This window comes from Garra rufa, chromosome 23 (assembly GCF_049309525.1).
Source record: "Garra rufa chromosome 23, GarRuf1.0, whole genome shotgun sequence".
NCBI classification, from domain to species: Eukaryota; Metazoa; Chordata; class Actinopteri; order Cypriniformes; family Cyprinidae; genus Garra; species Garra rufa.
Genome location: NC_133383.1, coordinates 14,255,881 through 14,327,969, shown reverse-complemented (window position 1 = coordinate 14,327,969; position 72,089 = coordinate 14,255,881). Strand labels below are relative to the sequence as shown.

Genomic DNA, 72,089 nt, shown 5'->3' with positions numbered 1-72,089 from the left:
AAATCTCCAATGCATTATACAGTTAAATACTGTTACTAGGCTGGACTCCATTGCATTAATTGCATTATTAGCAACTTCACACGTACCCAGCATCCCCCAGGTCACATTCTCAGGCTAATACTTTACTGTTTGCCCTTTCTGTTAGTACAGTACAGCACATATGTGTACGTGTCTGCATATATGGAGCTTGAAAGTGACAGTGCATGCATAGCTGTTGGGCCTGCTTAGGTCGGGTCAGTAGTGTGTGTGTGCGTGTGTCAGCAGCACACAGAGGGTACAGTAGAATTGAATCTGCGAAATGCAAACCCAGCACATGAGAAGCCCTGTTTTCACAGCATGTGATACTCAGCAGAGACCCAACATGAACCTGTGACCTTGCACAAAGCCTTTCTCTCTATTTAATCAGAAGTATATTGAAACTCTGTGGCCATGACTATGTTTGTTTATGTTTTGCAATTTTTAGATACTGTATGTTCTAGTTTTACTAGAACCATTTTGCTTCCCTAAAGAACTTTTCAGTGAACAGTTCTTAAAAGAACCCTTTTTTTCATAGTGTAGTGAGTGTTTTTTTAATCTAAATATTTTTGTTAATCTTTTGTTTAATGGAAAGGCACTTTGGAGAACCAGCATTTGTAAAAGTGTACAGATTTAGATCAACATGAGGGTGATTTAAATATTTTCAGAATGTTCATATTTCCCTTGTCCCACCTAAGAGATGCAGATCATTTCTGTCCATGAGGAAAATTATGACATGTTTACAATTCAATCAATTCGACAAGAGAAGTGTTTGGCCTTCCTGAGAGGCATAATGGCTACTGTGGGCCACACTTTCATTTTTAAGGTATTACATTCACTAAATTTCTTATCTTGCCTGAAATCTTTCATTAAAAATAAAAGTGCTTGAACAGGTTCTTCACAGTGACGTCATAGAAGAACCATTTTTGGTTCCACAAAGAACCATTCAGTCAAAGGTTCTTTAAAGAACTATCTCTTTTTTACCTTTTTTAATCTGATGAACCTCCTTTTGCCACAAAGAACCTTTTGTGGAACGTGATGTTAAAGGTTCTTTATGGAACCATTTAGACAAAAAAGGTTCTTCTATGGCATCATGAAGCACTTTTATTTTTAAGAGTGTACTAGGTTCAAACATAGAACATAGCTGCATTTCGACACAGATTTCACATTCACATGGATTCCCTCAAATAATCCACAGTCATGAATACCAGAGAAATTAATGCTCTTAGGATTTTTCCAATAAATGTCACTGTCCCCAGAGGGAAATCTCTGTGTCTTTGTAGTAAATTCAGATTATACACAGGCCCATGTAGAGAGTGCAGCAGATGTCTGTAAAATTGGAACATCTGTCATTCACATCCATCATTCTTTGTGTGTGCATTTATTAAATATTTGAGCTTTGATCATTTAGCTGTGGGTTTAGTATTTGTAAAAGCATTTGTATATGGGTTTAGTATTATTTTATTCTGTTCTCTGAGGTCTAATTACAATGTTATCAAGATTTATACATCAAAAAAACATCATAATTTAGAAATAATAAGCTATTTTCTGTCCTGTTTTGACTCCCGCAGCAGAAGGCTCTGTTTGAATAGGTGTGGCAGATTGTAGACTTGGAAGTAAATGCCCACTGCTATGATTGGCTAACAGTTGTGTATGTTTAGGCCCAATCCCAATTCTATTTTCTACCCCTCCGCCTACCCCTCGCCCCTTCCCCTTGTCCCTTGAAACAAAGTGTAAAGGGGAAGGGCTAAAATATTTCCCCTAAGAAATGGGACACCGCTACAACACTGTTATACGTCATCATACGTTGTAGCTAGTTCCTAATGTTACGTCAGAGGACATGCGCAGATGTTTATCACTCATTCCAAGATGTCAAAATGTTGTCATGTTGCAAAAAATACAAATGTACGGACCGGTACGCACCGTTCATTCACATGTGGCCGTAAGCAAAACAAACAACGCATTATCACATGCGCGGCAAATTGCTAATCAGTGTAGTGGTGCCTGGAGAAGTATAGATGCTTCATTTGTGAATTTCGTTTTGAACTTTCTATTTGAACGCATTCGTTTTCTGGATCCTTGGACTAAATGTTTACAGGGGTTCACTGGTTTAAGAAATTTCTGATCGTAAAAATCAGCTTCTTTTTATTTGTAAGGTATAGTTTTTATTATTATGTACTGATTTAAATTACTGGTGCGGTGAGCGGGCGCATTAGGCGCAATCATTAAATGCATTTCAAAGCAAGCCGGCTCCACGGTCCTGACTGCATCATCACTGTCTTTATTGGGTGTTTTGAGCAAATATTTACATTTATTCACATGACTGGATGTGGTGGACTGCCATGATTTTTGCGAATGCAGGACACTACTGAATAATGCGCATCAGAGGGGATTTAAAAAGTGGAAATTGCCGTGCCACTGGTCTTTCATGTTTCTAACATGCAGTCAAGTGTATATGACATAAAAATATATTTTGTAATATCGTGCAATCAGTGCTATCTGCTAGCAAACTTTAGCGATTTTTTTGCAAACGTTTATTTACAAAACAACACCATAAACACAAGATTGAAGGTAATATAAATATATTGAAACATTGTCATGAAAATCCTTATTAAAGGCAAAAATTACTTATATTTACGAGTCTGCTTGCTCGAGTGAGCAGCCATGTTGGAAATTTCTCTTAGCCCTTCGTTTGAAGTGAGGTCCTGAAAAATCTTCGTTTGGAGGGCTATCTGGCCCTTCCCCTTACCCCTACCCCTCCAACCAAAAGAGAAATGAGACACCCCTACCCCTTCACGTGAACGCGCCAAACGGAGGGGTAGGGCTAAGTGTAGGGCTAAGGGGTAGAATTGGGATTGAGCCTTAACAGCCTACATCCTTCATAAATGGATGCTGCTGTGATTTAGATTAAAAATGCATAAATACTCAGTACATATTAAATGATCTGTAATAACAGACAAAGCAATGGTGTCGGATCCATTATAGTCAACACAGCATTGTCTTTTAGTTTTAGTCTTTCTGAAAATCCTGTGTCGAATTGAGCCTTGTTTGTAAACGAATCCGGGGTAAAATTAAGTGAACAAAGGACCAAGTTCTTGCTGACGTGGTCTTGGGTTCAGATGGAAGGCAATACAAACAGTTTTTAAACAACTTGGCACTATACAGCATCTCGTTGTCTTCGGAGCGATCTTTGTCGCTTGGTTTCTGCGTAGACCTGCGTTTCCCTGTCTTGTTATTTACACTATATATGCAAATTGGTGGGCAGGGCTAAACAGGCAGTGATGTAGAAGCAGGCGTTGATCATCTTCTGTGTAGGTGGTGTTTAGACACTATATTGGCTTATATTGGCTTCAATATAAGCTGTTTTTAGACTAATGAAAAAGTTTTGAGTTCTAAAACTTACAGGATGTTTTATAGTACAATGACCTTTTAAATGTCAAAAGATCAAGGGGATTTTGATTTCTTTGTTCGTGACGCCTTTAATTTTGTTTGTGTGCAGTTTAATGTAAAAGCTTATTTGTAGAGCATGTGTGAGCTTTTAAAACAGAAATCTGTGTAAACATCAATGCGTGAGATTATTGTTTAGGAGGAATACACACACTCACATAGAAAAAGACACACATTGACTACTTTTAGGAATTACGTGTATCGTACGTGAGGACATGTGTCTGTTTTCTGATTAGCCACTGCCTGTCAGTATAGGACCTGATAGAGCACAGAGTGACATTTTCAATCCCTCTGGCACTTCAGGCATGTGTTCTCCCTGGAAAACTCACGGAGGCTAATCTGAAGACAGACAGGGGACATACAAGCATATGCATGATTTAGCATTTTAACATGTATGAATATTAATGAAGAAAAGTGCCAGTGTGTATGTTGCTGTATATGTGTCGTAATGCTTGCGCAAGTCCAATTAGACTCATCTTGTGTGGTATTTAGATCTGATTAAAAAAATAACGCTCAATAAAAAGAGTTTGCAGGCAGTAAAAAAGAAAGCTCTTGGCTCAGCACTTAACAGCGCATCGCATTTAAAACCACACGGTGCTGTTACAGTAAGACGCTATAAGAGAATCTCCAGCGTAAAACTGTTGGATGTTTGTAATAACTGGAGAGAGTTTTGAGAGTCTCAGAGATTCCACTCCAGTAGGATGTCAATTTAGTTTGTTTCTAAACGAAGGTCGCTTAATTAGCCTGCTGTGCAAGTGTTGAGCGCATTTAATTGGACTGCCAATTCAGCACTCTGAGCTTTGGCAGACAGCCTACTCTGTTCCTACAACAAACCGCACACACAACCCTCAACCCTCCCATGGAATTGTTGGCATCAGGGTGTGTTTTCCAGTCGACTGTGGCACTCGCTCTTGCCCACTTGGGTGGCACTAAGATTCCCGGCCCCCCATTCCTAGATGGTAATTTGAGGGGGTTTCAAACTCCTTAGAATACTTCAGTAAACAGATCAGGCAGCATTTGTTTTGGATGTTTAATGTGTTATTGTGTTTTCTTGGTTAAATAAACATTACTTAGACTGAAAAAGATTTTTTTTACATTAACAGTGTAATCAGTATTCTATTTATGAAAGCCAAGTATGAATCTCATCAAGTTAGTGTTTAAGCATTTTACATTTATTCCAAAATAATAACTTGAAGCAGTTAACAATTTAAACAATATTTTTTTTGTGAACTTATGTTCACCTGTTCTTTTTAATGGTTAACTTTGAACTATTGTTTAATTTTTCAGCTGATTACTCACTAAAAATTGCCGTTTTAAGTCTTATTTTGACATAACAAAGTGGTTATGTTTAAAAAAAAAGGAGTGAGAGCTATCTAATTTTAAGAATACAGTTTTCTATAAAAATACTTGATGGTATGTTCAATAAATGATTTTGTTATTTTGCTCTTTAGGTTAATGAAGTGGCTATTGTAATAATAATATTGTAAGATGTCTGTGATGATTTATTCATTCTGTTTTGTGCAAAGGCACCAAGTTTTTGTCTTGCCAGACATTTACAAGAGTTTACACTTACCGAACACACACACACTCTGTATTCTATCTGCCTTTGGCCCCTTGCTGAGTGTTTTGTAGTTGATGCTGTGTTTGTGGTTGTGGTCTGTACTAGACTGTCTGTCTATTTATAGTTCAGACATCAGTAAACCCTCAGAAATGCAGCCCTAGCTTAAACCTCCTCTTTACCTCATAGTGTAGTAAATGCTTAAATGGGCCCTCTGTAATATTCTCTAATGGATTGTGTGTACATTGTGTGTATGTGTATGTGTATGTGTATGTGTATGTGTATGTGTATGTGTATGTGTGTGTGTGTGTGTGTGTGTGTGTGTGTGTGTGTGTGTGTGTACGTGTGTGTGTGTACGTGTGTGTGTGCATTTCGGACATAAATGAGCTCTTTGTAATGCACTCTACTGGGCTACATTTATCTTCATTTGTGTAAGAGGATGCTGTGGGATGACCTGATCATGGAATAGCACGGCCGGAGAAAGAAAATGTCTAAATACCCATACATTACTAAAATGAGATAAATTTACTATATATATATATATATATATATATATATATATATAGTTGAGGTCAAAAGTTTACATACACCTGAATCTGAATCTTAAGCAATGCAAAATCTAGAAGAAATGTTATTTTACCAACATGAGAAGGATCAAACAAAATGCATATTATTTTTATTTAGCACTGACCTGAATAAAATATTTCACATATAGTCCACAAGAGAAAATAATAGTTGAATGACCCTGCTCAAAAGTTTACATACCCTTGATTCTTAATACCTCACTTCTTTCTGGGACTTTTCCAAACTCCCTGAAAACTGCAGCTGTTAGGCCCCTTCTGAAAAAGAAAAATCTTGATAACACCATACTGAGCAACTATAGACCAATATCAAATCTTCCTTTCATAGGCAAGATTATTGAAAAGATTGTTTTAAATCAGCTGAATCACTACATAAACTCAAATGGATACCTGGACCATTTCCAATCTGGTTTCAGACCACATCATAGCACAGAGACAGCGCTCATAAAGATAATAAATGATATTCGCCTAAATTCAGACTCTGGCAAAATATCAGTGCTGGTATTACTAGATCTCAGTGCTGCTTTTGACACTGTCGATCATAACATTCTTTTAGAAAAACTGGGTCGGGCTTTCTGGGATGGTTCTCAAATGGTTCAGGTCATACTTAGAAGGGAGAGGCTATTACGTAAGTATAGGAGAGTATAAGTCTAAGTGGACGTCCATGACATGCGGAGTCCCACAAGGCTCAATTCTAGCCCCGCTGCTGTTCAGCCTGTATATGCTCCCACTAAGTCAAATAATGAGAAAGAACCAAATTGCATATCACAGCTATGCAGATGATACCCAGATTTACCTAGCCTTATCGCCAAATGACTACAGCCCCATTGATTCCCTCTGCCAATGCATTGATGAAATTAACAGTTGGATGTGCCAAAACTTTTTACAGTTAATCAAGGAGAAAACAGAAGTCATTGCATTTGGAAACAAAGATGAAGTTCATGAGGACAATGAGTACGTTGACACTAGGGGTCAAAAAACAAAAAATCAAGTCAAGAATCTGGGTGTGATTCTGGAGTCAGACCTCAGTTTCAGTAGCCATGTCAAAGCAGTAACTAAATCAGCATACTATCATCTCAAAAACATTGCAAGAATTAGATGTTTTGTTTCCCGTCAAGACTTGGAGAAACTTGTTCATGCCTTTATCAGCAGCAGGGTGGACTATTGTAATGGTCTCCTCACCGGCCTTCCCAAGAAGACCATTAGACAGCTGCAGCTCATACAGAACGCTGCTGCCAGGATTCTGACTAGAACCAAAAAATCAGAGCATATTACACCAGTCCTCAGGTCCTTACACTGGCTTCCAGTTATGTTTAGGATAGATTTTAAAGTACTTTTACTTGTTTATAAAGCACTCAATGGCCTAGGACCTACATACATTGCAGATATACTCACTGAATATAAACCTAACAGACAACTCAGATCACTAGGATCGAGTCAGTTAGTAATATCAAGGGTTCACACAAAACAAGGGGAATCCGCTTTTAGCTATTATGCCGTCCGCAGTTGGAATCAGCTTCCAGAAAAGATCAGATGTGCTAATACATTAGCCACATTTAAATGCAGACTCAAAACTCATCTGTTCAGTTGTGCATTTATTGAATGAGCACTGTGCTACGTCCGAACAGATTGCATTATTTTATGTATAATCATTCTACTGTATTAATTAAATTTAAATATATATTTTTTAATCATCTTAAATGTTCTTAAATTTTGTTTTTATTGTTGTGATTATTATAATTTTTTTATGATTTTTATGCTATTATGATTTTAATTCCTTTTATGTACAGCACTTTGAATTACCATTGTGTATGAAATGTGCTATAAATAAACTTGCCTTGCCTTGCCTTGCCTTAATACTGTGTTGTTACTTAAATTATCCAAAGCTGTGTTTTATTGTTTAGTGATAGTTGTTCATGAGTCCCAGTCCCTTGTTTGTTCTGAACAGTTAAACTGCCTGCTGTTCTTCAGAAAAATCCTTCAGGTCCCACAAAATTCTTTTTTTTTTTTTTTTTTAGCATTTCTGTGTATTTGAACCCTTTCCAACAATGACTGTATGATTTTGACATCCATCTTTTAACACTGAGAACAACTGAGGGACTCATATGCAACTATTACAGAAGGTTCAAATGCTCACTGATGCTCCAGAAGGAAAAACTATGCAATAAAGGGTGTACATTTAGAATGAAGATGTCTACATTTTTCTTATTTTGCCTAAATATCTTTTTTTTATTTAGTACTGCTCTTTATAAGCTACAGAAGATACTAACATGTTTCTCAGAAGACAAAATAAGTTACATTTACTCTGATCTTCAAATATAAAAAGTTTAAATGCTTTGTGTTTCCTTCTGAAGCATCAGTGAGTGTTTAAACCTTCTGTAATAGTTGCAGATGCTGTAATAACAGCAATAAGTTGCAGTCTCTCAGTTGTCCTCAGTGTGAAAAGATGGAGCACAAAAATGCTGAAAAATCAAAGAATTTGTGGGAGCTTATTGTGGGAATATTTTAATAATGATTATTAATATCGATATAGAAAACAATATAAAACATTTTTGTTTTGTGTCTGCGTTTTGGGCGCGTCACATTATGGCTTCACAGACAAAAGTCGCTTCATAATGTAAGTCTAGTCTAGCCAAGTTATGTCCTGTTATAATTACTAAAGCTACCAACTGAATCTTTTATTTACATATATTTTATCTGCACTTTTTTTATGAAGAGGGAATTCGCAAGCGTGCGCACTTCGTGCTCTAGCATTTGTAGCACTAAAGCTACCAAACGAATCTTTTATTTACATTTATTTTTCTGAAGAACAGCAGGCAGTTTAATTCTTATGAAGAGGGAATTCGCAAGCGTGCACACTTCGTGCTCTAGCGTTTGTAGCACTGACTAATTAAAGCTTCTCTGATTGGCGCGTTTTCAGAGCTGACTAATCTAAGGGCCTATGATTGGCCAATGTTTCCTAAGTTCATCAAAAATGCATTTGATTGGTTATAAGGCTCAACTCTGCACAAAACAGCGTGTCATGACCAGGGAATTCCGCAAACTGACACATTTCATTTTAATCGCGACAGCCGCAATACATAGTTTAATTGTGCAGGGGCATTTTTTGTCTTTTTATCTTGAATTTATGGGGCATTTGTGTTAATTTTGGTGGCATTTTTACCACAAGCCTTCATTAATTTTGGACCCTTATATATAGCTCATTCTGGATCTGTGAGATCCACCAATGAGAGTTTTCAGCGAGCCCAAGGGGCCTGATTTAAAGTAGGAGGGGGGTCGTGATCCAGCAGGATATTTTCTCCCACTCAGCCTCAGGGGAAAACAGTTGCTCTGGGTGGCCAACACAAACACTGGGTTCTGCTGGATAGTAGAAACTCTTACATACACATAAACACACTTCCTCTGCGTCCATTAGCCATTGTTTGGCCCCAGCCCATCCCCTCAGCCTCAGTAATCCTCACCTCTATGATAATAATCTCGCGCCATTATTAAGTACTTTAGGAACTAATTAAAACAACTCCAGGGATGGAAAAAATTTATTGGTATGTTTATGTTGTGGAAGAAAGATCCGAAGATGGGACGCTCTGGGCAGGGCAGGACTCGACGAGGCTCCAGACAGCCTCTGACCCATTTTACAGGCTTTGACTTTCTTTAAAATGGTAACCAATGCTGAAATGCTGCTGATGGGACTGATGCAATTAGACTCGTTGCTAATGTGCCTCTTTATAAAAGAAGCTGATCTTTCCTTTTCGAGGTTTCTAGGGTTTAGCATAACAAAATTGTTAATATTGGTTCAACATTTTGTTTGCAGTACAAAAGTGTCATTATAAATACAATATCCCTTGTTTACTTTGTTTTTTATTAGAAATACAATTAAAACTGTATTAGAGTTGATAGGAAATCAGTGCTTTCTCTTATTTCACATGCAAGAGGGTGTTTACATAGGCACAGCACCAAAAAAATGGCTTGTTCAGTCAATATTTTTATTTTGGCAGATTCTTTTTTTTTTTTTTTTTTACAAACATTAGAAGATTAGATTCATGGAAAAAAACTAAATTTCAAACTTGTTAAACCATCAGAATATCATGTCATTTATTTTACTTTTGAATTTACATCCTCAAACAGATATGTGGTCTTCTTTTAACAAAACAGGCCAAGTTTTCATGATTTTCATCACCTCTCAGAAACTCAGATGAATCAGGTCCCAGATTAAAACACTCCCCACAGGAAAAGCAGCCACAAACCCACAAATAAGGTCAATGAAAACAGCACCATCTGGCAGACAGCTTCTTCCTAATCTTGATGTCCCTCATTTTTGAAACTGTGGTGAGGGAAATGATTCCAGAGCAACAGGGCAGGGGGTCTATAGAAGTTTGGAAACAGCAGGGGAAAAGTCAGTTGTAGGATATAAGGCATGTTTGGGATTAGGGGAAAGTCTGAGAATGACTTTTTGAGCTTGTTTGTTCGAGAGACAGACGTCTAAAAGATGTGATGCGCAGTTGCATAAGACAAGAGAGGAAGGAAACAGTGTTGTATTTACTGGAAACCTGAAGGGGATTTCCTTGTAGATCAGTGTGTTGACAGGGATGAGCCTTGATGTGCAGAGAAGCCCCTATATACTGCAAGTTAGATCAGTGACTATGTCCATCTGACCTTGCGGCCTTGCATTCCTCTGTCGTCACTGAACGACTACAACTCTGTAATTATTTACCCAAATTGAAATCCACACACACACATGCACAACTTTTTCCCCAGCACTGTCAAAAGATAAACGTTAGTGTGCAAAATAAAGTCATTTCGATAGGGAATTCACACAATGGTGGGCAAAAGATTAGGTCATGCAGATTTCATAACAGGTTTAAAGGGATGGTTCACCCAAAAATGAAAATTCTGTCATTAATTACTTACCCTCACTCACCCTGTATCATCTTCAGAACACAAGCTAAGATATTTTATATTCCGAGAGCTTTCTGACCCTGCATAAATAGCAATGCAACAGACGTTCAAAGACCAGAAAGGTAGTAAGGACATTGTTAAAATATTCCATGTGACATCAGTGGTTCAACCATAATTTTACGAAGCTACAAGAGCGCTTTTTGTGTGCTACTCTTCTGTGTCAGCCTTCAATGCACTTTTACGAGAGTACCACAACACATGCTAAAAACTTGACTTGATCGCATGAATGCATGTCTAATGGTGTGTTCACACCAAAACGCGAAGCGAATATGTGCATCGGGTCACTTACTCTAGATTACTCGTGGGATGTTTTTTGCGTGAATAACAACAACGCACAATCAACCATGGTGGAGATAACTACGCTCCTTTGTACCTGTTATGGAAGTCCCAAATACACCGGAAAGCCAAACAGTCTGGGTTTACTGCACCATCCAGAGATGAATGAGTATTAATTTTGTAATTGATAGCAACATCTCTGTGGCCATTCTAATAAACTACTGCAACTGATTTGAATTGTTTTCTATGCTCCAGATGATTGGCTGATTGGCGTCATGCGAATTTTCCCGCTCTGAAGACATGATTGAGGCGAATATTGCACATTTTGTGTCACTTGCGTTGCCCAGTGCAAATTCACCTCTATTTGCGTATTTGCATTGACTTTATGTAATGGTGTGTTTATGTTTGGTGTGAACACACTATAGGACTGACACAGAAGAGAAGAATTTTTTTTTCTTTGCGCACAAAAAGTACTCTTATATCATCAGAAAATTATGGTTGAACCACGGATGTCACATGGACTATTTTAATGATGTTCTTACTACCTTTCTGGGCCTTGAACGTGTCAGTTGAATTGTTGTCTATGGAGGGTAAGAAATCTCTTGAGTTTCAGAAGAAGGTCTTACAGGTTTGGAACGGCATGAGGGTGAGTAATTAATGACTGTTTTTTTTTTTTTTTTTGGGGGGGGGGGGGGGGGTGAACTATCCCTTTAGGTTGGTCACATTGTCACGGTCTGGCTCCGCAGAACACTAGAAAAAGACCCAAATGCAGAATGAGCGGAAATTGAACATTTATTGAGTGAACGGGAGTGCAAACAGGGAGGTGATGATCGTGGAAGTTCTTGACTGTGAGGCAGGACAGACGACAGGAGACAGCAGAGATGGACCCAGGCAAGGCAGGGCAGCAGGGTCAGGGAGATGGAGCATTAACGATAGGGCCTGGTCCAGAGCTACAACCACCAGTCCAGTAAGCCAGGTCCAGAGAGCAGCCGCCAGGGGGGACAGACAAGACACTGAACAGGACAAACACAAAGATACAGAACAAGACAACAAGAACACACAGGGAAAAAAAAAAAAACACAATAAAAAACTAAAACTGTAATAACAGGGGAAAAGAAAAGAAACAAAGAAAATAAAATCAAAAAGCTAGAAACAAAACCCAAAAAAACTAGACTGGAAAAAGTCAAAAACAAAAAAACAAAGTACTAAACTAAAAGCTAGAATAAGCTAGAACAAAATAAAGGCGGTCACAAGACAGGGTCAAAAAAAATAAACAAAAGAAAAATCCAAAATGCTACAAAAGAACTAAATGAGAAACTAGACTGACGAGGAGTAAAGAGATGATACTATTAATACAACTAGGTGAAGACTTATAAAGATGCTAGAACACGGAAAGCAAACGCAACGAACCAGCAGTGAGAACAGAGAAGACAGCACAATATAAAGGAACAGGACACATGAGGATCAGGTGCAGACAATCAAGACTAATGAGGACCAGACAAGAAAAACAGGTGAAGATACTCAGGTAATGAGGGCTAAACAAGGGGGCGTGGTGACAGAAAACGAGGAGGCAGGACAAGGGGAGCACATGGCCAACATAAACAAAGACACAGCCATGTGCTCAGGCACAAGACAAACATAGAGACATTAAACAATGACAACACAGACAGGGCTGTCAGGGCAGAACCCTGACAGTACCCTCCCCCGAACGGACGCCTCCAGGCGTCCAGGAAGGGCAAGTGCCAAGGGGGTACCAACAGGGAGGGTGGGTGGGGTGCTAGGTTGGGGAACCCAAGGTAGCCAGGGAATACTGAGGGAGGGAAAGGGGTGGGAAGGAAAAGTCCAGGGAAGTGGCTTTGGACCGAGCAAGGGGGAGGCCACTTTGGAGGCCCACCAGGCTTGGGCGGCACTGGGGGAGGGATGGTGGGCCCAGGAACCCCACCAGAAGCCCCTCTTGGTCCATGGGGGCATCTAGTTTGGGGAAACTTAGGACTGGGCTTGAGGTCTTGGGCTACCTTGGGCATGCCCATCAGGGCAACAGGATCAGGTCTGAAGGCTGCATCAGGGACGCCCTCCTGGGCTACGGGAATTGGCTTGAGGGCTGACTCCGGGAACTCCTGCTTGACGGCCATCCTGGCCGGGGACTCGGGATCGGCGGCCTCCTGGGCCGGGGACTCGGGATCGGCGGCCTCCTGGGCCGGGGACTCGGGATCGGCGGCCTCCTGGGCCGGGGACTCGGGATCGGCGGCCTCCTGGGCCGGGGACTCGGGATCGGCGGCCTCCTGGGCCGGGGACTCGGGATCGGCGGCCTCCTGGGCCGGGGACTCGGGATCGGCGGCCTCCTGGGCCGGGGACTCGGGATCGGCGGCCTCCTGGGCCGGGGACTCGGGATCGGCGGCCTCCTGGGCCGGGGACTCGGGATCGGCGGCCTCCTGGGCCGGGGACTCGGGATCGGCGGCCTCCTGGGCCGGGGACTCGGGATCGGCGGCCTCCTGGGCCGGGGACTCGGGATCGGCGGCCTCCTGGGCCGGGGACTCGGGATCGGCGGCCTCCTGGGCCGGGGACTCGGGATCGGCGGCCTCCTGGGCCGGGGACTCGGGATCGGCGGCCTCCTGGGCCGGGGACTCGGGATCGGCGGCCTCCTGGGCCGGGGACTCGGGATCGGCGGCCTCCTGGGCCGGGGACTCGGGATCGGCGGCCTCCTGGGCCGGGGACTCGGGATCGGCGGCCTCCTGGGCCGGGGACTCGGGATCGGCGGCCTCCTTGGCCGGAGAGTCGGGGTCGGCGGCCTCCTTGGCCGGGGACTCGGGGTCGGCGGCCTCCTTGGCCGGGGATCTTGACTTGGTGGCCTCCCTGGCCGGGAACACAGGAATGGCGGCCTTCATGGCCGGGGACTCAGAGTTGGCAGCCATCTTGTCCAGGGATTCAGGATAGACGGCCTCCTTGGCCGGAAACTCAGGAATAGCGGCCATCTTGGCCGGGGCGTCAGAGTTGGCGGCCATCTTGGCCGGGGATTCGGGGTCAACGGCCATCTTGGCCGGAAACTCAGGAAGCTCGGGCGAGACGTGACTTGACTCGGGCGAGACAGCTGTGACTTGACTTGAATTCAAGGGATCAGCTGTAACCTGGCTGGACATTGAAAAAACAGCTGTGACAGGACTAGAGCTTACTAGAACCTCTGCAACTTGACTGGACTCAGGAGGTGCAGCGGTGTCTTGGCCAGACTTAGAACGAGAAATAATGTCTTGGTTTGACTCAGGATGTGAAGTCGAGTCCCGACTTGACGCAGAATGCGGGGCCGTGTGATGACCTGCCTCAGGAAGCGAGACAGTGTCCTGACAGGGCTCAGGAAGAGAAGCTGTGTCAAGACTTGGCTTAGGAAGTGAGCCTGTTTCTGGACTGGGCTTAGGGAGAGAGGTTGTGTCTTGACTTGGCTTAGGTAGTGAAGCTGGGTCTTGACTTGGCTTATGAAGTGAGGCGGTGTCTTGACTTGGCTCAAGAATGACCGCAGACGACTTGACCGGCCCTTGGATGTCTGGAGTGGATTTAGGTGGATCAGGATTAATTACAATGGGCTCGGCGGGCTCCAGTGTGATTTGAGCGGGTTCGGAGGATTCTGAGGGTAGGACAAAGTTCTGGATTGCTCTCTTCCTCTTGGGTTTGCACTTCTTCTTAGGGGTCGACACTGGACTGGAGCAGACACTGGGGCGGACTCAGGGGCTGGAGCAGACACTGGAGCGGACTCAGGGGCTGGAGCAGACACTGGAGCGGACTCAGGGGCTGGAGCAGACACTGGAGCGGACTCAGGGGCTGGAGCAGGGACTGGCACCCTGGCAGACGCAGCAGCTCGAGCCGCCCTCTTCCTACGATCCCTCCGTATTCTTGTGGGAGTCAGAAGATGATGGTGGACTTGACTTGGAGGGGAAAGAAGGGTAGGCTGGTCACTGCCGACATCCTCCGGGGGGTTCAGGATTTGCCAGTCCTTGCGATGGTGCAAATAATTAGAGAAGCCCCAAAAGTCCAGAATACGTAGTTGCTCCATCTCCCATCGTGGCAAGGGGTCATCCAAGGTGAGGTTGAAAGCCTCTTTAAGGGCCGTGTCGTCATAATCCAGACCCCTTGCCATGGTCCAGAAGAACTGGGAATAGGACCGAGGTTCTCTGCCCTGCTGGCGAAGGGACGCCACTGCCTGCTGGAGCGCCAGATACTCCTCGATGGTAGCGGGTGGAACAAACTTGATGCTCATTCTGCTGGGTCCTCGGTTGGCTGGTTCGTTCTGTCACGGTCTGGCTCCGCAGAACACTAGAAAAAGACCCAAATGCAGAATGAGCGGAAATTGAACATTTATTGAGTGAACGGGAGTGCAAACAGGGAGGTGATGATCGTGGAAGTTCTTGACTGTGAGGCAGGACAGACGACAGGAGACAGCAGAGATGGACCCAGGCAAGGCAGGGCAGCAGGGTCAGGGAGATGGAGCATTAACGATAGGGCCTGGTCCAGAGCTACAACCACCAGTCCAGTAAGCCAGGTCCAGAGAGCAGCCGCCAGGGGGGACAGACAAGACACTGAACAGGACAAACACAAAGATACAGAACAAGACAACAAGAACACACAGGGAAAAAAAAAAAACAATAAAAAACTAAAACTGTAATAACAGGGGAAAAGAAAAGAAACAAAGAAAATAAAATCAAAAAGCTAGAAACAAAACCCAAAAAAACTAGACTGGAAAAAGTCAAAAACAAAAAAACAAAGTACTAAACTAAAAGCTAGAATAAGCTAGAACAAAATAAAGGCGGTCACAAGACAGGGTCAAAAAAATAAACAAAAGAAAAATCCAAAATGCTACAAAAGAACTAAATGAGAAACTAGACTGACGAGGAGTAAAGAGATGATACTATTAATACAACTAGGTGAAGACTTATAAAGATGCTAGAACACGGAAAGCAAACGCAACGAACCAGCAGTGAGAACAGAGAAGACAGCACAATATAAAGGAACAGGACACATGAGGATCAGGTGCAGACAATCAAGACTAATGAGGACCAGACAAGAAAAACAGGTGAAGATACTCAGGTAATGAGGGCTAAACAAGGGGGCGTGGTGACAGAAAACGAGGAGGCAGGACAAGGGGAGCACATGGCCAACATAAACAAAGACACAGCCATGTGCTCAGGCACAAGACAAACATAGAGACATTAAACAATGACAACACAGACAGGGCTGTCAGGGCAGAACCCTGACACACATGGATTCCAACAGAAAGGATGACCAACAGAAAGATACTTGGCTTTAAAGTGACCTCTGTGTGAATTGGGCTTTATACATCACTACACTATTGACAATGAAACTTTGACCTTTTTGCCCCCTGAAATTTGTGACCCTTATAAAGGGCTGAATTTATTTATTTTCTTTTATTTTTAATTCAAGAGTTTCAAGTGTGATTTGCTGTTGTTAATCTTTGAAACAAATTGGCTTCAATTTATATAGTTATGTAATTCAAAAGTTCAAATGTGTGAAGCATGAGTATTTTAAAAGAAAAAAGGAGGGAAAAGCTAGAAACTGAGAATTGTGTCGTTCTTAAGTCCCCATTTCCCATTGATTCTGGGAACGTCTGTCTGTCCTAATTCTATCCCATTACACGCTGCGCTCAATGGCATGTTTGCTGACAAAAACAGGTCTGCTGTTGTGATTGGCTGCTCTCCGTAAGGCATTTGGGGCTTGATTTGTCCTGATTTTTGTGGGACAAATGAAGGACATATTTCTAGAGCATACGTTCTTGCAATCGGGATGATTTTAAGAAAGTAGTACAAGATGCCAAAGGCCAGAGACCTCCTCTGACGCCCACTGCTCTCTGATATGAATATTCATTAGGGTCTCCTGAGGGGCCCCGGTGACTCAATATGAATTCACTCTTTCACACAGATGAGCAGTTAGCTGTGTGATAACCACGCTAACATGGAGTGACGTTTGGGGCCACGCACAGGTTACACATTCATACAAATTTCCTCTTGAATTTCTGTACTTTCAACATTTGACAACATTTCAACAGCTCAACATTTTGCTATAAATTGTGACATTGTTGCTCTGTTTTTGATTAACACAGGCTTTTATTAATTTTCTTCATGACCCTGTCCTTCTAAAGTGCATTAAACATAAATCACCTCACTAGGATGTATATAGAAATGTTAACAGTTCTTGAAGCACGGGATCTCAGTGGCGCTGAGACCCTTTCAGCGCCAGACTGGCTCCAGCACCACTGTTTACCGGGTAGAGTTACTCCAGCGTTTTATTTTGAGGTTTGAGTTGCGGTAACAATCTTTTCCTCTCAGTTTGTGTGTTGAGGAGGGTCAGGCTCTGTTACAGTGCCATATCCGGTTTAACTGCGACCCACCTAGGATGGAAGTGTGGATCGGGCTGACTGCTTTAACCCTGTGTTCATGGCTTTCCCTTTCTCTCCACACCTCACGCCAGTCATGTCACCACTGTAACCTACTGACATAAATCTCCAATGCAAAACTTCCCTCTGAAACACCCCCCTCTGAGAGGGAGCTGAGCCTGTGTAATGCCTGACACCCACAGACACTGGAATGTGTGTGTGTGTGTGTGTGTGTGTGTGTGTGTGTAAAGGAGAAAATGTATGTGTATGTGAATGTTAAAGAAAGACAGGACTCATGAAGTACATGTACTTCAGGTGTTACTGGATAGTTGACATAAGTGTGTATGTGTAAGTATTAACCTCCAGTGTGACATGCTGTAGTTAAAAAATATTATATAAAATAATATTTTCACAGCCTTAAACCGTAAACATTACACTTCTGCAAGTAACTTTTTTCACGTTAATTGAGAGAAATACAGTACACTACCAGTCAAAAGTTTTTGAACAGTAAGATTTTAAATGTTTTTAAAGAAGTCTCTTCTGCTCACCAAGCCTGCATTTATTTGACCCAAAGCACAGCAAAAACAGTAACATTTTGAAATATTTTTACTATTTAAAATAACTGTTTTCTATTTGAATATATTTTAAAATGTAATTTATTTCTTGTGATCTCAAAGCTGAATTTTTAGCATCATTACTCCAAGCTTTTGAATGGTATAGTGTATAATGTTACAAATATTAATTAAAAAAAATTCTTGAACAGCAAATCTGCGTATCAGAATGGTTTCTGAAGGATCATGTGCCTGAAGTAAGGTTGCTGAAATTTAGCTTTGATCACAGGAATAAATATAATTTTAAATACATTCATTTAAATAGTAAAAATATTTTAAAAATGTTACTATTAAGAGATTTTAAAAAAACGTTAAAAATCATACTGTTCAAAAACTTTTGACTGGTAGTGTACACTATACCATGCAAAGGTTTGTGGACAGTAAGATTTTTATTTATTTATTTTTTTCATTAAATTGATCAAAACTGGCATTTTGGTGACAAATAAATGCTGTTCTTTTGACTTTTCTGTTCGTCAATAAAATCCAAGAAAAAAAATGTGTCACAGTTTTCACAAAAATTTTAAGCAGCACAACTCTTTTAACATTGATTATAATAAGACAAGTTCCTTGAGCACCAAAACAGCATAATAAAATGATTTCTGAAGGATCATGTGACACTGAAAATTCAGCTTTCTAATCATAGGAATTAATTTTAATTAAAAATATATTAAAATAATAACATATTAATACTGTTCTTTTGATTAAATAAATACAGCCTTTGTGGTCATAACAGTTCTTTTAAAAACATTACAGACCCTAAACTTTTAAACAGTGATGTATTTGTATTTGATCAAATTCATTTTTCACACATTTTTTTTTTTAATAAATGTTAGGTCATGGCAAGTTGTCACTGTCACTTGTTTCAACTGTTATTAATGTATACAATTTATAATTGTGTAAAAATAAATAATTTTTAACAATTAACTCATTTTTCTTGATCAAAAAACTATAATAGGCTATTTATTGGCAATGTTTCCACTGTGATAACATACCCCAAAAATACCCCTAAATGGTAAACGTGTAAAACAAATGGTTCCCTGGTTATTAATAATTGAAATGTTCAGTTTTATCGTTCTTTCTTTCTTGTTGCCAAGTTATATGCTTTTGTTGTTTTATTTTTTTTTACTTATTGAAAAACTAAGGTAGAAATTGACTAGTCCCAAGCTTCCCTATTATCTATAAATATAATGCAAATGTTATTTTTCTTCCTAATTTCACGAAAGATCCCAATGTCAATATATTCTCTACATCTTGCTTGTGTGTGAGAGAAAGAGAGAGAGAGAGAGAGAGAGAGAGAGAGAGAGAGAGAGAGAGGGAGAGAGAGAGAGAGAGAGAGAGAGAGAGGGTACCGTGCGCCTCTGCATTGCATTAGTGCTGGAAAGTTCACCCAGCTGTTCTCGCTGTCATGTTGCGCTGATTAGAGGCGCGGGAAACCCTCAGAGAGCATGAAACCCATCCGAGTGGATCCTGCGTCCGATTCAGTCTCGTGTCGGAGCGAAATATAAACAGGCTTCGCTGTTCTCTTGCTGCAAGGTGACGCAGCGCCGCGTATCAGGTGGAGTGACGACAACTGCGGCACCAGAGCGAGTCCGACCGACCCAGACGCGCGAGTGAGCCAGCGGCGGATAACGGATAACCGTCCCCTCAGAGGACACCCGGGCGCGGTGCTGATATGTGTCACCGTTCACGATGACAACGAGGCGAAAGTCCAGCAAACTGCAGCTTCGGCGGTCAATCAGCGAGCAGCTGCGCGACTCCACGTCGAAAGCCTGGGATTTACTATGGAGAAACATAAGGGATAAGCGGCTGGCAGGTCAGTGGCAGGACACGAATTAGCTAACTTTGATAAATAAACAACAATGCATCATGTATTTCTATGATATACATACTGCCATACGGGCCTGGGGAAGGTCAAGGTTTTTTTTAGGTCATGGTCATTTTGTGTCCGTATGACTGAGATGGGTTTTAATAAGCTTGCATGTGATGAATGCTTGCGCTGTCTATAAATAATTAAAATCAACATTGACATTGCGCTCCAGCGGTCTGTTGTGCCCGTGAAGCCGCAGTTTGCTGTAATGTCATTAGCTGATGTCTGCTGCCTCTCAACTCGATTAAATGGGCTGCATTCCTGCACAAAAACTAATCAGGACACTCCATCCATGTCACGTTTTTCACTTATTTTAAATATTCTTAACACTGCCAAAAGTGTTGTGGCGTATTATGTTTTTTTCAGTGTATTTCAGGACTGAAATACACTTAGTGCTGAAATACACTGCTTAGTAGCAATACAGTATAGTTTCATACGTGCTCAGAAACTCGTTTTTGAGCACATATGAAACTATACTGTATTGCTACTGTAAACAAACATGTTAAAATTTATGAGAACTATATTATAGTGCTAATATATTCAACTATACTATTAAATTACGTTAGAATGAGAACAAACAAACATTTAAGGTCCTCAAATACACTGAAAAAACATAATACGCCACAACATACCACTTTTAACTAGACTACGGTAAGTGACAGGAGTCACTCATTCATGTCATTCACAATCCAACAATCACATCTTTCACAAATCATTTGCTTTTAACCTTTTAAAATCGCAAAGAGTTAAACTCTCTAAACATCTTCATCCTTGGGACGTTTAAAACTTGGATTTCTTCTTCAGTGTGGAACAAAGCTGCTCTTTTTAATACAATAAAACAGCATGATCACTGGATGTCAATTCAGCTTTTTTCTGAAATATTTTGCTATGTTTTCAGCATTTTAACCTTTGATCCCCATCACCATAAACAAATAGATATTACATTAACTGTTTAACTTGTGTTAACTGTGTTAAAAATCTCAGGTAAAAAGAACTACTTTAAAGATTGAAATTTCCTACATTATATAGATAAATAACTGGTGTAAAACAAGTTTTACACCAGTTATTTATCTATATAATGTAGGAAATTTCAATCTTTACACACCAGCTATTTATCTATATAATGTAGGAAATTTCAATCTTTACACACCAGTTATTTATCTATATAATGTAGGAAATTTCAATCTTTAAAGTAGTTCTTTTTACCTGAGATTTTTTACACATAAAGTTAAACTGTTAAGAGTATGTAATATCGATTTGTTCATGGTGATGGGGACAAATGGTTAAAACGCAGAAAATATAGCAAAATATTTCAGAAAAAAGCTGAATAATAACTGAACATGACTACCAGCGATCATGTTGTTTTATTATATTAAAAAGAGCAGCTTTGTTCCACATAAACATCCCGAGGATGAAGTTGTTTGGATAGTTTAACTCTGCTATTTTAAAAGGTTAAAAGCAAATGATTTGTGAAAGATGTGATTGTTGTGAATGACATGAATGAGTGATTTCTGTCACTTACAGTAGTCGTGCAGCATTTAATACTCTCAGAAAAGCTGTCACTGGGGCGGTTTCTGTTCAAAAGGTACATGTTTGTACCTAAAGGGTCCATTTTAATACCTTAAAGGTATATATAAGCACTTAAAGTGTACATACTAGTGTACCTTTTAAAAAAGGAACCGCCCCAGTGACAGTTTTTGTACCTTTATTTCTGAGAGGGCAGGTACTTTTTTTTTGGAACTTGCATTTAAAATCCAGTTGGTTCAAAAGTTTGAGGGGGCATGTGAATAGTAAATTATAATATTTTAGTGACCTATATTGAGCTTGAAAATCTTTCTTGGGATGTCTTGGGGAATAATGTAATTCTAGTTAGATTGAGTCCATTATAACATGAATGGCAAGGCTCTGCGGACTTCTTTGTGGATTTAAGTGAGGAAATGACAGGAAAAGTTCATTTAAAAGCAATCTGGACTCACTGAGTGCTGTACAGACACTCCTCTCTCTCCTTCAACCCACTAACCTCATTCTTTTCTTTTTAACCCAAGGATTCATTTCTGCTCCAGCACTCTTACTTTTCATCTTTTGGGTAAACATCACATGTACAGTTGAAGTCAAAAGTTTATGTACACCTTGCAGAATCTGCAAAATGTTAATTATTTGACCAAAATAAGAGGAATCATACAAAATGCATGTTATTTTTTTTATTTAGTACTGACCTAAATAAGATATTTCACATAAAATAAGTTTACATATAGTCTACAAGAGAAAATAATAGTTGAATTTATAAAATTCATGCTTCAGAAGGAAACGCGATGCATTAAGAGCCAGGGGTGTAAACGTTTGAACAGTCCCTCAGTTGTCCTCAGTGTGAAAAGATGGATCTCAAAATCATACAGTCATTGTTGAAAAAGATTCAAATACACAAAAATGCTGAAAAGCCAACAAATTTGTGGGACCCAAAAGGATTTTGCAGATTTTTTTCCTAGCAAAAAACAAACAAACAAACAAACAACAACATAGCTGTGGATCATATTGTAAGATCCCTCTTATTTTGCTGAAATAATTAACATTTGTGACCCTGGACCACAAAACCAGTCTTAAGTCGCTGGGGTATATTTGTAGCAATAGCCAAAAATACATTGCATGGGTCAAAATTATTGATTTTTCTTTTATGCCAAAAATCATTAAGAAATTAAGTAAAGTTCATGTTCCATGAAGATTTTTTGTAAAATTCCTACTGTAAACCTCTCAAAATGTAATTTTTGATTTGTAATATGCATTGGTAAGAACCTAATTTGGACAACTTTAAAGGTGATTTTCTCAGTCTTTTTGATTTTTTTGCATCCTCAGATTTCTGATTTCAAATAGATGTATCTCAGTCAAATATTGTCCTATCCTAACAAACCATACATCAATAGAAAGCTTATTTATTGAGCCTTCATATGATGTATAAATCTCAGTTTTGTCAAATTTAACCTTATGACTGGTTTTGTGGTCCAGGGTCACATTTTGCATATTCTCCAAGGTGTATGTAAACTTTTGACTTCTAATGCATATACATTTTTTGTGGATTTTAGTGGATATTCAATTTGTGGACTCTCGATACTAATAAAACATGTGGGATTACTGTAAGCAGTGTCCCCCCGATTTAGACCACTCACCTCTAGTTGACCCGCGCTGGATTTAGCTCATAAGTGAATGCCCGTAATGACACGGGTTTGTTTTCATGGATCAAGTTCATGTTTAGGTAATTTTGGCACAGCCCTTATGTGGGTGTCTTGGCTGGACCGAATTCTCTAGCGGTTATGCCGCCTGAAGGAAGTCCTCAGCTGAACTGAGTGAATTATGAATGACTTTTTCCGCAACTAATTGCATTACATGGCCACCAGATGGCAGTCATTGTCAGGTTCTCCTCAGCATGCTTCAACAGCATCTTTCCAGGCTTGTCCATGCATGCTTCAAACATTCACAGTGGGAAAACCTACACATTGCTAGCATACAAAAGAAATGTGGCTGGTTTTTTTTCTTTGAATTTTCACTCTTTAGTAGGCCAGGTCTGGAACTGTTGGCTTCTCCAAGCTTCACATGGTGATGTGTGTCTTCTCATTGTGGAGTTCACAAGGTCTTTTCCAAGCCCTCAGCAATTCACAGATGTCGGTCCCACTTTATATTATCCCACTATGTATTTACATTTAAATTAATAATTTGATAAAATGCACTTACTGCCTACATACGTGTTTTTACATTGTTCTTATATTTTTAAAAGTACCTGAAATTACATCTGTAATTAATTTCTGTAGTTACATATATAATTACACTTTAACCCACCCTTAAACCTACCATACCACCAAATCTGTTCCTAACCTTCATCATATCCCACATCAATAGCAGCAGAAGTGTTTTGCAACACAATATGAACACAATAAGTATGTTGTACAAATTTCTTGATGTAAGTAAATAGTAGTTAAGGCCACCTAATATAAAGTGGGACCCAAAGGCCTCTAAAGATGCAATACCACTAATTTTCTTTTCACTCCAATACCAACCATTATCAAGGCCAGGATTGCAGATATTGAGACAGTACTTCAAAACTTTATTATTATTATTTTTTGATTTAGGAGTAATATACATTTAAGATTATATTTGAAAGACACATTTTTGACAGATTTTTGGGATACGCCTAATTATTTTAGCTTAAACTGTAAATAGTCTCTTCTGCTCACTAAGCCTGCATTAATTTAATCCAAAGTACAGCAAAATGTGAAAGTATTTGTACTATTTAAAATAACTATTTAATATTTGAATATATAGTAAAATGTAATTCATTCCTGTGATTTTAAAGCTGAATTTTTTGGCATCATTTCTCCAGTCACATGATCCTTCAGAAATCATTCTGATATTCTTGTTTGCCTCTTAAAAAACATTAATATTAATATGTTGAAAACAGCTGAGTAGATTTTTTTTTCAATGTTTTTTTGTTGAATAAAAGTTCAGAAGAACAGCATTTATCTTAAATAGAATTTTTTTGTAACATTATAAATGTCTTTATAATCCCTTTTGATCGATTTAAAGCATCCCTGCTAAATAAAAGTCATATTTTACTTTTTATTTCAGATAAATGTTGATCTTTGGATCTTTCTATTCATCAAAATATCCTGAAAAAATGTACTTAACTGTTTATTGATACTAATAATAATAATGAAAAAATCTTGAACAGCAAATCAGCATTTTAGAATGATTTCTGAAGGATCATGTGACACTGAAGACTGGAGTAATGCTGAAAATTAAGCTTTGATCACAGAACTATATTACATTATAATATATTTTCAAATAGAAAGCAGTTATTTTAAATAGTAAAAGTATTTCACAATATTACTGGTTTTGCTGCATTTTGGATCAAATAAATGCAAGCTTGGTGAGCAGAAGAGAATTCTTTAAAAAACATAAATCTTACCGTTCAAAAACTTTTTACTGGTAGTGTAATTCAGTCATTCTGATACAACAACAGTGTCCAATTATTATTATTATTTTTATTGATCCTTAACAGTCACCTAAGACCAACCAAATGTGAGCGGCCCTAGTGGCCAAACATCTTGGTGTCTCGACTTAAACCTTACTTTTGAGAGCAGTTATCATGCTTACTACCTAATCTGTCGTTTTATTTCTGTGCATATTATTCTAGACGATTCTGATTTGAAATATTTAGCAGATGTCACTGAGATCTCTGAGGATATTGCTGCTCTTTCTGACAGCTGTAAAATCTCTCTCCTTCCCACTGCAATTCACTTTTTAAGATTTCATTTCTAGCGTATGGTATGCTGTAGGGCTGCACGATACATCGTTTCAGCATCGTCATCGCGATGTACGCATGTGCGATAGTCACATCGCGGCAGTCACGATGCTGGGCAAAATAAAAATACAATTATGTGTGTCTGATTTAAAAAATTACTTTCTATATTTTTAAACTTTCTATTCTCGGATCTATATTTGTCTAATATAAAGTAATTAACTCATATTTAAGGGTTCTTTAAAAACTACAAAGCACACATTGCTTCACCTACTTCACGCATGCAGTCTCTGCGTGCGCACATAGGCTACTCTTTGGTGCGCATGACGAAATGAGCGCGGGACGGGAGAAAAGCGCCGAAATGGAAGATTTGGTCGCAAAAAGAAACGCAACGTCGGTCATATGGAAGTATTCTGGATACAAAAACGATGATGCTGACCAAAAACAGGTGCTTTGTCGGGAGTGCCTGGCAGTTGTTGCCACAACTCGCGGAAACACTACGAATTTGTTTGACCATTTAAAAGTACTGTATGACGAATGCAAAACCAGATCAGATTGCAGTCCAAAGCAAAAAAACTATTTCGGATGCGTTTGCTAGTGTGACGCCTTACGAGAAGGGCTCTAAGCGACAGAAAGATGTCACTGATGCTATTACATTTCACCTTGCGAAAGACATGGTACCAATAAACATGGTCACCAAGCAGAGTTTTACAAACATGATCCGCTCGCTTGACAAGCGTTATGTTATGCCGTCACGCACTTATTTTTCTCAAATTGCCATCCCAGAGCTGTACAACAAATGCAAGGCACAAGTGGAATATTATGCAGCAACAACCGCTTCAATGAGTAAATTAATGCATACAGAAGCACCAAATTGGTGTATTTGAATATTTATATTTACTTTATGCAGCAGTTCTGAGAAAGAAGCCAATTTTTTATAGAGTTGTGGAAAAGTTTAATCTTTGTTTTTGATGAGCAACACTTGTTTTACTTTGGCTAAACAAAGTATGCAAAACTAAAAAAAAAGAATCTTCTGACATTTTTTTTTTTTTTTCAAATTTTGTGACAAAATATATTTACTAATCTGTTTTCAAAAAAGAAGTTGTTGAATAAAATGTTAAATTACTTATTTTGTCACTCATGTTAATTCCTTAATGTGATAATGAAGTGTCCTCTTTTCATTCTCAAAATGAGTTCCCTTTCATCAGGGTAAAAGCAACATTCATTATTAATTTCATAACATATTAGAGCCTTGATTTGCCTGAATTGACAGTGAATAAGGTGAGTCAAACTGTTTATGAAACAACCCAAAATAAGCTTTAAAAAGTATTTTATTTCAGGGTTTTGATTATACTTTTACATTTTTTTATTCTTTGAAAATGTTTACAAAATTTCCCCGATTATTCTTGAAATATTATTTGATTTTTAAGCAGTTCAAAACACCTGATGAACATAAATGAATTTGTACACATCGCAATATATATCGCAGGAAAAAAATATATCGCAATGTGATTTTTTCCCAATATCGTGCAACCCTAGTATGCTGGATGGTGTTCTTCCCCCCAGGGGCATCATTCATTTCTCTTTTTTTTGGCTACATCCACACACACACACACACACACACACACACACACACACACACACACACACACACACACACACACACATACCCAGACTGTACTTGAGAAACACACTCTAAAATCACTCTGAAGCAGGTTTTTGGCTGGCGTTCAGTGCTTTCTAGCCTTCCTACGCTATTGGCTCCTCTCGCGGTCACACGACCATTAAGTGGGTGGTGCAGATGAAAGTGTGCACTCAGATCAGAACTGACTGCATGCCTAGGTGTGTTTGGGTCTGTATATTTGTCAGTGGTTAGTGAGTATATGTATTTCAGTGCATATTCAACTGTATGTGAAGTTTGAAGAAGCGGTTTTGAGTGTCTCTGTACCTATGGACAGTGAAGAGATAGACGCAATGTTGACTGACCTCTTAGATGAGTCCATGGACAGTGAGTGTTTGGGAAGCATGACTCTAGAGACTCAAGATATATACCTCAGACTGGACAGCCACCACAGGCGTTCTGGATTACGCCTGGCCCGTATCATCGCAAGGCAACAGCTGCTCAAGAGGATATCCCAAGGTATGAGACGTGCTTTGGGCAACAGTTTCAGACTATATCAGCATTTTCTCTCTGATGTTTTTCTTAAAATGCAACACTGAGAGCAATAAAATTAGAAGAAGAAAAATATAAAGCCATAGATTGAATTGGTAAATATGGATAAGATCATTTGGATTTGGGATATATGAGTTCATATTGAAATCTGTGACTTTCGCATTAGCAAATCTAAGCTGAGATGTGTGAGCAAAAGTGTCTATTTGTTCTCTGTTTAGTGTCTAGTAAGAAAAAATTAGATATTCAAGTGATTCCATATGACGCTTGTTTTTGAAATGTCAGTGAACTTTATGATACCTTCAAGCCAAACATGATGTAGAGATGTTATTAAGAGTTAAAAATGTAGCTATTTTATTTTTTTGTTCTTGTTTGTGTGAATATGAAGCACTTTGCTCTCAGCTTTGCTTCTGTTTTCAATGATGATACAGGCTACAAGACAAAGTTTGCTTGTGTTTTCTGGATGTAAAGAGTCTTTGTGTTTCTAGCGCTAGAGAACATCCTGTCCAAATCCGAAGTATTATCAACAAATCAACAGCATTATTAATGAATGACCCTTTTATATTTCAAGCGTATGATGGCATAACACATGACAAGTGTATGTCTGTACATGCAGTGCTTGTTTCAAAAGGTTAACACCAGTGTTTTGCGTTCTTGGAGGTCTAGCTAGGTGGTTTGTTTTGGTTTGTCTGCTCATTAAGTACTGTGAAGCATATATAAACGTACAAACGTGATTTGTTAAATATGTTTGTAATAATACTACTGGTGTTTAGCTTTGTTTTGACAGTGAAATGCTTTAGAGGTCAATAGAAATGCGGTGTGTGGCAGCTTTAGTTTGGGTTGGAATCTACTCGCGTACACACTTTCTCTTGCTCACACGGCTGCAGGAATGCTTGGACTGCATGTCGGTTATTCTGTCATTGGGCTCGTGGAGGTCTGGACTGCTGCAGAGCTCTGGTGAAATCTCAGGCTTGTCCAGTCATGACTGTGGCATGTGGATGCATATCATGCTGAAAGATATATTCACCTCCATCTGCGGAGACAAAATCTTTTAAAGCGATTTATATCCCACACTTAATGAGATAGTTTGACCCTTGCTGCACTGAGGCTAATGGGAGTTTGTCATTTCTTTGACAGTTATTTCATTTCTTAAATGGCGAGACCCAAACGTGCAGGAAATTCAGCTTTCAGCTTTAGATTCTCTCTGACTGTGTCTCAAATCTTAACCTAACCTTCTTTTTCCTGACGGCAGACTAAGTGTTAGCAGCTGTACCGTGAGTCGGGTCCAAGAATACCCCATTCCATCAAAAACTGGGCCTGGTGCCTGTCATCTGCAGCACTTTGATAAAGCAGCTCTGCCACTGTGAAAAGGTTTGAGCTAAATGTGGACTGAAGGAAATGCCATAAAAAGATAGAAATATGAGCATCTTAATTTGAGTCCATTTAATTGTGTGTCTTGCACTTTCTTCAGTGGATAATAAATGTTTTGAAGTGGTTTTTGTCAGGAAGAGATCAAAATATTTGCGTTTCTATTTTGATTCACAAGTTCTCTTTGAATCTGATTTACATGCTCTTGATTTGATTCCACTTCGCAAACTCTCTATTTGATTTGATTTCAATTCACATGCTGTCTATTTGATTTGAACCTGAATTGATTCTGTCAATCACTCTTTATTCTTGATTTGATTTAATTTAAATATGGTTCAATAGCTTTTGATTGCGCTTCACAAGCTCTCAATTTGATTTGATTCCACTTTTGGAATCAAACTTTTTGAATGCACATGCTGTCACGTGCTGTCTATTGGATTTGATTTTAGTTCACATGCTGTCTATTTGATTTGAATCTGAATTGATTCTGGTTCTCAATCACTCTTTATTCTTGATTCGATTTAATTTGAATATGATTTACAAGCTTTTGATTTGATCCCACTTCACAAGCTCTCAATTCGATTCCACCTTTCAAACTCTTTTTGATTCAATTCACATACTGTCTATTTGATTTGAATCTGAATTGATTATGGTTCTCAATCCCTCTCTATTCTTATTCACAAGCTCAAAATTTGGTTTGACTCCACTTCACTCTCAATCTCACTCTCAATCTCTATTCTTGATTCAATTGAATTTGAATACGATTCACAAGCTTTTGATTGAATTCCACTTCACAAGCTCTCAATTTGATTTGACTCCACATCACAAGCTGTATATTTGATTTGATTTTAGTTCACATGTTGTCTATTTAATTTGAATCTGAATTAATTCTGTTTTTCAGTCACTCTCTGTTCTTGATTTTGTTTAATTTGAATACAGTTCACAAGCTACTGATTTGATTCTGGTTCTCAATCACTCTCTATTCTTGATTTGATTTCACTTGAATATGATTCACAAGCTTTTGATTTGATTCCACTTCACAAGCTCTCAATTTGATTTGATTCCTCTTCACAAACTCTCTTTTTTATTTGAATTCAATTCACATACTGTCTATTTGATTTGAATCTGAATTGATTATGGTTCTCAATACCTCTCTATTCTTATTCACAAGCTCTCAATTTGATTTGACTCCACTTCACAAGGTCTTTTTGATTTGATTTCAATTCACATGTGTTCTATTTGATATGAATCTGAATTGATTTTAGTTGTCAGTCACTCTCTATTCTTGATTCAATTGAATTTCAATACAATTCACAAGCTTTTGATTTGAATCCGCTTTACAAGCTGTCTATTTGATTTGAATCTGAATTGATTCTGGTTCTCAATCACTCTCTGTTCTTAATCTGATTGAATTTGAAATACAATTCACAAGCTTCTGATTTGATTCCACTTCGCAAGCTATTTGATTTTATTTCAGTTCACATGCTGTCTATTTGATTTCAGTCTGAATTGATTCTGGTTCTTAATCTATCTCTATTCTTGATTCAGTTTAATTTGAATATGATTCACAAGCTTTTGATTTGATTCCCCTTTACAAGCTCTCTATTTGATTTCAGTTTATATGCTGTATTCTACAGAAGAAAATCACACAGGTCTGGAACCACAGTATGAGCAACAACTATGACAGAATTGTCATTTTTCAGTGAATTGTTCATTTAATTTGTGGTTCGCAGCTGTGACAGTTATGTACAAGCCTGCCAAGTGCTTTCATATTATTTTTGTATCGGAAAGAAAAATACTTTTCAACTAAAAGCAGTCCTCTCCCACGTACAGCATACCTTAGAGATTCCTGACTGCACGTAGGTTGTGTCTTTATAAGGAAATCTGCCAAATACATAATGAAGTTCTAGGTCTATTTATTATTGCCCAATACATTTTTGACTCATTTCTTAGACGTAGTGGAAAAAAATGCAAAGATTTTTTAGAATTATATAGATATGGGAAATGGGTCATGATCAGTGCCCTTATCTAACTTTCGTTACTTAGTATGCAGGGTGGATTTCTGGATGCCGAATATGTACGTTTGTCATATCATGAGCTGCTGTGGCATGCGTGTGGTTGCTCAACAGCAGTTGGAGCGCTAGGGTTGGGCTTCAGTGGACCAATGATTCAGTTCACCCAACAGTCATCTCCTGTCCGTACAGCTAAGCATTTATCAAAACAAGGACACACGAAAGGCAGGAACTATCTATGCTATTTTTTGGAATAGCATACAGTGGTCGAGAGGGTGGTAGTTTGAACTAGATTTGAATGGAATTTCCTGAAGGTTTTGCAATAAGTTGCAAGGCAGCATATTGTAGTAAAATGATCCAAAGAAGGAGAAGAATGTCAGAGGAATGGGTTACAAAGAGAATAGACCCAGGCCATTATGACATCATCGCATTGTACAACATCATCACTGGCAAACAGATTTTGAATGCCGAACATTCTATTAATGTAAGTCAAAGGAGATTTTAAAACTTGAATCATACATTTCTTAAAGGGTTAGTTCACCCAAAAATGAAAATTCTGTCATTAATTACTCACCCTCATGTCGTTCCAAACCCATAAGACCTTTGTTCATCTTCAAAGCACAAATTAAGATATTTTAGATTAAATCGGAGAGCTTTCTGACCCTGGATAGACAGCAACGCAACTGACAAGTTTAGGCCCAGAAAGATAGCAAGGACATTGTTAAAATAGTCACAGAAGAGAAGAAATTGTTGAATAAAGTCATTATGTTTGTTTTCTTTGTGCACAAAATACGAAAGTATTCTTGTAGCTCCTTGTCTCTGCAGGCTCAGAAAGCTCTTGGATTTCATCAAAAATATCTTAATTTGTTTTCCAAAAATGAACGAAGGTCTTATAGGTTGGAACGACATGAGGGTGACTTTTAATGACAGAATTTTCATTTTTGAATTATCTATCCTTTTAAAGTATGAATTTTATCATAAATCAAAGTCAGAATGGAAGCTGGTTTGGACTGAGTTTATAGCAGGAAAGTGTATAGAAGATTAAAAGCTGTAAGTGAGGGATTTCAGTGCAGATTTCCATTTATAAGCTCTAGAAAGATGGAAAATTAATTTAGTACTTTTGTAGATTCAGAAAAAAGTAATTGAATTGTGTAAAAAGCATCATGAAGAACCAAGGCATAATCAAACACTATGTTCTGCACTCTTAACAAAAAAATAAATAAAAAAAGCTGTAAAACTTCGTAGCTTATTTATCTCTAAAAGATGCATATTAGTACCTCAAGTGCACATATGTGACCCTGGACCACAAAACCAGTCATAAGGTTAAATTTGACAAAACTGAGATTTATACATCATATGAAAGCTCAATAAATAAGCTTTCTATTGATGTACGGTTTGTTAGGATAGGACAATATTTGGCTGAGATACATCTATTTGAAATCAGAAATCTGAGGATGCAAAAAAATCAAAAAGACTGAGAAAATCACCTTTAAAGTTGTCCAAATTAGGTTCTTAACAATGCATATTACAAATCAAAAATTACATTTTGATATGTTTACAGTAGGAATTTTACAAAAAATCTTCATGGAACATGAACTTTACTTAATTTCTTAATGATTTTTGGCATAAAAGAAAAATCAAAAATTTTGACCCATACTATGTATTTTTGGCTATTGCTACAAATATACCCCAGCGACTTAAGACTGGTTTTGTGGTCCAGGGTCACATATTGGTATCTTAACGCTATATATTGCTTTTAGAAAGGGTGCCACCTAAGTGACCGTTTTGTACCTTTATTACTAAGATTGTGTGCATTATTGTGTGTATCTTAACTAATATGTGCATTTATAGTGTTTGTTTTAATAAGATAGGGTGATACTACGATGTCCAGTTTTGTTCTTGTTTGAGATGGTTTCAGTGGGCTGACACCCTGAAGTTTCTCCCTTGCTCTTGGTTGCCCTCTTCTGCTTAAAAGAGGTACAGTCATACATGTGAATTTCAGAGAATATTGTTTATTATTAGTGGTGTTTATTAAGGCAAATGTAGAACCTAAACTGTTTAAGCTAACACATAAGTATTATAATTTGACACATAATTTTTTCTTACCACTGGTTTAGTAGACACAACTGATACCTGAAATCGTGCAGCTTGTGGAATTGTGTGATTTTTCCCTGGCCAACAAAGTAGTCTTACATTTAAGGAGGAACCCGAGAAACCAGAGTGTCACAGAGACATGAAAGCCCTAAAACTTTGACTTGGGTCAGTTTGTAACACCCAGAACTTTTTGTAACGGCCTAGTAACCAAACAAAACACCCTAGCAATCACATAACACATATAATTAATGCACCTTAGTGTGGTATGTTTTGCATTGCTCGCAATTATTTCACAAACGCATAAAATCCATCAACCGAAATGTTAGCAGTTGTCCAATTAAAATTTGCCTGCTGTTTAAAAGATTGTTATTCTTTCAGTTCTGACTGCTGATTCTCTCGTGCCATACGATTCCTGCATTCCTCTGTCTGCCACTGCTGTCTTTCTTCCCATCACACACAGACAGCCTCACACGTGCAGCCTCGTCGTGTTCCCAGAAGGGAATGTGTGAGGACTCTGGGGAGTGTGCCCAGAGCCACTTAGCCCACACTTGACCCTCTGGTATCTCTCTCTCTCACACACACAGCCGTCTCTCTTTCTCCTCCGTTGTTATTCTTTTGTGAACCATTCTTCTCTAGTGTTATTCCTCCTCCTATCGTTTCACCCCTCGACTGCACAAGAAAGAGAGGAAAAGACGATAACCGACTATAAAACAGCTCTTTAAAGTGGGGGTTCACAAACTTTTGGATGCCAAGGATTCTCAAATATCATCATGCCTTTGTGAAGGAATCCCTAAAATATAAAGGCAGCTATATATCTTTAAAGGGATAGTTCACCCAAAAATGAAAAAATGGTCTTTTGTTAATCTTCAGAACACAAATTAAATATTTTTGATGAAATCCAAGAGCTTCTGACCCTGCATAGACAGCGTTACTAAAACATTCAAGGCCCAGAAAGGTAGTAAGGACATTGTTCAAATAGTTCATGTGGCATCAGTTGTTTAACCTTAATTTTATGAAGTTACAAGAATACTTTTTGTGCACAAATAGAACAAAAATAACTTGAACTTGATTCAACAGTTTCTTTCTTTTTATTTTATTACTATAATAATTATATATTGTTCTATATAGCATTATGTAGAGAGAGAGAGAGAGAGAGATATTTGTCCCACTACTCGACCGGATTTTGTTATTGTCTGGGAATAGGCATTCCGACAGGTTGCATCTCCAGCTGTGAGTGTGTGTGTGTGTGTGTGTGTGTGTGTGTGTGTGTGTGTGTGTGTGTGTGTGTGTGTGTGTGTGCATTTGATCGATGGTGCCCTGAAGGTAGCAGCACATGTTCATTTTCTCACATGCTCACGGGTGAGGAGGGAGACGGGGGGCTGAAGACTGTACATACTCCAGCTGTTTAGAGGACTGGAGGGGAGGGCGGAAGAGGGACTGGCACATAAGCATTACAGTCAGGAGGTGAACTGTATAAAGAGAAACATATAGCTAAAGTCAGCAGCGAAGAGGAGCGGCTCTTCAGAATAAATCACGCTGAATGTTTGACGGGGAAACTCCACTATGGTTTTAAGATCTTACCCGTAACCACAGCCGTCTGCCGATGCCTAGAGGTACCAGAATCTCTATCTTCAAATTACTCTGAAGCCCAAATGGCTCATTTTAACTTTATGATACACTGCATGTCATTTGGTCTTTTTTAAAAGCCTAAAATTTAAGTCATATTGAACTAAGTGAAACTTTTGTTTTTAGTTCTTTTTTTAATTCTCTGTTTGCTCTTATATGTCAGTTATGTTTTATGCTTGAATCATTGACTTTGTCTCTGATGGTTCTCCATTTACTCACTATCTGAACTCATAGATGCCTAAGAGAAAAAACTAAGATGTTTAAGGACTTCCTTTGTGATTTTTCTTTCTTTTGACTGAGTTTGAGTATAGAGGACATGGTCCATACTGAAGGAATTTTGGAGTCATGTTTAGTTAAACAAGAAACTTCCTTATGATCCCAGTGGATGGATGTCAGATCACTTTAGCATGTGTGGGAAAATGGCACTGGTCCATAAGTATTTGTGTGTGTGTGTGTGTGTGTGTGTGTGTGTGTGTGTGTGTGTGTGTGTGTGTGTGTGTGTGTGTGTGTGTGTGTTTGTATTAAATCTGCATGCTCTGATGAGCAATACAGGAACTGTCTGGAGAAACCCATGGGAGAAATGTGTGTGTGTGTGTGTGTGTGTGTGTGTGTGTGTGTGTGTGTAGCCAAGATGAATGTTTGTGGGAGAGTGTGCATTACAAAGCTCAAAAAGGATCATAGTTTTACTTCCTTGGTGGTCTGAGAGTCGAGTTCACACTGTTTAAAACACACACTCATAGACACCAAAACATAGATATGCAAACACAACTAGCCGCTCATTGAGCAGTAGCTTTTTGAGTATTTTAATATCATGAATGTATAATTCAAATTATGGAGTGAAATGTGTTGCAATTCATGTTGAGTGTAAACTAAATTGCTCTAGAGCTATTGGTTTAACTCTGGTGTGGATTGTGATTAAACATTTGTGACCCTGGACCACAAAACCAGTCTTTAAAGAGAAGTTCACTTCCAAAACAAAAAATTACAGATAATGTACTCACCCCCTTGTCATCCAAGATGTTCATGTCTTTCTTTCTTCAGTCGTAAAGAAATTATGTTTTTTGAGGAAAACATTTCACGATTTTTCTTCATATAGTGGACTTCTATGGTGCCCCGAGTATTAAAACTTAAACCGCTTGATCCCAGCCGAGGAAAAAGGGTCTTATCTAGCGAAACAATCTTTTTTTTTTTTTATTGCAATTTATATACTTTTTAACCTCAAACACTCGACTTGTCTTGCTCTGCCTAAGCTCTGTTTTTTTCCGGTTCAAGACAGTTAGTGTATGTCGAAAAAACTCTCATCTTATTTTCTCCCTCAACTTCAAAAATCATTTCAAAGTCATCCGACTTCGTTGCAGAAGTGCCGACCCAATGTTTGCAAAGTGAACATGCAAAGAAGATCAAACACCCTTAACAAAATAGGTAAAACAGAGATGTAGGAATGCTTTTGAAGTTGAGGGAGAAAATGAGATTGGAGTTTTTCGACATATGCTAACTGTCTTGAACCAGAAAAAACTGAGATCAGACAGAGCAAGACAAGACAAGTGTTTGAGATTAAAAAATATATAAATTGTAATTTAAAAAAAATATAGATGATCGTTTCGCTAGATAAGACCCTTCTTCCCCAGCTGAGATCATTTACAACCACATTTGGGATCGTTTGAAGCCGTGTTTAAACTGCATTTTAGAAGTTCAAACTCTGGGCACCATAGAAGACCATTCAAAATCCTGAAATGTTTTCCTCAAAATACATAATTTCTTTATCACTGAAGAAAGAAAGACATGAACATCTTGGATGACATGTGGGTGAGTACTGTAATTATAGTATCTGTAATTTTTTGTACTGGAAGTCCAATAGCCAAAAATACACTGTATGGGTCAAAATTCTTGATTTTCTTTTATGCCAAAAATCATTAAAGATGTTTCATGAAGATATTTTGTAAATTTCCCACCGTAAATATATCAAAACTTAATTTTTGATTTGTAAGATGCATTGCTAAGAACTTCATTTGGACAACTTTAAAGGCGATTTTCTCAATATTTTTATTTTTTTGCACCCTCAGATTCCAGATCTCATGACTGGTTTTGTGGTCCAGGGTCACATTTGCACTATGAATCTATGAATGTTCATTAGTGTGAGAGTAAAGTAAATGTTCCATTGGCAGTGTGGACTAAAGTCTGTGCTGTACAGGTGTGGGTGTTTTGGAGCTCTTAAGAGCACAACGGGACTGCTGTGCTAAAACATGGCCTAATGGGATTACTGTCAAATATTTATCATTTACAAACAGCTTTGAATGTGCCATAGTACTCGCAGTTATGATATCTTAACAAAGCTGAACAGCATAACAAAGATTAAGATTGCACACTTATTCATACTCTGCATGGCCTAAATATCTGTTTGAGCATTTAGGTTAGGGCAAGACACTACAAGCACATCATGCGTCATGGTACTCTTGTGAATGGGCATCGAATACTGACACGGAACAGAGGAAATTGTAGAATAAAGTCATTATTTTTGCTTTCTTATTTTCATTTTTGGGTGAACTATCCCTTTAAAGGTGCTGTATGTAATATTTAGAGCAAGCAATAGCAAGTTAAAATGGGTCTAAATTACTGCAGTCTAAATTAAATTCAAAGCTCAGGTGGGTTGCCAGATTAAGGACACACAACAGGAATGAGTGCAACTGACATTGAAAGGCGACGAGCCTTACACTGGTTGATTTATGAGTTGATTTACCTGCATTTTAAAATGCCTCTATAAGTTTTTAGATGGATACTTTTTAGGTAAAGTACACAATGTGATCTCTGATCCAGTTTGTTTGTTGGCTTCCATGGCTGCAATACTCTGTGATTTCCGCCAGCTGGCTACACCAAGCGGCAACCTCCCGCTCTCTCTATTGAAACCAACACGGAAGTGGCTTAAACTGCAATTCATGGACTGGCCGCTAGAGACTGGCTGCAAAAGGGAGTCAGTCCCTTTGACTCCCCATGTTAAAATGCCCAACTTTACAGCAGAAAAAAACATGTTTACAGCCTGGTTCAAAAAGAGGTTTTAGACTATATAGCTAATCTCGCCCTTCATGTCAACTGTGAGGGGGGTGAATTTTTTTATAACTCATCCGTTTAAGTTATATTAAGCCGTAAAGTTCTGCATAATTAAGGGCGTGGCCACTTGAGTGACAGGGGGATTGCCGCTGCTGTCACCACTAGTGCGCTAAGTAGGCGTGGTTTCAGCACCCAGCTCCACCCACGTCCCGCCTTATTGTCCATTTTCGATTATCTGGGAGTGATGCGCGATGACTCGATTCCAAGATGGCGACGGCCGAATCCCGCCCACTATAGGCTTCAAAATCGCTCTTCAGAAGCCTACGGATGACGTCATGGACACTACGTCCATATTTTTTACAGTCTATGGGCTACACGCAGTGTCGAAATACTATTGGCAGTGGGAATCACACAGATCACAACATAGACATTCTGATATGGAATGCGGATTTCTAAATCGAATACTGACTGTAGCATTGTTTTTCATAGAAACAAGTATGTGGACCTAGAATGTTTACTAAATATCTTCAGAAATATTTCGTTATTTTTATCCTCTAAAGAAATTACATACAGCACCTTGGAAGTTGGGCATATTCTGATTGGCTGCCAGTGTTTTTATCATTCATCAGCTGGAAAAAAATATTCTGAAAGTGATTGCAACTGTATTATTTCCTCTGTGTCATCATTGTTATAGTTGTGGAGTGGACTTCCATATTTTCATAGAATTGTAACGATTATTAAAACTTTATAGTTAGCATTCCTGGTGTGATTAAGCCCTGTGGCTACATGTTTTAATTGATCGATTTTATTAATAATGATACTCTATATTAATAACTCGTTACAGGAGTAGTTCACTTTCAGAACAAAAATTGACAGATAATGTACTCACCCCCTTGTCATCCAAGATATTAATTTCTTTCTTTCTTCAGTCGTAAGGAAATTATGTTTTTTGAGAAAACGTTTCAGGATTTCTCTCCATATAATGGACTTCTATGGTGCCCCCAAGTTTGAACTTCCAAAATGCAGCTTCAAATGGCTCTAAACGATCACAGCCGAGGAAAGAAGGGTCTTATCTAGCAAAACGATCGGTTATTTTCTAAAAAAAAAATTACAATTTATATACTTTATAACCTCAAATGCTCATCTTGTCTAGCTCTGTGTGTACTCTGTGTAGAGATTAAAAAGTAAATTGTAAATGTTTTAAAAAAATAACTGATTTCACTAGATAAGACCCTTCTTCCTCGACTGGGATCATTTAGAGCCCTTTGAAGCTGCATTTAAACTGCATTTTGGAAGTTCAAACTTGCGGGCACCATAGGAGTCCATTATATGGAGAGAAAGCCTGAAATGTTTTCTTTACGGCTGAAGAAAGAAAGACATGAACATCTTAGATGACAAGGGGGTGAGTACATTATCTGTAATTTTTTGTTCTGAAAGTGAAATACTCCTTTAAATACAGGATTGTGTTCAGTAGGATGCTAGTTTTACTATGCCATTAAAATTGTGAAACTGATATCAACTACTGACTTGTGCTACACGGTCTCATGACGAAAACGTACCTCTGGGAACTTTTTTTAACATAAATTAACACTAGAAGTGGTAAAACAGCAAACACTTGTAATCGTTTTCGTAAAGTTATGATTACAGCTACATATGTTTCACTTTCCATAACAAGCTTGCTCGATAACTCAGCCAGCACAGAATTGAACTTAGATGCGGAATCCTTACAAATCCTGTGAAAAACATGTCTCACGATGAAAGAGCTAAAAGATGAGAGATCAAAAAACAAGCTAAAATTACATGCTTGTGATTGTTTTTACATCACATTCGCCTTTGTTCATACTATCGGGTAGGTTTAGGTGTAGTGCAGATGGTACGTTATTTTAAAACGTCACAGAGCATTAGACTTATAGTGCCACTCAACGGACATTTCATGTCTGAACTGCGGTGACACACGTACAAAACCAACGTCACATAAAATGTACCATATGTACGTTCATCTGTTCCAGGGGAAATAAAACAAACACTCTTAGCACAACTCAGCTGACATTTCACATCGAATATGTGACGAAACATACATGGCAGTATGTATTTCGCATCTTGTGAAAAAGTTCCCAGAGGTATGTTTTCATCAAGACCGGGTTGGTATTGTTGCAAATATCACTGTCCTCAACAAAACCTTCTGCCTCCAATTTCCACCTTTTCACTTTCAGTACAATCAAACAACATAGTTTTTTGCAACACAGTGTCCTAGTTACTTTAAAAAGAAAATACACAGAAAAATGTTCTTTGTTCTTCGTTTTTGGCTTCAAGTGACCCTTTTTGACTTTAAAGCATGAATAAAACCAGAACTAAAGGAGCAAGAAAATAACAGAAGGAATGTAAAAACCTGAGAGAGTCATTGGTGGGCCGAGGTGACTTTTAAGGACACAGGACCTGTGTTCTTATATAATCAGAGGTCTTGCCTGCTCAATCAAAACAAGAATGCCTTTGATTGTGCCCCGCGCCCCGTGGCATCCAGGCTCTGCGTGGCATCCGTGCCTGCTGCTCTCTCTCATGGCGCACTGCCTGTTGTCACGTCGAGGTGATCAGGAATGCCTGGGTCACGAGGGGCTGCGTGTCCTGACTGCTGGGATTAGATGCCATAGCAGCGTAACACTATGCAGAGGTGATCACTGTGTGTTTGTTTGTGTGACATTTTTTATCAGGCTGTTTGTGTTGTGTGTAGGACTTTGGCTGACTCATGTTCTGCATGCTGCTTTTCTTTAAGTTGTGTTGAGGTTTATTGTTTTGGGGACCTTTTGTGTTTTGGTTGTTGGCGGGGGACATTAGATATTAGCGGAATGTGTTAATTAAACTCATGACTTCACAGCAGTTATTCTCATGCCTTGGACTCAGGCCTACCCAGAATCCCCTCTGAGAAGGTCCCAGAGACTCTTTAATTTTCTGCAAAACAAGCCCAGTGGTTGGGCTTCATTTGAGGGCTTCATTAGAAATCGTTGTTACTACTGATCTGAGAACAGTACAGTTTTTTTTTTGTCTTTTTGGTAATATTGAAGGCAAGCAGTTGAGATTAACCAAGTGTAAATTATAACATTTAAATTTAATGTACAGCTCTAGATTCAACATTATTTGTTCTTCAGACATTCCTCTTTAAAGTGAAAAAGCAAAAAAAAAAAAGCTTTTGGTTTTTGACCATTGAAAAGGTGTATAATTTTATGATTTACTCTTGCAGCCATATTGAAATTCCAATATCTCTGGAACCGAACTATGAAGGGCCTTAAAAATGATGATGCCAAAAGAAAAGTTTGTTAAGACCCACTATTTGAAAAGGCATTAAGATATCATCAACACTTCTTGAGATACAGGCATGCAAACGTTGGAGAAAAAACTTGAAAAGTGCTGTTTCCCCATTTTTGAATCATCATCTTTGGCACATAATGCAACAAAGATGGCTAAAGTCAACTGATTTTACTAATATAACTATCAATCTCTGTGTAAAAATAGCATTATGATGCTGCCATCTTTCTGAAGTCGTTTTTACCTCCTTATAATTTGGCTTTGAATTTCAGGTGAAAATTGCCATTTTAACCTCCCTATACAAAATAGTTTATTACTTAGTAAATATTCATCCATGACATTTAATATTTTGGCTTTCTTTACTATACATTTCTTTCTTTAGAAATAATACTAGCAAAATCACACTTTTTGGTTGAGAATGACCCATTCATTTCCTTCAAAACATAACCCCAAAAGTACAGAAAATTTGAAGGGTTAGTGATGCCAGCTAAAAAAGAAAGTCATTTTTGGAGATTTAAGATACTGTGTTTTGATGTAAGATGAGATTTTTTGAGTGTTTGTTTACTAATTAATTTATTAAACATTATAATGGACATGTATTAAAAAGGTTATTTTGACTTGATGCTGACTTAATATAATGTACGTTCATCACCAATATTACATCATCAAAATTAAAAACTTTATTACCACACTTCAGTAGATGTTTAATCACATATGCTCATAAAAACTCATGTAATGTCATGTTTTATCCATGCTAATGCCCATAATTACACACCATTACACTTTAAATTCCTCTGTCGCTTACATGGACCTGTCATTTGATAATCGACTCCTTGTGCGATCCGAAAGCTCAAAGCTTTATTTAACTCTGTCAATGTGAACAAACAAACAAACCATTAAAACAGAGCAAACATCCACAGCGGTGAAACGGGGGGCTTTTCCTGCCTGTGACAGCATGCTTGGCTGCCCCGACTGAGCGCCGTTTCTTGATAACAGTGTTTGCACTGTAAAAAGGCCCCGTCGTGTCTTTCTCTAATTGCTTCCATGTGCGATTGTGATTTTGGACGCTAAACATGCTGAACTAGTATTCAACTCAGTAGATGTATGTATATATATAGGAATTTGTATGTGTAACTTTTATTAGAGATGCTTTAAATAATAAAGATGCAATTTTAGTAGATGTTAATAAGCTCAAGGGTATGACCCCATAATCGTACTGATTTCTGAATAAGCTGTTTTGCAAATGAGCTATTAGTTGTGAAAGTTAGCATGTGTTTACATAGTATTAACTGTTCAAAGAGCAAGAGCAGTCTTATTTTCCATAATGCGTCCCTTTAGTGCATACTTTAGAGGAGCAGCGGAAATGACATTTATATGACACATGAGTGTGCTGTGAAGGGAATTTGTGTCTCTCAGACTTGGACTTGGTGTTTGTCAGTGGTATTATTGTAAATCAGTAATTCATACCCCTCAGGGGAGAGCTAATCACTGGGGATTGCGCTGTGGACCAAAGTGTGAGGAATTCCTGTCTTCCTGCCAGGAACGGGCCGAACTGAGGAATGACAGTGTCAGATCGGAAACAAAAAGAATAAAAAACAGCAGAAAGGGATTTCGGCATCAACATACTGTTCTTCTACAAATGTATTTGATGACACATCCACGTGTTTCAAAACAGATTTTGTGCCTAGTTTTCTTTGAATAAATCACGTGGAAATGGTAGTTAGCGGAACAGCTTTTGTCAGTTAATGTTGGCATTATCTACTCAATAACACAAATAGACTTTTCACTCATCTTTTATCATCTCAGCTGAATGAAGGAACACATAGAGAGAGAATTATGGGGTTATTCCGTGTCAAATCAATCAAATTTCGAAAACCTAGGCTCAAATTTTTGATTTTGTTAATATTTTTTTCTCAGTAAAAAATAATAATCTCAGTTATCCAATATTTTGTACAGGGGGGTCAAAATGACAAGTTTTACCTGAGATTTGGAGCCAATTTACAGGGGTATAAAAATGACTTCAGAAAGATGGCAACATAATTATTTCATTTTTACACAGAGATTGGTTGGTATATTGGTAAAATCTGTTGACTTTAGCAATCTTTGCTTCATTATATGCCAATGGTGACAGTTCAAAAATGGCAAAAAGCACTTTTTGTGTGTTTTTTTTTTTTGCCTCAAGTTTGCATGCCTGTAACTCAAGAATTATTAAAGATATCTTAGTATCCTTTTAGATTCTGGTTCTTAACAAACTTTCCTTTTGGTATCTTTATTTTAAATGCCCTCATTGGTTCAATTCCAGAGATATGGATAAACTAGAAATGTCTAGTGGCCTATCTGTCTGAGTTCCATACATATTATTTTTCTAAAGTTTGCATGCCTGTGACTCTAAAAGTATTCAATATATTGTAATATCCTTCTAGATTCTCATTCTTAATCAAATTTCCTTGTAAAATCTTAATTTTCAAGTAGCCCCATGTTGTTGAATTTTACCCATTTACAGTGATCAAAAACCAAATGTAGTTCACTTTTCAGGCATAACACGTTGACAGGTATGTTCTATGCAATTAAGCTGCTAGTAAAAATGAGATACATTTTTAGTTTTAACATTATTTGTTCTTTAGATATTTTTCTTTAAAAGAAAACGAGTATCAGCTGTATGCAAAGTGACCCACATTTGGTTTTTGACCACCGAAATTGTGAACAATTTACCAATTTACTCACATTAAGGAGCCACATTAAGGGTGTGTTCACACTTGTAGTTCAGTTTGTTTGGTTCATTTGGTCTGGGCCAAAAAGGAAAATTATACATTTGGTCCAGTGTTCCCACTGGCATTTTTGACCGAGAATCTAAAGATACCGAACCTAAAGGCATAGTGATACGTTCACAGCCTGATTGGTCAGGTTGAATGACTCACTCAATGATTCACTGAAGACTCCAAGCAAAATAAGCACAAAAATGAGTGTGCTTAGTCCAGCAGACGGCATTAAGTGCGTTCGACTTAAAGCGGCACTGCTGGTATGACATTAAAATACCCATTCACTGATCGGTCAGCTCAGCACCACTTTAAGTCGGCTCATTTTTGTGTGTATTTTGTTTGGAGTGTTCAGTGAGTTCCGTCACTAAATATTTGTCATTCAACCCAACCAATCAGGTTGTATCACTATGCCTTTAGGTTCAGTATCTTTAGATTATCTGTCAAAAATGCCACTGTGAACACTAAGTCATTTTTAGCTGTCTTAGTCCGCTTGTTTGGTGCGCACCAGGGTTCAGATGGCAGCGTTCACACTTACTCAAATGAACCGCACTAACAGAGCAATCACACAAGTTAGTTTTAATTAAACCAAACATGACAAGTGTGAAAACACCCTAAGATCTCCATATCTCTGGGATTGAACCATGAAGATACCAAAAGGAAAGTGTGTTAAGAGCCAGGAATCTAAAAGGATATTAAGTTATCTTTAGTACTTCTTGAGTTACAAACTTGAGGCAAAAAAATAAAACAAATAAAACACAAAAAGTGCTTTTTGCCATTTTTGAACATTCACCGTTGGCATATAATGAAACAAAGACTGCTAAAGTCAACAAATTTTACTAATAGACCTACCAATCTGTGTGTAAAAATAAAATAATGATGCTGCCAGCTTTCTAAAGTCATTTTTACACCACTCTAATTTGGCTCCAAATTTCATGTGAAAGTTGTCATTTTTACCCCCTCTACAAAAGATACACAGATTATTATCTGTGACATTTAATATTTTGGCTTTCATCACTATATATGCTTGTCGTTCTACAGAAAAATAAAAAAAATCAAACGTTTAAGGCCGGGGACCTCTGGTTGAGTTGACACTATAGCTTCCGTAGACGGTTATTGACCACTTAAAATATTTCATAGAAGTTGGAGCCATGGCGCAGCAGCTATGTTCATTCCCTCATCTCTCTTCCAGTAATTTCCTGTCTCACTCCACTATATCTATAAAGATTTATTTTTAAGAAAGTGTGAGTGGTGTTTGCTCATTGCCTCTTTGTTGTTAGAATGTTGTGGGTGGTTGCCAGGTTGTTTCTGTGTGATTGCTAAGGTGTACTGCGTGTTTTTTAAAGGCTTGCACTGCAGTTGCTAGGGTGTTATGGAGTTTGCGCAAAAAGGTACTAATAGAGAGACTGAGGAACAGGATGAAGGCAGGCTTAGAGACTGAGAGGATGAGCATATCAGCCTGAGGGAGGATGTTCTAGACTAGAGTGACTAGACTAGACTGGAGGCAGCTATCTGAGGCGACTGTGGACACAACTGGAGCGTATATGCTGACTGAACCAGATTTTGGATGTTTAGAGACCTTGGAGGAAAAGGGGATGCTCAGATCTGAGGGAAGCACATGTTTCTTCTGCATGACAAAGTGATGAGAACGACCAGTAAGTGTAAGAGTGTAAGAACTGTTAAAGAGTTTTTTTTTTCATATTAGTTTGAGAGTACTGTATGTATCACACGTTCAGTGTTGTGTTCAGAAAGAGGTTTTTGCAGACTCTAAGTGGTTTCTATTCAGCAAATGTGTAATTTAACACAAGCATGTGGAGAATCCTGTAAGAAAAGGATATAATTGTCGAACTGTGGTGAGGTCATTTCCTGACCCGTCCGCTTTTATGATGTCTTATTTTGAGAAACGCTTTGTTTTTCTCTCTTATTTTATCTCTTGTGGATCTTTCTCAATGAAATGTGGTGTAAATGGATCTAGACAAAACAGAAAAAGAAAAAAAAAACACACACACATAAAGAATCCCATTGTTCATTTTCTTTTCTTGTCTCAACTTTAATGTTATTAAATAACACTCATGTATATATATATATATATATATATATATATATATATATATACACGCTACCAGTCAAAAGTTTTAGGATTTTTAATGTTTTTTAAAGAAGTTCTGCTCACCAAGCCTGCATTTATTTGATCCAAAGTACAACAAAAACAGTAAAAATGTGAAATATTTTTACTATTTAAAATTATTTTATATTTCAATATATTACAGTAATATATATTACTACAGTCTTTAGTGTCACATGATACTTCAGAAATCATTCTAATTCAGTTGAGTACATTTTTTTCAGGATTCCTTGATGACTAGAAAGATCCAAAGCTCATCATTTATCTGAAATAAAAAGCTTTTTGTAACTTTATACACTATACCATTCAAAAGCTTGGAGTTTTGGGAAAGAAAATATCGAAATGAATACTTTAATTAGCAGATGCTTTAAATTGATCAAAAGTGATGATAAAGACATTTAGAATGTTACAAGATTTGTTAAAAGATGTTAAAAGATTTCTATTTCAGATAAATGCTGTTCTTCCTAACTTTCTATTCATCAAAGACAGCTGAAAAAATTCTACTCAGCTGTTTTTAACATCATAATAATAAAAAATGTTTTTTTTAACAGCAAATCAGAATATTAAAATGATTTCTGAAGAATCGTGTGACTGAAGTAGTGATGCAAAAAATTCAGCTTTGAAATTACAGGAATAAATTAAATTTTAAAACATTCAAATAGAAAACAGTGATTTTAAAAAGTAAAAATATTTCAAAAATTTACTGTCTTAGCTGTACTTTGAATCAAATAAATGCAGGTTTGATGATCAGAAGAGATTTCTTTAAAAAACATTAAAAATCTTACTGTTCAAAAACTTTTGACTCGTAGTGTATACGCTTCGAAAGTCATTTCATACATTATGTTGCATATTAATTACATTGCAATACATGAAATGCGTATTATTAAGAGTTAAATAAAAAGTCTAAAATTTATATAATTATTTGTTTCAGAAATCGAGGCAAAGGAGGCATGTGACTGGCTGAAGGCGGCAGGATTCCCACAGTATGCCCAACTTTATGAGGGTAAGAAATGGGATTCATATCTATAAACATACACACAGATATCAAAGAATCGCTTGTTGATTCGGTGGCCTCAACAAATGTCGACAGTGTGGTTGCAGCTGTGAGGTTAAGTGATGGTAAAAAATCAGGAATGCGGTAGGACGAGAGAGAAAAAGAGAAGAGAGTTGACTGTTGCTTTGAGTTTGAGATCACACCTATCCCATCCCACCTCAGCTGGCCGGACAGAAGCCAAGCGAGCTGAATTATTTCTGATTTTCCATTTCAGACATATGGAATAAAAAGCGCATTTACACAGCTGTGTGCTCCATTTGTCAGCACATTTTTTTCCTCCCTCTCTTTATCTTTTCTGGTCATTTTAGGGCCGCGGCGAGCTATTTGCAGGCTAGAGTTTCTATCCAAAGGGAGGAAGAGGTCATGGGAAAAAGTCTTCATTATCATTGCCGGGAAAACACAGGCCTTTGCCTCAGTCTTCCGCCCAGGCCAGCAAAGGGGTCGAGAGGATGCTATTCTCTCTGCTTCTCTCTCTCTGTTCCCCCAACTCCTCCTTGTGATGCTTTACGTCAGTGAGCAATAAAATGTCAACAATTCTATATTTAATTCCGTGTAAATTCAGAGCTCTCATGAGAAAATCATAAAATGGAAGAAGCTCTGTTTAGCCTCGTGAGGTCATTATGCCATTATGACATAAATAAAGAACTCCCGGATTCCACTGGGAAAACACCTTAGTGCACGTCTTTCCTTTTCGCTAATTGTTTGCATTTGTTTGAGTCAGATCGAGGGAGTTGTGCGATAACCTCTGGTCCAGTTTCAGAGCCAGTCTGCTGTGTATAATGTAATCAGTGAAGGAGCGTCTGCCAGAGATTGCATTCGATTTATAAGAATTACGCCACAGCTGCTGTGGATCTGTGTGATCCTCTGCAGAACCTCCGACTTAAAGAGTTTCATCCAGTTATCTCTCTGTTTGTTTATTTATCCCTTTCCATTTTAATTCATGATTTTGATTTGCTTTATATGTCTTTGTATGAAAATAACATTAAATAACATGCACTTGATCCATTAGTGAACTTTTGTGATCATTCACTCTTTCTGTATCTGTCTGCAGATTCCCAGTTTCCCATCGAAATATCTGCCGTCAAGAGGGACCATGACTTTCTCGACAAAGATCTTGTGGAGCCTCTTTGCCGGTATGTTTTTAAATGTGTAGATTAAGATATCTTGAGATTCTTTGGATTGAGAGTCTTGCAGTCTACAGGATGGAACTTGATACACCGTCTTTACTTAAAATGACAGCTGTGAAAATCAAAGGCCTTGCTGTCAATCACTTGTACTTTGATGACCATGTTGTTTTGTCCATTTATATTGCACAGTGCTGAACAAAATGGAAAGTTTAAGGACAACATGACATAACATTTTTCCCAATTACTTTTGTATTTAATTTTTGCTGTGCATGTATGCCACATTGATGCAAGAGCTCTCTCTGCCTCTAAAGTAACTCTTATGTATGTATGTTTTATTTTTATTTATGCATTTACTATGTATCTCTGTTCAATTTTTTTTTTCATGAGCTTGTTGTTACAGCAGTATGTGGCATTGTTATTATTAATTGAATCTATTTTATTTGCCGTTAGGTATTATTTATATATTTAATTTATATAATTTTGTTTTATTTATGTGAATGTATATAAATCATATATAAATCAAATAGAAAATCGTAAAAAAGTGTAAAAAAAAAATATATATATTTTTTTTGTAATATTTTTTTTTATTTTATGATGTGATTTATTTGAATGTATATATATTTATATTTATAAAATAATTAAAATGTACAAAAAAGAAGTCAAAGTTATTTTATTTTAATTTTTTTTCTTTAAATGGCCAAATGTGTTTCAGAAACTTCACCAGGTCTTTTTTTAAGACCAGTACACAACCAGACCACACCCTATTATTTTATTTTATTATGTGATTTATGTGAATGTACATAAATCAATATTTATAAAATCATAAAAATGTTTAAAAAAAAAGTAAAAGTAAGGTCTTTTTAAGACCAGTACACAACCAGACCAATCCCTTTTATTTATTATTTTATTTTATTTTATTTTGTGATTTATGTGAATGTATATAAATTTATATTTATAAAATCATAAAAATGTTAAAAAAAGTAAAAGTAAGGTCTTTTTAAGACCAGTACACAAGCAGACCAAACTATTTAATTTCATTTCAATTAATTTAATTTTATTTTATTTTATTTTAAAATAAGCAAATGTGTTTAAAAAATATATAATTTAGCCATTTTTTATCAAATATAAAATCATAAAAAAAATTAAAAAAAGAAAAAAAGTATTTTTAAGACCAGTACACAACCAGACCAAACCCTTTTATTTTATTTTATTTTATTTTATTTTATTTTTAAATGAGCAAATGTGTTTAAAAAGATCAATTTTGTATTTTTTTATTATTGTTTTTGTTTTATTTATGTGAATGTATATAAATCATATATCAAATATAAAGTCGTAAAAAAAAATAAAAATAAAATTTCAAGACCAGTATACAACCAAACTCAAAAAGTTTTTTCTTTTTTTATGAGCAAATGTGTTTCAGAAACTTCAGCAGTTCTTTTTAAGACCAGCACACAACCAGACCAAACCCTATTATTGCCCTCCCATCCTGCATGTACAAGTACGAGAAAACTCGGTGGCGCTGGCCCAGTGGCGACCCCACCTCTGTAGCTGTCTGACCCATGTCCTCCATAAAGTCTGTCCCCTTCCCCGTCGCTTTGATCCCTAATGCAGCCCCCGTGGAGTCCGCTCTGATGTCCCTCTCAAAGGCCTGAGGGGGGTTTGGGGCTGTCAGTATAGGCTACTAACAGATGGTTGTGTGTGTTTGTGTGAAACGAGGCCCGGGGTTTGAGGCGTTGAGGGTTTCTAGCAGGTTGTCTCCCTGTCTAATGCCTCTAATGACAGCGTTAGTGAGATCTGACAGCTTTACTGTCAGAGAATACACATACTGCTCTTCAGGACGCTGTCTTCTGGCACGATAATGGCGTTTCATTATCACGCCACAGACATGATATTTACGCATATTTATGTGACCATCTGGACGCTGGATGTTTAATTAGAGAATCTTGATTGAAAAATTGTCGGCAGACAGCTGATTAACCGAACTGATGTCACGACGGAACATTTTAAAGCCTCAAAAACAACAGGTCTGGTTTTATAGGTGAAATAATAGCTTGTTTGTGTCTGGAATGGATATAAAGCGAGGGGTCTGCAGTCTCTTTTAGAGTCAAGAAGATGAAGTGTGTGTGTGTGTGTGTGTGTGTGTGTGTGTGTGTGTGTGTGTGTGTGTGTGTGTGTGTGTGTGTGTGTGTGTGTGAAAAGGGGTGGAGAAACCCTCTTCAGGGGTGAAGATCAGTCAGATGAGAACGTTAAAGGGCGCTCTAGGGTTAGATCAAAGAGGAGGTGGACGAGAAGGTGGATTGCCCACTCTCTCGCTCTCTTTATCCCTCTGTTTTTCCTTCTGCAGTCCTGTCAGAGTCTCATTCATTCATGGCCATGTCTTGAAAGAGATTAGAACCTACGGCTGCCAAGCCGTCCCGTCACTCTTTCCGTCGGCCAATCAGGACGCAGATAGTGAGAGTTTCTTGAAATCTATACCTGCACGTAGAGAGGCACACAGAGGTTAGACGAGTGTAGGATCTACAGTGGATTGTCTCTCTCTCTCTCTCTGTGGTTGTATGGTTTCTTTGTGGTGGAGATGAGAGTGACGGATGCACCAGTGACCGTGTCTTCTCTCTTCCAGTCGACTCAACACTCTGAACAAGTGTGCCTCCATGAAACTGGACGTGAGCCTCCCCAAGAAGAAAGTAAGTGGCTGGTTAATCAGTCCTTTTGTTTCTTTCAAAACATTTTCAATCTTAAATGGAATTTGGATGAATCTTATGAAAACTGCCTATAAGAAATATCTGTCTATGTATACACTGTGTATATATACAGTCAAACCAAAAATTATTCAAACTCGGACACCAGATATCATTTTTTATTTTTTTACTAGTGTTTTTTTTTTTTTACTGTGACATATTATACCTAAAAATTCTTCATACAATGGACTACCAGTAAAATTGATAAAAATTTGGGACCAAAAATAGGATTTGACACTTTGACCTGACTATGTTTTGTTACTTACCTTTCTATCAAAGTTACACTTACATTATTAAGATGAATTTGTTCTGACAGTTTAACTCTTGTTCTTGTCATATTTTATTACCATTTTCTAAACTATAGCAAATGTGAATGAACTGTGCTAATGTGAGAAATGTTGAAAGTTTATAAATACATTTTGGTTTGACTGTAAATGTTTGTAATACATTTGTTTCAGATTTTTTTGATAAATAGAAAATTTAAAAAATATATATTTTTTGAAATAGAAATGTTTTGTAACATTAGAAACCTTTACTGTCACTTGCTGAATAAAATAAGTTTTTATTTTGTTATTTTTTATTAATGTAAGTAAATGTATATAAACCTATATTTATCTATATTTATATATAAATATATATTTATTATATCGTAAAAAGGGGGGAAAAAACTTTAGCAATTCTTTTTCACACCAGTACACAACCAGACCAAACCCTTTTATTTTATTTAATTTTAATTTTTTTATTTTTATTATTATTTTTTGTCATTTATGTGAATATATATAAATCTGTATTTATATAAACATAAAAAAGGAAAAAAGGAAAAGTAAAAAAAAAGCCTTTTTTAATGAGCACATGTGTTCAGAATCTTCAGCAGTTCTTTATAAGACCAGTACACAACCAGACTAGGGATGCTCATTTCGGTTAATTTTCCTGACCGACAACCGCTGCTCGTTATCCGATCATTAACCGTTAACTGATAAAATTAGAATAATAAATTAGTTTAAAATAAAAATAGAATGCACGAGTATCTGTGATGATACATTAAAAATACAAGCAAATGTTTTATTTTAACGTGCAAACAGCAGCATACAGAGCAACAACAAAAACTGTATTGACATATATTTAAATTATCATGCATCAGCAGCGCTTCTGAGAACAGAGAAAATCTGAATGAAAAAAAAAAGAATAATATAAATAGGCCTACACTAAATATGTATAAATTAAATAACTAGCTAATTAAGATGACAAAACTAAAACACACTGAATCCTTTTATGCGCTTTGAAGAACTGTACCCGGTCTTAATATATTCTTCTCGTCGGACATAAAAATATATAGCAGGCCAGCCAATACCTCAGTGTGCCTAGTTTTTAACATGTCCACATGCTGAACGGATAGGCAGGACCGCTGCCTGTTAACTCTTAGATCCGCGAAAAAAACACCATCACAAAAACCCATTTCAATTTGCGGTTCGGGACTTCCATCCACTGTCATATGCGTGTGGAGAAGCGCGTGTTTTACAGCGTTCAGCAATAGCCAATCACAGACATGTATGTTGATTTGATTATCGCTGTGGCCAATCACAGGAGGCTATGTTACAATCCACTCACCAACCAAAGTGCCGGTTTCAGTTTTGCTGATTTCTACACTTTCGCGAACTCTCTTATTAAAACAAAGAAAGTGTTGGCATTATATAAATAAGAGATTAATTGTGCAGTCTAAAGGTTATTTTATTACTTTTTAATAACTTTATGAGATTGCGATGAACTACTCTAGGATGAGTGATAGCTTTCCAGTGATTGTAACGGGAGCGCCTATTGCGCACTTTCTTGACTATAATTCATTCAGAATTTGAATACATTCACTCACGGATTCACTCTCTGATAACCCAATAACGCCACTTGCCATTGAGTTGCATATACTACATCTGTTTACTAAGTAAAGGTGAAGCGAAATATGTCTGTACAGCCACACTGCATGTGTCGACACGCGCACGTGAGTAAACAGATAACTTACAAATAGCATTATTTCTTTCACCATGCAGCAAACGTAAAAAAAAAAAAAAGAATAGAAAAAAAAACTTTTAAACCGTTTAACTGATAGTAATAATCGGTTAAAATTCTTACTGTCGGTTAACGGTTAAACGGTCAATATGAGCATCCCTAAACCAGACCGAATTTATTTATTTATTTATTCTCAGTTTTGCTGCCCCCAAGCTTTTTAACGCTGAAGTATATATGATGATTTTAAGTTATGATTTTTTTCATTTTAATTAGAAAAAGGTGTCATTACCATATTACATAGAATGTCCTTCATTGTCATGAAAAATGATGTCACAATGCAAAAATTCTAATGGGTGTCTTTATGCAAAATATATTTTCAAATTATGACAATATTTCTTCAGAGATTCACCAAATTATTTGAAATGCAAAATGACATTATATATCTCATCTATTAGTGTTTTTACTATTACTGCAATAGCTCTGGTTTATAGTGCATTTAATTTTTTTAAGTATGTTTGTGAAATGAAAATCTGTCTGTAGAGTAATTCTGTCCGTCTGGGTTTTCAAAATGGGTTTTTAAAATGGATTATTTGGCCTATGAACTGCTTATAACAAAGCACATTATATAAAAGATCACTGGTGAGCAGTTATTGGAATTGACGTCGGCTTTCAGCGTAGAAGCGTCGGTTTAATCTTCAGTCGAGACTCGCTAACTGTTTACTCAGGAGTCGTATTTCATCCTAATTATGATTGTAAGCTGTGGATCACATTCAGTAGGTCATTTCTGACGCTTCTGCCTCTATACTGACGTCTGCAGGCATGTGAAAGGGGTCTTTGGGTGTTGCTGTCTTTAACACAACCAGACAGTGATTTGATACCTGTTATGTTCGAGTCCTCTTGTTTGAATGATATTTGAGAATTCCCCAAACCAGCTAGTATGACTTAGGGGATGTTTTTGAAATAATCGCCTGACATTTTTCAAATACCATGAGCCTCTTTTGACATCATTGCTGTTGTTCAATGTTAAACGTATGAGGTCTGTGATATTTTAAAAAGGAAATGGGTTGTGAAGCTATATACAATATTAAGAGGGTGTTAGAGACCTCACAGCTCTTTCCTGTGCTGTGTGAGCGCACGTGCCTGGGCTTTACTAACTATAAAACATATTGTTAACATCTGTACAAAGAAGTCTTAAAGGGATAGTTTACCCAAAAATGAAAATTCTGTCTCACCCTTCATTCCAAAAATGTAAGACCTTCATTCATCTTTGGAACTATAATTAAGATATTTTTGATGAAATCCACGAGCTTTCTGACCCTGCATATACAGCAACACAATTGAAATGGTTTATGGTCCAGAAAGGTACAGTTGAGGTCAAAAGTTTACACCGCCCTTTCAGAATCTGCAAAATGTTAATTATTTTACCAAAATAAGAGGGATCATTAAAAATGCATGTTATTGTATTATTTAGTACTGACCTGAATAAGATATTTCACATAAAAGATGTTTACATATAGTCCACAAGAGAAAAAAATAGTTTAATTTATAAAAATGACCCCATTCAAAAGTTTACATCCCTTGATTCTTAATACTGTGTTCTTACCTGAATGACCCACAGCTGTGTTTTGTTGTTTAGTGATAGTTGTTCATGAGTCCCTGAACAGTTAAACTGCCTGCTGTTCTTCTCATATGAAACTATTACAGAAGGTTCAAACGAAAGAAGGAATCATACAGTCATTGTTGAAAAGGGTTAAAATACACAAAAATGCTGGAAAACCAAAAAATTTGTGGGACCTGAAGGATTTTTCTAAAGAACAGCAGGCAGTTTAACTGTTTAGGAGAAACAAGGGACTCATTAACAACTATCACTAAACAAAAAAACACAGCTGTGGTAACACAGGTAACAACACAGTATTAAGAATTAAACTTTTGAACGGAGTCATTTTTATAAAATCAACTATTATTTTCTCTTGTGGACTATATGTAAACATCTTTTATGTAAAATATCTTATTCAGGTCAGTACTAAATAAACAATACCATGCATTTTGTATGATCCCTCTTATTTTGGTAAAACAATTACAGTTTTGCAGATTCTGAAAGGGGGTGTAAACTTTTGACCTTAACTGTAGTAAGGAAATTGATAAAATGCATTCTGACGAATTCAAAACAGCAAACTGATAATCATGTCAAACTAATTGGTAATTCTGTGCTTTTCTTGTGAATTCAGAGTGAGGACTCTGATGAGGAGGACCTGTTGGCCATCAGCAACAGATGGACGTTTGAGTGGAACAGTCGGCGCTGGTCACGTCTGCAAGACATCGATTACCTCCTGGGTAGAGCGGAGGAGCGGAGCCCCTCAGAGGTGGGTGAGGGTCTGCGGACCACCGTGAGCAGCGAGAGCATTCTGACAGACCTCAGCGAGCCGGAGATCTGCTCCCTGCACAGCGAAGACTCCTTGGCTGCCATGCCTGACTCTGCCTCGCTCACCCCACTGCACTTGCCCAGAGAGCTGCCTCATTACAGTTCACTTCCTGCCAAGAGCAGACGACGTGGACGCACACGCGCCAAAGACTTCCTGAGGAGGATGGAAACGCTGGGTCGGACTTGGGGGCCATCGATGGGACGCTCAGAACGGCGCTCTTTGGTTATCAGCGGCCCAGTTCTGCAAAGCGAGCCAGAGGCACTGAAGAATCTAAGATGTGTTCAGATTTTCAACGGCGGGCCTTTAAATGCTGAAAACATGCCACCTGCTAACAACTGCCCGAATTCGTTGGCCAGCAGTGAGGCTAGCAGCCAATCAGAGACTAGTGGTAGTGCTGAAAGCACGCCGAACATGAAGGGACGTGTTTCAAAGTTATATCCTCCTGGTAAACGTGCAGGCGTCTATCTAGAGGACATCGACGTTCTCGCCGGTGCTCCTCAAAGGAGGAGACCGGTCGAACAGAGCCGCAAAAATGAGTTTCGCTCCTATGACGAGCTATTGGTTCACATCCCAAAAGATCACAAGCCTGGTACCTTCCCCAAAGCACTGTCAATCGAAAGTCTGACGCTAGCCAGTAAGGAACATGGAAACTGGAAGGTTGTGGATTTGGAGCCGCAGCTGTTCAAGTGCAGGAAAGTTGGCATGAGGGAACTCCGGCCTGTGAGACGCTGCTGCCCACGAGGCAGCAGGATCAGTGTGTACGATAACGTACCGGGGTCACACCTGTATGCGAGCACGGGGGACTTATTGGACCTTGAGAAGGAGGATATATTCCCACATTTGGATGACATTCTGCAGCATGTGAATGGCCTGCAGCAGATCGTGGACCACTGGTCCAAAAACGTCTTGCCGGAGAGTGAAGGGGAGGGGGATGCCGGCAGGGTGCGGGACCAGAGGATTGTTGACGGCCAGTCTTCCAGTCAGATCACTCTGGATTTTGAGGGGACTTCGGTAATCGAAGGGTTGACCACACCGAGTGACGGCAACAAGGATGGGGTTTCGTTAAATGATACAGACACCTCCAGCACCAGAGAGAGGAGGGACTCGGGGGTGGGGGCATCTCTCACACGACCACGGTGAGACTTTAGAATGGATATTTTCCTGATATTACCTAATAATTTACTCATCCCGATGTCATCCAAGATGTTCATGTCTTTCTTTCTTCAGTTGAAAAAAAAAATTTTTTAGGATTTTTCTCCATATAGTGGACAACAATGGGGATCAGCAGGTTGAAGGTCCAAAGAACTCAACACGATCCCAGCCGAGGATTAAGGGTCTTATCTAGCTAAATAATCTGTCATTTTTTTAAGAAAAATACAAATGTATATACTTTTTAACCACAAATGCTCATCTTGTACTAGATTGACCTCAAGCATTGTGTAATCACGTAGACGTGACGTAGGCAAAAGTACCGACCCAGTGTTTACAAAGCGAACATGCAAAGAAAGTCATATGCCCTTTACAAACAAAGTAAAACAACAATGTTGGGCGATTTTGAAGTTGGAGGAAAAAATGAGATGGAGTTTTTCGCCCTACCCTAACTTTTTGAACTGAAATACATAGACAAAACTAACTGTGCGTGACTTTTTCAACGTGATTACGTGATGCATAAAGACATGCTTGGATCATGTAGAGCCATTTGAAGCTACATTGAATCTGCAATTTGGACCTTCAATCCCCATTGAAAAATCCTGGAAAGTTTTTCTCAGAAAACTTAATTTCTTTGCGACTGAAGAAACAAAGACATGAACATCTTGGATGACATGGGGATGAGTAAATCATCAGGAAATTTTCATTCTGGAAGTTAACTTCTCCTGGAAGTGAACTTCTCCTTATGAAATTACATTTTCATATTTAGATTTAGATTAAATCTAATTTAGATTATGACTATTCATTCATGTTGCTGTATTTTTAGTCTCAGGTGGCCCAGCTTCAGGATGTCAAACCTCCTCAGCCAATCAGGAATCTCGCTACAGATATCCAGCCAATCAGTGGGCCAGCTTAGCTTGCTGCAGAAGTTCTCTTTATTGCGTCTCACTGCTATCATGGAGAAATACTCCATGTCCAACAAGCACGGATGGACTTGGTGAGTTACAGTACTTGCAAAATTATTTAGGACTGAGCATTAGAAAAATTATAAATGTTTCTTTAATGTTTATTGTTTTTGAATCTTATGCTCACGATCATAAAATACAGTGAAAGAGTAATATTCAGAAGTATTATTGCAACTGTTTCCTATTTAATTAAGTTTTAAAATGTAATTTACTCTTGTGATGGCAATGCTAAATTTTCAACAGAATTTTCTTCGGTGTCTAGAAATCATTCTAATGCTGATGTGCTGCTCAAGACACATTTCTTATTATTTATGTCGAAAACTGTTCTTCTGCTTGATATTTTTCTTTGATGAATAGAAAGTTTGAAAGAACAGCATTTATTTGTAACAGAAATCTTTTGTAATATTAGAAATGTCACTTTTGATCTATTTAATCCACCCTTAGTGAGTAAATGTATTGACTTCTTAAAAAAAAAGTTGTTGAAGCAACAAGATGAATCAGTGATGGAAAGTCCCAGTGGGCTGTGATTGGGGGATTTTTTTGTCAGTTCTTTGCTCTTATTGAATGACACAGTGATCAAAGTGTCTCCTCTGTTAGGCGAGTTTTGTGTTAAAACTCCAGAGCTTGTGGAACAATCTCATCCGGACATCTGTATCACAGCTCTGCCTTCCAACTGTGCATTCCATTCACATTCCTTGCGTTATATATGATATAGCAGATCTGACATACAGTACATTTCCTTTATACACACACATATGGCCATAAACTGATCTCCTCTTCTCAATACTGTGTGTATATGTTCTTAGGTCAGTGCCAAAATTTATGAAAAGAATGAAGGGACCAGACTACAAGGATAAGATGGTATTCGGCATTCCTCTGATTGTCCACGTCCAGCGGTACGGACACCCTCTGCCCATAAGCTTACAGCTCGCGCTGCGCTTTTTAAGGAGCCAGTGTTTGGACCAGGTACGCAGTTTCTATCACATTCGCAAGACTGATGTGAATCACTGTTATTCCAAAACTCAGTAAAAAACTTGATGTCCAGCCATTGCTCCATTTCTAAAAACAGATAAGCCACACAAACCCTAATAGTGTTTGTTTTTCTTCATTGTAAGTTGATCTTCTAGTAATTCAATAAAAAATTAAATATATTCATTCATTTAGGTTTTTTTGGTGCTTGAATCATTATAATGGCTCATGTTTAGGATTACGTTTTGAACAAATGTTTGTGTTGCGGTTGTGAATAATACCCCAAATTGTGTGGCTTGTTGAGTAGACAAGTGTGATCAGACACAATTTTGGTCTGGCAGACGAAGAAATGACTTAAAAAAGTCAATAAACTTAAATAGAAATAGGGACCTGAGCCAAAGGCCAGAAAATCATAGAGACTTTGAGGTAGGATATTTTGACTTGGTTCAGCTGCGGTCACATTAGCAAAATTTCATGGACAAGAAAAGGTCTATTGGCGATAGTGTAGCAATGCAGGAAGCACCACATACACAGAGGTCACTTTCAAAGTGTGCATGACCAGCTTAAACACAAGTGAAACATTCATGGGAAACATTTTTGCCTTTGTAAAACTCTTGATTGTATGGATTCCCATTGAAATGAATATATTTCACCAGCTAAATTTTACTAAGCAATGCTGAATGTGACCACACCATCAGCAGCCACCCGGAAAAAAACAACAACTAACAACTACTAAAATGAGGAGGCAACTTTTTTTTTTTTTTTTTTATCAAATGTCACATTTTCTTGGTTAAATAAACATTACTTACAGAAAGAAAGGAAAGAAAAACAATTCTATTGTATATTTTACATTAACAATGTAATCAATATTCTATTTTTTTCAGCTAAGTATGAATCTGATCAAGTTTCAATCAACTATTTTTGAATTTTACGGATCATCAGTCATCAAAGCTTGTTAAATCTTGGTTAAAGACACAGAGATTTACTTTACATTTCACCAAGATGATTACTCACTGAAAACTCTCACAGATCATGTTTTCAAGTCTTATTTTGATGTAACAAAGTGGTTACATCTAAGTGTGTGAGTTGTTCCCTTACTTTTTTTAATTAGCCCTGCCAGGCTACCCTAGAATTGCAAGCACCACTTAGATTTTATGTAAAAAAGATTAAAATATCTTATTTGCTTTTCTCATTGTGTTTCAGGTGGGACTTTTCCGTAAATCCGGAGTAAAGTCTCGTATTCAGGCTCTGCGGCAAATGTGTGAAACCTCCCCAGAAAATGTGAACTATGAAGATCAGTCGGCATATGACGTTGCAGATATGGTCAAACAGTTCTTCAGAGACTTGCCTGAGCCTCTCCTCACGAGCAAAATGGGCGAGACCTTCCTCCACATATACCAATGTAAGAGCATTTCCTGTCTGTTATAAGCTTTTCTGCCTAAATACCTCCAACAGTACTTTCAAATCGCCAACACACTCTATACTACTGTCTGTCTACCCAGATGTCCCTAAGGAACAACGCTTACAGGCCGTGCAGGCAGCTATCATGTTAATGGCCGATGAAAACCGTGAGGTCCTGCAGACGCTGCTGTGCTTCCTAAATGATGTCACTTCCTCTGTTGAGGAGAACCAGATGACCCCAATGAACTTGGCCGTGTGCCTCGCGCCTTCTCTCTTCCACCTCAACATCATGAAGACTGATAACCTGTCGCCTAGGTAACAGAGTTCCGTTTTTGCACATTCCAAACATATGTGCTCTACTTAGAAAGGCTGGAACGAGTGTTTCATTATGGTATAGGAGCTACAGGATGCTTTGTCATTAGGTCTCCAGGGCCTTGAGGTGTCGTGAGAAGGCGTGAAGTGTTTTATTAACTCAACGTACAGACAACTCCCCCATCATTGTGTTCATTAGGGAGCATTACTAGACACTGAACAGACACCTGGCCTGAGGGCCAGAGACAGGAGGAGGTGTGGAAAGAAATAGAGGGGTAGTTTAAAAGAGAGAGGGGTAGTTCAGTTTAAATTTACCCAGACTGGCCTAAGGAGGGTTGGGGGCATCATCAGACTTATTAGATGTTTTGGATCTTTATATAAATGTATAAAATATGCTATGATAGATTGGTTTATTACTTTGTTTCATACATGTACAGCTACAAAAAATACTAAAATATTATGGATCACATGGAAGCTCATGAATATGGTATCTTTTATTGCATTCAGGTCCATTCAGAGGAAGTATGCCACTGGCCGGCCAGACCAAAAGGACCTGAATGAGAACCTTGCGGCCACTCAGGGGCTCGCACACATGATTGCTGAGTGCAATCACCTATTCGAGGTACAAGATGCATGTTCTGTCATGTTTACCATGAGATGTGTGTGCATTGAGAAATTCTGGGTGTTTACATTTCAAATTTTAAATTCAAATTACTACTATTTCAAATAATTTACAAAAGATTTATATTTCAAATAAATGCTGTTTTTTTTTTTTTGGAAAAAATCTTTAAAAAAGCTTTAAAAGTTGTATATTGAACTCCATACTATAGAACTGTATAATCAATAAGAAAAAATGCTTCTTCAGCAGAAACATTCATCCTTAGAATGATTTCTGAAGGATCATGTGACACTGTAGACTGAATAGCTGCTGAAAATTCAGCATAAATTACATTTGAAAATGTATTAGAATATATAACAGTTTAAATAGTAATAAAATTGCCGTGATATTATTGTTTTACTGTATTTTTCATCAAATAAATGCAGTCTTGGTGAGCATGAGAGACTTTCAAAAACATTTACTGATCTTAAAAACCTTACTGCCCCCAGTGTTGTTTTCGTCAACGATGACGATGACGAAATCATTTCGTTGACGCCACTTTTTTTCATGACGATAACGAGACGATGACGAGATAAAAATGGCTCATTGATGACTAAAACATGACGAGACGTGTGTGAGTTTTCGTTGACGAGACGAGAATAGACGAAAATGTTAGTGGGTGGTCCGTCAGACGTTTAAAATGCATGACATTTCTGCTTATTGTGCATGCCAATCAAAACCTGAAACGTATCTGCCGCTATGGCAAGCCGTTTTAGCATTAAATACTCCTTGCCATACTAGTATGGCAATCCGTTTTAGCATTCCATCCTTGTTTGTCTTTTATGTTTTAAAACATTCCTTCATTATTGTAATTATTGGTGAAAATAGTCGATCCGGAAGCTCACATTGTGTTGAACTATAGATCTGCTATTTTCAGAACTTTCAAGTGACACTACCCAACAGCAAAATACTTACTGACCTACATTAATTTGTTAAAAGACTACTTTTTCCCCTTTTTTGACTAAAACTAGACTAAAACCTTTTTGACTTTTCGTCGACTAAAACTAGACTAAAACCTTTTTGACTTTTAGTCGGCTAAAATTGGACTAAAACTATCACATATAGAAGTGACTAAAATTTGACTAAAACTAATAAGCATTTTAGTCCAAATGACTAAGACTAAGACTAAATCTAAGATGGTTGTCAAAAACAACCCTGACTGCCCCTAAACGTTTAAACAATGTAGTAAATATTCTGTTGGATCATTACTTTTAAAAATGTCAGTGTTAGAGGACAAGAGGAGACTTCTGTTGAAGTGTTTTTTAAATGTGGTTTGTGCAGATTCCTCAGGAGATGGTCTCTCAGTCCAGGAACTCATACATGGAAGCTGAGCTGCTGGCGCCCTCTTTGGACGAGCTCTGTAAAAAACAGCCACAACAGGACGAGGAAGACGAAGAAGAGGAGGAAAGCACGTGTCGCTCTTATCTGGAGAGCCTGATACAGAATCTGATGAAAGAGACCAAAGACAAGACCAAGGGATGGGTGACCAGATCAAATGTTGACAATACAGAGATATCATTCAAAAAGGTAATAATAAATAAATGAGTTAATTCATTCATTCATGTTATATGGAACATATGGTTTAAAAGTTTATTTTTTAATAATACCCAATATTAGTTTCATAAAAATATGCTATGAATTAAAAATATATATATATTTTTTATTTATTTAGAACTAGTTTTATATTTGTTATTTAAATAATTAGTTATTCTGTTTTATTTATTAATCTTTTATTTAACATCTTGATTTTACATTTAGTGAATTGTTCATGAAAGTATAAGCAAATGAGTTTTAATATTAAAAATATTAATATTAAATATTACTCTTTGGCTTCAACTGGTTTGTTTTTAGAAAATTAACTGGTCTTAGCTGTTTTTTGCTAAAGCTTTTTTTCCGCTAAATTAGCTGGTTTTAGCTGGTTTTGTCTGTTAAAACAGCTGGTATTAACTGTGAATAACTGAAAACCTTTAAACTTAAAGCCATTAAAACTACTTCAAACTTTTGAAGTGGATCAAAACCTTTCTTTAAAGCTGTCCTAAAACCAAAACAGTATTTTTTTGGTTTTAGGACAGCTTTGAGGATAGGTTTTGATCCACTTCAAAAGTTTGAAGTAGTTTTAATAGCTTTAAGTTTAAAGGTTTTCAGTTTGAAATAGTTTTTTGATGAAAAAAGTTCATCAAAGTAGTCCTAAGACAATAACGGGTATGGTCACATTTATTAACAACGTAAGTTCAAATCCTGCTTGTGTCATTTCCCACCCCCAATTTCCTGTCTGCTCTGACTGTCCTATTCAATAAAAGACCAAAAGCCCATAAAATAAATAAAAGTCTGAGGGAAGTCTGCTGTCTCTTACAGGTGGGAGACGGGACCCCGTTGAGACGATGGCGTGTATCTGTAGAGGTGGAGGCTCCTCCATCTGTGGTGCTAAACCGGATACTGCGAGAGCGCCACCTGTGGGACAATAACCTGCTACAGTGGAAGGTTCTGGAAACTCTAGACAAGCAGACAGAGGTGTACCAGTATGAGCTGAACAGCATGGCCCCTCACCCCAACAGAGACTTTGTGGTGCTCAGGCGAGTACATCAACATGATCTGATTGTGTGTATTGTTTACTGTTCGATCTGTGTGCCCTGGGTAGCAAATATCTAAATGAACTGATTACACCATTATGGCTGTCACAAAAACAAGTGCTTCATTTGAGCATCTGTAGCAACGGCTTTCTGTGCGTCATTCAGTTCTTGTGATTCTCTGAACACCAAGGTCGTAAAAAGGTCCCGCATACCCCTGCTGAACAGCTGGGCATTCATGGAGTATTACTGAAAGACACTCACCAAACACTCTAAGCTGTGTTAGTTCAAGGTAAAATGCTTTCAGCTAAGCAAATTAGACCACCCAGGTCATGCCTGAGATATCACTGTAAGACTACAGTTTAACATCACTTGACAAATACGCAGCTGTGAGGTGCAAACAGTAATCTGATCGAAGGAAAACTTTCAGCTGGAATATTACATGTTATTTGATAATTGATCAAATTTGCACTTGGCAGACTGACACATCTCCTCTGTCTGTGTTGGGACTGTGATTTATATTGCTGGTGTTTTCTTTTCTGTTCAGGACGTGGAGGACAGATATGCCAAAAGGTGTGTGTGTGCTGGTGTCTGTGTCGATCGATCATGAGGACAGCCCGCAGCTGGCCGGAGTGAGAGGGATAATTCTGGAATCACAGTATCTGCTAGAACCGTGTGGCTCTGGGAAGTCCAGACTCACACATATATGCAGAGCTGATCTGAAGTAAGTGCATTGATGGCAACTCTTGAAGTATACACTACTAATATTTTAAAGTATTTTAGTAAAAGGCTACAACATAACTAAAAGTTAAAGGGTTAGATCACTAAAAATGAACAATCTGTCATTAATTACTCACCCTCATGTCGTTCCAAACTCATAAAACCTAAAAAACAAATTAAGATATTTTTGATGAAATCCAAGAGCTTTCTAACCCTGTAAACATACAGTTGAAGTCAAAAGTTTACATACACCTTACAGAATCTGCAAAATGTTTATTTTACCAAAATAAGAGGGATCATACAAAATGCATGGTATATTTTACTTAGTACTGACCTGAATAAGATATTTCACATGAAAGACGTTTACATATAGTCCACAAAAGATAAAATAATAGTTGAATTTATAAAAATGTTTACATACGCTTGATTCTTAGTACTGTGTTGTTACCTGAATGTTGTTCATGAGTCCCTTGTTTGTCCTGAACAGTTAACCTGCCATCTGTGCTTCAGAAAATTCCTTCAGGTCCCACAAATTCTTTGGTTTTCAGCATTTTTGTATATTTGAACCCTTTCCAACAATGACTGTATGATTTTGAGATCCATCTTTTTACACTGAGGACAACTGAGGGACTCATATGCAACTATTACAGAAGGTTCAAACACTCACTGATGCTTCAGAAGGAAAAACAATGCATTAAGAGGCAGGGGTGAAAACTTGAACAGAATAAAGATGTGTACATTTTTCTTATTTTGCCGAAATATCATACTTTTTCATTTAGTACTACCTTCAGAAGCTACAGAAGATACTTACATGTTCCCAGGAAGACAAAATAAGTTGAATTTACTCTGATCTTCAAATTCAAAACATTTTCACCCCTCTGCTCTTATTGCATTGTTTTTCCTTTTGAAGCATCACTGAGCGTTCTGAGTGAGTCCCTCACTTGTCCTCAGTGTGAAAAGATGGATCTCAAAATCATACAGTCATTGTTGGAAAGGGTTCAAATGCACAACATTGGTAAAAAAAAAAAAAGAATCTGTTTGATCTGAAGGATTCTTCTGAAGGACAGACAAGGGACTCATGAACAACTATCACTAAGCAAAAAAACACAGCTGTGGGTCATTCAAGTAACAACACAGTATTAAGAATCAAGTGTATGCAAACTTTTGAACAGGGTCATTTTTATAAATTCAACTATTATTTTCTCTTGTGGACTATGTAAACTTCCTTCATGTGAAATATCTTATTCAGGTCAGTGCTAAAAAAAATAGCATGCATTTTCTATGATCCCTATTATTTTGGTAAAATATTTAACATCTTGCAGATTCTGCAAGGTGTATGTAAACTTTTGACCTCAACTGTACATAACATTGCATTACTCTTAATTCTTTACTAAATGCTGTGTATTTGCTTGCTGTTCCAGAGGAAAGTCTCCAGAGTGGTACAACAAAGCTTTCGGCCATCTCTGTGCTAGCGAGGCTGCCCGTATCCGCAACTCCTTCCAGTCTCTGGATCCCGAGGGCCCAGAGACCAAAATCTGAACGTGGCTACCTGGAGTCAGGCATGAAGGAACGGGGATGTAGTTCAGGGTCAGGGCAGATGGTCACAGAAGACAAACTTTGGCAGAGAAAATGGAGAGGAAAAGAGCAAATGGAATGTTTTTAGTGTTTCTAGCCCCAAAACAACAACAAACGGCCATGTCCTGTTGTTTTAATAGACCTTGGATCATTGTGATTCATTTTAGAGTGTTTTACCCCTTATAGGGCATTTGATTTAGTTTATTATCAATTTATGCAGCTGTTCAAAACTGCCACTTTTGAAATGGCTTTTGTTGTGTGTTTTCGGGCTATGATGAGAGATGAGAAAAAATGGACAGAGAAAGTGACAGAGACAGACTCCACTGTAGCTATGAAGCCATGCCTGTAAAAAAGTCGTAACGCTGCTTCCTGTTGTCCAGTCTTTACCGCAGCAGACAGCTTTAACTAGCACCTCTAGAGCTTCGCTTACAACAAACAGATGTGAACGACAAGCCACCTCACGCTAGTCAAAAAAAACAGCAGGTCTGGTTTCGCTTTATCAAGCACTTCAAGCTAAAGTACTGCATTCTCAAACCAAATATGTGACCCTGGACCACAAAACCAGTCTTAAGTCGCTGGGGTGTATTTGTAGCAATAGCCAAAAATATATTGCATGGGTCAAATTTTTTTTTTATGCCAAAAATCATTAGGAAATTAAGTAAAGATAATGTTCCATGAAGATTTTTTGTAAAATTCCTACTGTAAATATATCAAAATGTAATTTTTGATTTGTAATATGCATTGTTAAGAACCTAATTTGGACAACTTTAAAGATGATTTTCTCAGTATTTTGATTTTTTTTTTGCACCCTCAGAATCCTGATTTTCAAATAGATGTATCTCGGCCAAATATTGTCCTATCCTAACAAACCATACATCAGTAGAAAGCTTATTTATTGAACTTTCATATGATGTATAAATCTCAATTTTGTCAAATTTAACCTTATGACTGGTTTTGTGGTCCAGGGTCACATATAGGTACGGTATTGTCTAAACATTATTTAAAATCTATATTTAGGTGTTTTATCCTCATTTGAATGAAGCTAGTGTTACAGTTACTGTATTTTTAAATTAAGGTTGTACCCTGGTGATGTATTGATGTGAAGTATTTACAAGCCCATATTATTTCTAAATTCTGTTTTAAGAAATGTTATGTTTGTCATTACAATATTCCTTGATTTCATTGTCCCAGGTAGGCAATAATGTATTATCATGATAAATGGTACAGTATTGTGCTCTTCTAACAATGCAAAATGAATTAGTTAAGATCAAACAATATTGTAAATATGCCAATGGTTGTTGCAAATATGCATTATAATTATTAGTATTGTCATTGTTATATGTTGCTGTGTCACACTTTACAATGTCTACGACATGAAGTCATTTCACTGCTTCTGAGAAGCATGTCTATTCTATTCACAAAGCTGTACATTTGTGTTTGTCTGTGTGTAAATGTGTAGATACAATTCAGATTGTATATTTTGTACATAAATGAGGCTTATTGGCAGGTTTATCTGCTTTTATGCTCCTTTTGTTTCCTCATATCAATATTTTGCTTGAAATATCATTGCAAGCTGGCTTAATCAGCTGGCTTGTCTAGTGCTGTTTAGATGGGAACAGTGGAATTGGGTTTGACTTGAGCTCAGTGGCCAGAGGAAGGCGATATGTCGTGGCTCCAAATAGTTTTGAACAGTAAACAGGGTGATTCAAGTTCCAATCATTTGGAAATGTGGAAAATAAAAACTCGATCAAATACTGTTTTACTGTAATTATTGTGTGTGCGATGTATAGGGTGTTTTCACGACGCATCATCAATCGGCCATGTTGAACGTAAACAATGCCACAGCACCGAATGAAACTGGCATATTTAGCTGATTATTGCTGCTGAAAATGGACAATTATTGTCATGTTTTGGGCTGTACTAATCGGTCGGATCAGGAAAACATCTGGAGTAGGCTACTGCAGACTGCCAAAAGTTATAACAAATCAAGGAGAAGAGTGTAAAAAATTGTCTGAGGAACAAAGGGCGTTTGTGGCTGGCCAAACTGAACCAGTATTTCCAGGGCAAGAATCTTGACAACATTTGTGTTTGTTCTTATCATTTCCCATCAGGTAGGTGAAATATTAGGCTAATATCTTAATTAATAACAACAACAGAACAACGTATTCAGTAGTACATTAACCGTGCAGTTCATGCTGTTGTTTATATCCGAGAATCGCTAATATGGCTGCGCATCTGGGCAAGCAACTGACCAAAATCGTGAAGTGCAAACCCTTCATTTTGGGTTGTGGTCATTCGAACAGTCCACTTTCAGCTATTTTCAGCTGTACAAAACAGCTTGTTTTGCTGCTTAATATTGCAAACCGATGTGTATTACCATATTTTAATGTATTATCTTGATTATGAACACACTGGTGTTGTTATATACTGGTTTGCTTATTTCCCTACAGCGGCTGATGAACCAGAATTCCCGCACATTCACAGAAAACTGCTTACTTCGGCGTTGAAAAATAAGGTGGATATATATTAAACTGTACTGGAAAAGAATATAATTTCACCTCTTACCACCAGATGGCAGTATGGATTCACCACAGTAGATGGATAGTAGACGTCGCCTGAGGAATACAGGTGCGTTTAGAGTAGCTAACTAGCAAACAACAAACTTGGATAGCAATTTAGAGGTCATGTTCTGTTTATTTGCTTCTAAACAACGTGGCTAGTAATTAACAGTGATGGTGTTTTCTCCTGGGTCTGTTGAACACCAGAGAGTCCCAAGGGAACTATTGATCCTCGCCATTTGAATAACACGTCTTTATACGCAGAAGTATGGAAGGCAGAGGACACTCACTGCGGGCCATACATCATCATTAGGGAGCAAAAAGCACTGGCATGTATTCCAAAGAAGGTCAGATTTCATAAACATATTGTCGACCATGAGCTATCCTTTCTGCTTCTCCCTTCTGAAGGGTATTTCCGGTGTTGTGGTGTTTTTATTTATTTATTTTACAAGACTTAGTTATGCCCTTTAATTTGATTGGACAGTGTTGATGCTTCAAAACTGAAACGATTTTTTTTGTGTATCTGTCTACTACATAATCTATTTGTCTGCCACATACACTACCAGTCAAAAGTTTTTGAACAGTACATTTTTTAATATATATATTTTTAAAAGAAGTCTCACCAAGCCTGCGTTTATTTGATTCAAAGTACAGCAAAATATATATAGTTTATATTGTGAAATATTTTTACTAGTTAAAATGACTGCTTTCTATTTGAATATATTTTAAAATGTAAATTATTCCTGTGATCAAAACTAAATTTTCAGCATCATTACTCTAGTCTTCAGTGTCACTTGATCCTTCAGAAAACATTCTAAAAATTAATTTGCTGTTTAGGAAACATTTTTCATTATTATTATCAATATTTAAAACAGTTGAGTACATTATTTCAGGATTCTTTGATGAATAGAAAGATCCAAAGATCAGTATTTATCTGAAATAAAAAGCTATGTAACATTATGCACTATACCATTTAAAAGCTTCAAAAGCATTCAAATGTCAGTATTTTTTAATAGACATTATAGAAATTAATTTAGCAAGGATACTGTAAATAGATTTATAATGTTACAAAAGCTTTCTATTTCAGATAAATGTTTTTCTGAACTTTCTGTTCATCAAAGAAAAAAAATCTACTCATAAAAACTACTAATAATAATGTTTTTTGAGCATCAAATCAGAATATTAAAATTTCTGAAGGATCATGTGACTGGAGTAATGATACTAAAAATTCAGCTTTGAAATCACAGGAATAAATTATGTTTTAAAATATATTCAAATAGGATGCAGTTATTTTAAATAGTAAAAATATTTCAGAATTGTACTGTTTTTGCTGTACTTTAGAACAAATAAATGCAAGCTTGGTGAGCAAATGACACTTCTTTAAAACCATTAAAAACCTTTGACCGCTAGTGTACGCTTAAAAGGTTTCGGGTAAGTTAGATATTTTTCTCCTTTTGATTTTTTTTTTTTAAATATTAATATTTTTATTCAACAAGAATGCATTAAACTGATCAAAAGTGACAGTAAAGGCTTCTACTTCATACCTAATTGTTACAAAACATTTCTGTTTTAAATAAATGCTTTTGACTTTTACTCAAAGAATCCTTAAAATAATTTAATGGTTTCCACAAAAATATTGATACAAAAACACTGATAATAATATCAAATGTGACCCTGGACCACAAAACCAGTCATAAGGTTAAATTTGACAAAACTGAGATTTATACACCATATGAAAGCTCAATAAATAAGCTTTCTATTGATGTATGGTTTGTTAGGATAGGACAATATTTGGCTGAGATACATCTATTTGAAATCAGAAATCTGAGGATGCAAAAAAATCAAAAAGACTGAGAAAATCACCTTTAAAGTTCTCCAAATTAGGTTCTTAACAATGGATATTACAAATCAAAAATTACATTTTGATATGTTTACAGTAGGAATTTTACAAAAAATCTTCATGGAACATGAACTTTACTTAATTTCTTAATGATTTTTGGCATAAAAGAAAAATCTAAAATTTTGACCCATGCAATGTATTTTTGGCTATTGCTACAAATATACCCCAGCGACTTAAGACTGGTTTTGTGGTCCAGGGTCACAAATGTTTCTTGAGCACCAAATCAGCATATTTGAATGATTTCTAAAGGATCCTGTAACACTGAAGTAAAATTTAGCTTTGCTATCACATGAGTACATTTTAAAATATACTAAAAACAGTAATTGTAAAAATATTTCATCAACTAAATGCATAAGAAACATCTCACAGATCCCAAACTTTCAATTCAAGTGTGTATTTGACACACAGGACAGAATTTTCTAATATTGTGGGTGAATTTTGAAGAAATGCATTATAAAATGGCCATTTAATTAGAGCATATTTGTGCAAGTCTCACTTGTCAGATATGACCCCACCCTGCTCTCTAGATGTCTGCATTAGCATCAGCCATTGAAAAACCCATATTAATTGATTACTGCTCTGTAGGCAAGACACAGCACGTTTGTGCATCTAAAAACACAGCCATAGTGACCATATCATCACTTTCTGGCACCTTCTTGCTGTCTAGGCTTGTTTAAGTCTGAATAAATCTTTCACTTTATTCCAAAGATTCAGTGCAGATACACAGACAGCCTCAAAAGAGGCTTGCAGATTGAATTCCAAAGGTGATCGGACAAAAAGAAAAACACCTTTTCTATAGCTGACAAATCCTAGCACAGCAATAAGGTCATTAATAAATAAAAGATCAAATAGATGAATTATTGATGTTTGTGTCTGAGTATGTGTCTGTGAGAGAGAAAGAGAGACTATGGGTGTTTTTGCACTTTGCTCAGGGTCAGGTCTGGTGAAAAATTTCATAAACACATCTATAGACAATTCTCCTGGGAATACTCAATTTAGCAATGCCACCAATTAGCACAAACCTTCAGCTAATTACTGTCCACCTTTCAATCATATGTACGCCTCTGCAAAGCAATGGAGGATTTTAAAAATTCAGCATCACTGTGTTTGGATAGAAGAAAAGTGCCTTATAGAGCCTGACCTCACTTTCCCCCCCTCTGCTGTTTATTTCCAGCCTCTCATGCTTTTAGAGTTGACAGAGTGTCAATTTGGTGGCTGGATATGACTGTAATGTCTATGTACATGAAGAGAGAGAAAGAGAGAATCAAAGACACATACATAGAAAAAAAACTACATTTATGTACAGACCCAGAGAGACGGACAGACAAAAAAAGAGAGAAATACAGTTGCCTTGGCTACCATTTTGTTCATGTCACTGACTTCCTCACTGTCTACTGGCCCCTCTAGCACTCTCCTCTGTCATCTTTTCTTTTTTTCTTTTGTTTCTCCTTCAATTTCCCACACAATGCACAGGCTATCTGAATGACAGGATAGCAGCGGAGCTCAACATCCATTTTTTCCTCACCAGTTAGATAAAACGCACAGAATCATTTTTTTTCTTTATCAGTCTATTGTTATCATTTTCCCTTTCCATCCTGAACCGCACAACCTCTCTTGTTTAGTTTGATGTACTGTGATTTATTGTTTTTATAGTTTATAGGATATGCTTTGTTTTTCAGTTGTTCGTTTTAGAGATAAAAATGGAAATTCTGCCATCATTTACTCCCCTTCATGATGTTCCAAACCCGTCTTCTTTGGAACTAGGGGTGAGTGATATGACCAAAATCTTATATGACTATATGAGTCATTTTATTTTATGGTAGCAACACTACTAGTCAAAAGTTTTTGAACAGTAAGATCTTTAATGTTTTTTTAAAGAAGTCTCTGCTGCTCACCAAGCCTGCATTTATTTAGTCCAAAATACAGCAAAAGCAGTATGATTGTGAAATAGTTTTACTATTTAAAACAGCTGCTTTCTCTTTGAATATATTTTAAAATTTAATTTATTCCTGTGATCAAAACTAAATTTTCAGTATCATTACTCTAGTCTTCATTGTCACATGATCATTCTACTCGGCTGTTTTAAACAAAATAATAATAATATTTTTTTTTGAACAGCAAATCAGAACTTTAAAATGATTTCTGAAGGATCATGTGATTAGAGTAATGATGCTAAAATTTAAGCTTTGAGATAACAGGAATTACATTTTAAGATATCTTCTAATAGAAAACTGTTATTTCAAATACAAATATTTCAAAATGATATTGTTTTTGCTGTACTTTGAATCAAATAAATGCAGGCTTGGTGAGCAGAAGAGGCAGTGAATTAAAAATCTTACTGCCCAAAAACGTCTGACTGTATATATCACAAAGTAGTTATTTTTACTTTAAATAAAGTCTTAATATCAAAATGTCATAATTTTTGTCACCAGTGTCAATATCACAAAAAACTAATACTAGCCTAAATTAAAAAAAAAAAACAACACAAGCTCAAGTGAACAG

At 37.5% G+C, this 72,089-nt stretch overlaps 1 protein-coding gene across 3 annotated transcripts; it reads left to right on the top strand.

Annotated features, from left to right (window-relative positions):
* Positions 1 to 19,177: 19,177 nt before the first annotated feature.
* On the top strand, positions 19,178 to 66,881 carry stard13a (StAR related lipid transfer domain containing 13a). Of its 3 annotated transcripts, none has more exons than XM_073829464.1 (14): positions 19,178 to 19,633; positions 46,402 to 46,473; positions 47,576 to 47,657; positions 50,272 to 50,335; positions 54,619 to 55,949; positions 56,789 to 56,959; positions 57,734 to 57,893; positions 59,100 to 59,298; positions 59,399 to 59,612; positions 60,117 to 60,231; positions 61,549 to 61,794; positions 62,623 to 62,840; positions 63,382 to 63,558; positions 64,976 to 66,881. In XM_073829464.1, exons 1-14 carry the CDS (start codon positions 19,510 to 19,512, stop codon positions 65,091 to 65,093), a joined length of 3,291 nt encoding a protein of 1,096 aa, XP_073685565.1. In that variant the 5' UTR covers positions 19,178 to 19,509; the 3' UTR covers positions 65,094 to 66,881. The 3 variants fall into 3 exon arrangements, with proteins under 3 accessions (XP_073685565.1, XP_073685564.1, XP_073685566.1); XM_073829463.1 differs by lacking the exon at positions 19,178 to 19,633 and adding an exon at positions 26,868 to 27,114; XM_073829465.1 differs by lacking the exon at positions 19,178 to 19,633 and adding an exon at positions 44,874 to 45,000.
* The last annotated feature ends 5,208 nt before the right edge of the window (positions 66,882 to 72,089 follow it).

Coding starts and splice junctions, on each gene's coding strand:
- stard13a (XM_073829463.1), top strand. CDS start 26,925: ATGGACAGTGAAGAGATAGACGCAATGTTGACTGACCTCTTAGATGAG. Junction 55,950..56,788: donor GCATCTCTCACACGACCACG/GTGAGACTTTAG, acceptor CTGTATTTTTAG/TCTCAGGTGGCCCAGCTTCA. Junction 59,299..59,398: donor CTTCCTCCACATATACCAAT/GTAAGAGCATTT, acceptor CTGTCTACCCAG/ATGTCCCTAAGGAACAACGC.